We start from the raw sequence: 69,324 nt of genomic DNA, 5'->3' as shown, positions 1-69,324 counted from the left end.
TGGATCTAGAGAGGCTCAGTGTGGAGCTAGTAGAGAGCAATCACTAGGCGTTCATTGTTGACTTGGTTTTGCAGTATAGGAGAGGATTAAAGTAGCTCAAAGGAATGATGCAAAACTAGTAGAGTTTATAGAGAAGGTACATGATGGTCAGGAAACGGATTTCAACATCTCAGATGATGGAGCCTTGTGGTTCTGTACCAGGTTATGCATTCCTACCGATCCTGAGATCAAGAAGGTCATTCTGAAGGAAGCACATCGGTCCCTATATACTGTACATCCAAGTAGCACTAAAATAGACAGGGATCTTCGAGAGTCATTTTGGTGGAGTGACATAAAACGGAAATAGCTCAGTTTGTGGATCAGTGTTTGACGTGCTAGCAAGTGAAGGCTGAGCACCAGAGACAGGCGGGATCATTGCAGCCACTCCACATTCCTGAGTGGAAGTGGGAGCATATAGCAATGGATTTTGTCACAAGATTACCGTCGGCGTTGCATGGACAGGACGCTATCTGGGTAGAGGTGGATCGATTGACAATGACTGCCCACTTTGTGCCTATCAAATTTGGCTACTCCATGGACAGATTGGCGGAGTTATACATCCAGGAGATAGGTAGGCTTCACGGTGTCCTAGTATCCATAGTTTCAGACAGAGACCCACGGTTCACGTATCATTTTTGGAAGAGTCTGCAGGGGGCTATGGGTTCTCAGTTGTCGTTCAACATAACTTTTCATCCTCAAACAGATGGGCAGACGGAGAGGACGATACAAATTCTTGAGGATATGCTGCGAGCATGTGTGCTGGACTTTGGAGGTCGTTGGATGCAGTATCTACCACTAGTTGAGTTTGCGTATAACAACAACTACCAGGCTAGCATTGAGATGACACTGTATGTGGCGCTTTATGGCAGGAGGTGCCGATCCCCGTTATACTGGGATGAGGTTGGAGAGAGAGGTATTTGGGCTAGAGCTGATATAGTAGACTCAGGATAAAGTCAAACTCATCAAAGACAGGATCAGAAGAGTTATGCAGATACTCGCCGGTGAGAATTGGAGTTTGATGCAGAAGATCATGTGTTCCTAAAGGTGGCACCTATGAAAGGGGTTATGAGATTCAAGAGGAAGGGTAAGCTGAGCCCTAGGTATATTGAACCATTTGAGATTCTTGAAATAGTGGGTCCAGTTGCCTATCGTTTGGCATTACCACCGGTCTTATCTAGGATTTATAACGTATTCCATGTTTATATGCTGAGGAAATACATCCCCTGTAAAGACCCGAAGAATAATGGTATTTAAATAATAAAAGAAAGGGAAATGGAAACCAGAAACAGAAGGAGGCAGTCGACTTCGTCGACGAGGGCTTAAGAGAATTCGTCGACAAAGATTGAACGAGGGCTTAAGAGAATTCGTCAACGAAGACTGAATTTCATCGATGAAGAAATACCGAGAGAGGTTTGAGCAGACTGAATTTCGTTTATGAATGACGTGACTCGTCGACGAATCCAGTTCTATAAATACAAAAATCCAGATTTTTTTACTTTCCAATTAAGAAATCTCTCTCCTCTCCCTCTCCCCTTCGGTTCTCTCTCTCTCTTTTGTCGATTTCGGGCTAAATTCTCGTCGGATCGACAATCTGATGCCACCACAACGCTCCTGGGGAAGTTATCTCCAAATCTGCCGGAGCGAATCGTTGGTGAAAGTAAGGTGGAAACCATCCCAAATCCAGGGTAAGGTTTTCTACTCAATATTTGGATTTTTGACAATTGAGGAAAGTGTTATACGCTTAGAAATACTGAACTTTAGTTATGGGGAATATTGTTTCCAAGGTGTTGAGTTGAGAACCCTGTGGGTGTGGGGCAGATTTTCTTAGGGGTTTTTTAGAATCAGGTAAGGGGATAAATTGAGTTAGTTCTATTTAAGAAAATGTATGTATATATAGCATTTGATTTCAGGAAAATAAGTATGTTTATTTATATGATTTATATTTAGAAAATATTGTTGAAAATAATGGTATGTTGGATATATGAAAAACCGATCCAGTGTGGCATGAGTAGAAATGATAATGAAATATTGTTTTCTGGGAATGTATTAATGATATGGATTTTTATAATGAAAAATCGACGAACCGGCTGAGATTTTTATATGTTTTGCCGGCGTACGGGCCGTGCTATAGATGTGATTTGTCAGCGTACAAGCTATGTTATGATATGATTTGCTGGCATATAGGCCGAGCTATGGATGTGATTTTCCAGCGTACGAGCTGTGTTATGATATGATTTGCCAACGTACGGGCCGAACTATGGATGTGATTTGCCAGCGTACAGGATGTGTTATGATTTGCCGGCGTATGGGCCAATGATTTTCATAATATACGTATATATGCAAAATGATATGATTGATTTGATAATTAATGATATGATATCAGAACCTGGTTGGCTTGGTCTAGGCTAACACTTGCACGGTACCGTTGCTATGTGTCTAAAGTCTTCGTGATTAGGTTATTTGTATTAACGCCGCTATACGGAGTGGTGTGAGATTGGATGGTCGATGTGGTTTTTAAGAAGTATGTGTGATCGCCCCTGGTGTACGGACCAGGTCAGGTAGACCAATCAGACTTACAGACTATACTTTTGACTTGGCAGTGGTCGGCCAACCATTGTCAGGTACCGCATTCGAACCACACAGCACATTCATGTGGGGGTAATACATGACAACAGCCAGCTAACCTACTAAGAATGTTTTTGTGTTATTATTATTATATGAGATAATATATGTTATGAAAATGCAGTATGTTCTGCCATGTTTTGATATATATATATATATATATATATATATATATGTTTTCCCAAATTTGACAAAACAGTTACTGAATATGTTATATATGATATGTGTATAACACAGAATACTCATGTTGTCACACACTGGTATTAGTTTATTTCCCTTACTGAGAGGTGTCTCACCCCTAAATATTATAAACTTTTCAAAAGCCCTAGATAAGAGAGAAAAAAAAGCCCCGTTGATTTAGTGCAGTTGTGTGCCCTCTTTGAAGGGTAAGTTCTTGTAGGGACAGTTAGATTTTGTGGGAAATGTCCCTAGATCTTATTTTTGGGATGTATATGTGAAAATACAGTGGATATAGTGACTCTGGTATTTATAGTAATGTGATGGATGTTTCCGTATTTATAATATTGTGATTGTATGTTTTCTACTACTTAGGCTTCCGTTTTGTGTTCTGATGTATCCCTGATACCTACGGGTCCAGGTGAATTATGATCTGCTGAGCTGGATGTGTGATATTGATTATATTATATTATGGAAAAAAATGAGGAAAATAAGCAGGTCGTCACATCCCCGATCCCTCTCATGTGATCAGCTATGAAGTACTGGAGTTGGGAAACACTTTAGCTCATGAGGAAGTGTCAATGCAGATTCTTGACTAGAAGGAATAGGAGCTACGCACGAAGAAGATTCCACTAGTGAAAGTTTTGTGGCGCAATCATGCCATTGAGGAGGCTTCCTGGGAACTAGAGGATCAGATGCACCGGAGATATCCACACTTATTCAGTGGAGCCTAGAGTTGAGCCAATCAAGTGAAAGGAATAATATTGTATATTTTTATTTGTATATTGTAACGTGGGATAGATAAAGTTTTTAATTTTGAAATATGAATGACTTTGAGAGAATTTTGGAAAAGTTGTAATTTCCCAAAACTCTTGTTGTAACCACAGTATTCCTTCGCCATAAGTGAGAGTAATTAATAAAATTGGGGTGTTTTCTCTCTAATGATGGAAAACTAATAAATAAGCAAATTTCGAGAACCAAATTTTTATAAGGAGGGAATAATGTAATAACTCTAAAAATGGATATAGAAGATTAGTAGAGTGATTCAAAAAAATAATAATTAATTAATTAATCGTATTAAAAAAATAACAATTAAAATTTATTTTTATTTTTATTAATAAAATATATTATTATTAATATTAATTAAATTATTATTATAACTCTCCTGAAGCTGGAAGCTTCAGGAGATTTGGTTTTTTATTTTGATTCTTCTTTTCTTTCTTCTTCTTCTTCTTTTATTCTTCTGTCGCAAACATTCTCTCTCTCCTCTCATTCTCTCTCCCTCTTCCTCTCTCTTCGATTTTGTGGTGGATTTTCGCCCGATCGACAATTGGAAGATACCGCTGGACTCTATTATCCGCTACCGTCATTTCTACCAGAGCATATCGGTGGTAGAAGCGGCGTAGGCGTATCTCTTGAGGTGAGCCAATTTCTCATTTTTCTTTAATTTCTTGCAAATTATAAGCTCAATCGATGAACGAACACCACCATGAGAATCTATAGATGATTCTTTACAAGTCTAGCAGGACGGAATTCTCGTGGGATCGTCATGGGCAAAACCCCAAATTTTGGGTATGGGGGTTATTAAGGAGCTTATTTTTAATTAATTAGTATTAATTTAAAAAATGTTAAAATATTGAGCATCTGAGGTTGAAGTATGATTTCTAAAATTTAGGGTCCGAGTGAGCACCACGGGCGTAATTTTGGTACCTGCAAGCAAAAGTCAGAAAATTAAGTGGAGGTGTTAAATAATAGTTTAAATGATAATTTGAGGTATATGGAACTTAGGGAAGGTTAGTTGAGTATTGTTTTGGGCGAAATAAGTTAATTAATTTAGGAAAAATGTGAATTTTAGGATTTGAATTTTGGGCGTCAAGGGAGTAGAATCTGGATGTTAACAAATCTCTTGGTAAGCTAGGTAAGTGGAATAAATTATAGTAGTATTTTTAAAATTACCGTTTGAATTAATATATGAAAATGAGCATATTGTATTTTGCCTGAAAATTATTATGATACAAATATCAGATAAATTGTGTGGCATTTGAGTAATATTAGTTTGTGAAGCTTTGGAGTCTGAAATTGATATATTATGAATATTAGATAAAAACTGTGTGGCATATGATATGTGTTGAAAAATGTGAAATATAACGATGAGTATTTTCTGATAAAATATTGAAATGAGAGTAATTGATGTGATATTTATATGCGAGTAAAAATTATTTGCATGAAAAATGAGTATTTTGGGAAATGTGGAAATATGTGAAATATGATATATATTATTATGAGACGATAAAATGTGCACAAAAAATGATGAGAAAATTTATATTAAATTGAATTGAGGTATACTGAAATATGATTGATGATATGCCAATACCACACAATAATTGCGGGTGGATGGTATTCCTTTCCTACTGATGCCGTTGGGGAGGTATGCTCGGTATGGAGACTGTGTGTGTGTGTATGAGAAGTTCCTACTGATGCTATTTGGGAGGTATGCTTAGTATGGAGACTGTGTGTGTGTGTGAAGTTCCTACTGATGTCGTTGGGCAGGTATGCTCGGTATGGAGATTGTGTGTATGTGCGAAGTTCCTACTGATGTCGTTGGGGAGGTATGCTCGGTATGAAGATTGTGTGTATGTGCGAAGTTCCTATTGATGCCGTTGGGGAGGTATGCTCAGTATGGAGACTGTGTGTGTGTGTGTGAAGTTCCTACTGATGCCGTTAGGAAGGTATGCTCAGTATGGAAATTGTGTGGTGAAATTCCTACTGATGCCGTTGGGGAGGTATGCTCAGTATGGAAATTGTGTTGTGAAGTTCCTACTGATGTCGTTGGTGAGGTATGCTCAGTATGGAAATTGTGTTGTGAGATTCCTACTGATGCCATTGGGAAGGTATGCTTAATATGGAAATCATGAATGTGTTGAGAATTAAAATTATGTGATTTAATGTATTATGTAAATTACATAAATGTGAATTTATGTATACATAGATATGTAATGAGTTAAATGAGAAATGAAAGAGTGTGTTTTATAAAATAAATAATTGAGGTGAAGTGAAACTCTCCGCCTGAGGGCTAATTGAGTAAGGTGAGTGCCCTAATAGGTATCAAATGTGACCATTTTTGGCTGTATAACGTATTAGGGCAGAGGGAAGCTACCTGTATGAGCGAACAATCTTCCCTATTCTCAGGAACTTCGCGGATAATTATGTGTGTTGGAAATGAATAAACTTGATAAATGGTTTTAAAGCTTATAAAAGCTTGTGTTGTATATCTATATGATTATGTGAATGTGAATATCAGTCTATTTTTTCAGGTGAAATGTGATTTTGAAACGTAAAGCATGTTATAATTGAACTCATATGGCCACACACTATAAATAATTTATTTCTTCTTACTGAGATGTGTCTCACCCAAATTATCTAATTTTTTAGGGAACAGGAATAGGTTAGGTGATAAAGCTCCGTGATTATAGGGAGCTGGAACCTTGATATACAGGGTGAGTTTGGACTAGGAAGGTGTGATTCCCTAGGGTTGTATTGTTTTTGGTATAAGATAGTATTGTGTAAATATGTATGTTAATATTCTGGATATTGTATTCTGGATGATATAAATATACTGTCTTCCGCTGTTAGGTTGTATAAATAAAATGACTTTTTACCCAGTACCCAATGCGGGTCAGGTTGTATGAATGGTAATAGGGTTGTTGATGTGACCAATTTGTGGATGTTGTTTATGACGAGTGAAATATCATTTATTATTGAAAAAAAAATTTGTACGAAAATCGGGGCGTGACAGAAAGAGTAGTCTCTTTAGTAGTAATTTATTTCAATCTTCTGCTGCAGTTTTTAGGAGAGAGACCCAATTTGAGGAAAGCCTTGAAACGCCGCCGTCGATTTCAATTTAAACATAATGCGATTAATTATAAGGCGAGGAAAAAATATAATGCAAGAGATACTTCAATTTCGATCCGTAAAACATGATAATCAACATATTTATGTCAAGCTAATCGATCCACGTTTTGCCAAATGATATATTTTCATAATCAATATATTTATTTCAAGTTAATTAATCCACATTCATCAAATGCATTACATGTCTAAATGAGCATCGCTTGTTCAAAATGGTATACTTTCATAATTGATACAATAATTACAACTAAACATGGGTTAGCTAGTACCATATAAATGCGACTTAACCCTACTTATTATTATTTTTTTTAAAAAAAACTACGAGTAAATGTGCCCTACAAGCAACACTATTTTTATTAATAAATTCACACATTTATCAAAATTATATAAGGAATGCACGTAGCAAAATATAGATGTAACATTGAGACGAGAAGATTGTCGAGGGAAAATGTATCACCATATTAAAGGGTTGTTAGGTATCACTATAAAAAAAATTAGAGAAAAAAAAAAAAAATTATAAGCTATAAACCAACAACCTATTTGGTTAACATTTTTTAAAACTAATACAAATTAAATCCTAGTTAAAAAATGATAATTTTTAAATCACAATATTATAAAAATATTATTAAAATAATAAAATTACAAATAATACATGTTATAAAATTGCTATAATAAAAATAAATTGTATTGTATTTATTTTACTTAATTGTTTTACTTTCAAATTTCACTTTACAATTAAAATTTAATTGTACATGACAATTGAAAAAATAGTGAAAGTATTTTTATAATTGGTTTTATTATTATTTTTTAAAATTTATGTAAATTTTTTATTTAATTATGTTTAAATTCACATAATTATATAATTTTGATTTTAATTTACAAGTGTAGAAAATAAATAATTTAATTTTAAAAACTATTTATTGATCAATTATTATTTTTAGATATAAAACAAACATACCATTCCTTTTCCCAATGTTATCAATTATTAGAAGTCAAAAACACATTCGTTTGACTAGGTTTTGAAAGAAAAGAAGAAGAAGAAAGTTTGTAATATCAAATAAATAAAGAATTGAACTTCTCATCTTACGGGTTAACACTTTCTATTAAAGATATGCTTAAGTCTAAAATAAAAGTTTAATTGTGATTACCTAAACAAACTTTATATAATTTTTTCATAATTTATATAATCACGTGTAATCTTAGTTATCTAAGTGATGATTTTTATAGCATTCTTTTAGCACCTATCAATACATTTTAATAATTAGTAACTTTCTATAGAACAAAGTAATTATTAAACATTAACTTTCATAAAACTATCCAAATTAAGGTAAAAGTGAGAAAGCACTGAACCGATAAATTAAATAAAAATATTCAAATTAAATCACATCCATTTATAACCGCGTATACTATTATTCATTTACGAACGTCTCTTATTGTCCACACATTTTTCTCTTCAATTTAAAAAATAAATTTGTATAAAAATTTTGTGATGCGTAGCAAAAGAAAAAATAATTTATATTTAATCTTAAAATTATGAGAACTACCACATCATTTTTAAGTTTAACATTTATATGGAGAATATAAAATCTAGAATTTTAGAAAATATTACAATATATTTAAATATTTAAAAAATTAAATAAAAGATAATATTGGTTTGCTTTATGATATAAAATAAGATTTTTTTTTTTCATACAAAATCTATTTGTTGTTTTAAGATAAATAATTATATTAAAAGTAGTATTAATTCAATAATGGATTATAAATTTTTTTTTAAATATCAAACTTATGTTATTAAAATTGATATAACAAAAGATTTTTCTTATCAATTATTATAATTATTGTACAACAATAATTTCATTTCCTATAGTTTGCTAATCAAAGGTGACCCCCTTGATTATCATTTTTTTGTTAAAATAAAGGTGAAATTATATTTGGGACAATATGTTTATATTTCCTAAAAGACCAATATAACCTCGATCAAACTACGGAATTCCAGGTAAACCCAAGCCCTCGAAATCAAAATGATGGTCTCGGCGTTCCTCACTTCCTCTTATCTCATTCTATCTCGTTCGACAGTTGAACCCTAGCGGGAGTAGCCCTCGTCTCCGACGGCCGTTGGCGGAGAGCTGCCATCATTTAGGTGAGTTCTTTAGGGCCACCGTGCGAACTGCAGGAGCCGTCTGTTTCACGGTGACCTAGTAGGCTGAAGTCCACCGGTTTGCTGGAGAAGCAGATGGCGAGAGCCCTCTGGTTCGCAGGCGAACCGGGGAGTGAAGGCTGAAGTTTTCTTAAATGTTTTTTTTTTTTATTTTTTGTTTGTGTGTGTGATTTGTTATTATTTTTATAACTGTATATTTTTGTTGTATAATCGTTCCTGCTCGATCCCTATTTTTCCGTCTCACTCGATCTCTCTGATCTGCAGGATCATCTAACCTCAATCTCTGATCTGCTCGAGTCCTAGCTGCAGGTTCTTGATATATATGTTTTTCCTGAAAGCATTGTTGTTGTTATTGTTTTTTTGCCTTCTATGTTGGTGAATTCTATTGTGCATATGTAAGTTTGGCGAGTACAAACCAAAAAACCACGGGCCTGCACGAAAGAAATTATATATTTTTATTATTACTACTACTATTACTACTGCTACTATGGCCACGGACTTTCACAATGCATCCAATTTCTAGTTTGCTACCAAAAGGTGTTGTTGTAACAAGTTTGCATTGCTGCTAGTATCAACTGGCCATCTTTCAAAGTTACTCCAATTTCGAGAGCTGACTTTCTGGAGCTAGCTTTGTAAAAAACTTCCATTATCACAAATGATTTACATTATTGTTGATTTTTGAACCATGCATCTTGCACGGGGGGATCTATAATTGTAAAGGAAAGTGCTGCTAGAGTAAAACTAAAATATAAAAAACACAGCATGAAGTGCACAAGTCTCAGACACCATACTGGCGATATAGCGAGGGTGCAATGTCATCATCCTTACCCCCACACTTGGAGAGGCTATTTTTGTGATTGAACTTGTGATCTTTAAACTCTTAGCATAACACTTACTGTTGGGCTTTGGGTCTGGGTCCAGTGTGGTGAATATTTCTAATGGAAAGGTTTTAATAAGACCAATCAGCAAAAATATTTCTATAGTGAAGGTTTATTTCAATTAAATTATATTTTAAATTTTTATTGCAATGTAGAAAATCGGTTTAATTGAAGTTTTATACTTGAAAGATTGTAAAAGTAAATAATTATGTTGGGGGACATTTTGGACCCCTGCTTAGTTGGTCACCAATCATCTTATAGTAACATAAAAGGGGGTTGAATTGAAGTTATATACTTAAAAGTTGCTAATAAATGATTTTATGCCACACATTTTTTTTTGAAAAATAGCTTGTTTTTTCATTTAATTTTGGAACTATTCAAGAATACCAAACATTAAGAAGGACTTGGAATTGTTTTACTAATGGTCATTTCATGTGACTTTACCAAGTGCAGCAATCACATTGTGAAATTATTCCTTTCCAGCTTGTAATTCATTTTAACTTTCATTACATGACTGAAGCCTAGGGCAGTTTTCGACCCTGCTGATATCAAGATTCGAATTCATAGGGTTTTTGGGGTGTGCACGCAATTTCCCCCTCCCCCTTCCCACAACACTTTTTGGTACAATAGAGTTGGGATTTGTCATTCACTTTTAGTGAAGTTTTTCTGTGAGGCAAGTGGTTGTTTTGGAACGGCAGGTCCCAATTTAATCAGAGTTTAGCAAAGATCAGGGCAATCTGGGTGGCACAAGGCATTAGATTTTGTTCAAAATAGGAAACTGTTTGAACTGTTGAAAGATATAAGAATGTCATGTGACAATTTTTTTTTCTTAAATTTTTTAAAAATATATATTTTTACAATTTTGTACAAGGCGCAGACGCAGCCAATCTATGTGATGGACCATAATATTTGAGGAAGAAATTTGTGGATCAAGCTAAGATTTCATGCGCTGCTAATGGGCATTGTGCTTTTCCTTAGTTTTTCTTAGCTTTCTTATTTATTTTTATTTGCTTTCTTTGTTGCTTTATTTGCTGTGTTTGCACCAAACTTGATTTGTATGTCCAATTTCATGACATAGTTATAGGAGAATCTCTTGCTGCATGGGAAGCTATACTGAGAGTTGGCATCATGGGTGGTGTTCTGTGGTAGGCGTCTGTGCAGAGTTAGGCAGATCAAACCCTCGTCAGCGAATTATGCTTAATTTAGTTTGTGCATAAGCAATTAGGACAATCATGAAGTGTGGACCATGTTTATTGTTCTTGTTCTTTGTTTAGTCTTAAAATTTGTTCAGATGTCGTAAGATCTCTCCTGTTTCCACTTTTTGTGCCTACCTTTTCTTTTTGGTGCTCCCTGCTTTACCCTTTTTTGGTCTTATTTTCTTTCTTCTCCTTATCTTCATTATTATTGCTGCCATTATTATGATTATTTTTATTTGAAAAAGGGTTTCCTTTCCCCTCCGTCCTTTTCTCCATCAAGTAGTGATGGCCCTTTCTTCAGTATAGTCAGATTCACCTCAACAGTTGTATTTTTTGAGTTTATTTTTACATTTTTTATGCCTTTATATATTATTTTCTTGGAAATATACTTTTGTATTGTGCGCTTTTTTCCCTTTTCTTATAAAATAATTAAAGAAAGAATAAGGGGAAGGTGGTTTACATAATTCTGTTATGGCGAAAGATATGGTCATTTATGTAAAAGTAGAAAGGGATGTGGTTGATAGTATGAAGGAGGCTTACTCTCGTGTGAGATGGCTTTTTTTCTTATACATGGATGGAGTTTTGATTGTTGTTTGTTGGCATGTCTAGCTCACGTTGTGTTTACATAGTACTCATTGTTTGGAAGGAGCATATATTAACTACTCCATGGAGGAAATGCTATGTTGAAGACATTTGTCATTTTAAGCTAGAATGGTATGGTGTGCGATGTCCTGATTTTGTAGTTCAAACAGGTGGTGGTTGTTGGAAATGGATTTTGTTAAGCTTAAGCTTTGGAATTTTGGTGTTTTGTTTAGAAGGTTAAGTTAGGGATATAAGGTGGATTACCGGAGATAATCAGTGTGTATGATTAATGTCACAGGGAAGCTGCAGAAGCGGTGGTGGTGGTGGTGGTGGTTCTTTGGACAGTGGTGGTTGACAGAAGTGGAGTTTTGAACATGAGTTCACGCAGCAGAAGCAGGAGCATGAGCAGGAGCCTGAGCCGTAGCCGGAGCCGGAGTCCACGAGATCGCAGGATCCGATCTCAGCGCGTTTCCTATCGTGATGCTCCTTATCGGAGGGAGACACGCCGGGGTTTCAGGTTATTTTGTCTCTAATTGATATTCTTTTGTGCAGACTTTTGGTCATTCCAAGAAGGAAGGAGACTGAAAAAATAGAAAAAAAAAACCAGTATTAGACCGTGTCTTATGTCATTCAGTTTGAGTGGTGTCGCTGTTTTAAAGTTATTGACTCATTGTGACTGCTGCTACTTTTTAGGGCTTAGGAGTTGTGTTTGTTTTGATTAATTTCTTCATTGTTTTGCCTTACACTATATGGCATGCTTTAAGGTTGGATTAGTATCATTATTACGTTATTCTTAGCTCGTTTACTGTTGTAACTTGTGCCACATACTGTATACTAGGGTTTTGTTTCCTTTTCCCCCCCTCCCTTTTTTTTTGGGGGGGGGGGGGGAGGATTAGGGAATGTTGGACAGCCAATAAAATGCACTATATCTCATTAATATACTTGTTTCTCGATGGATCCCCAAACATTTGCATAGTATCTTTGTTTGGTTGAATTATTAGTAATTTTTGTTTTTTTTTTTTAAATTTTTTTATTCCTGGGTTACAATAATTTGGAATTGAGCAACCGCATCCTTTTAATTATTTGTTTGATGACAAATAATATAGAAGTACATAATTTATTTGTGCATTGATCTCTCAGTAACTCCTACTTGGAAATTACATTATTAAGTACAAAAACAAGAGTTTCAAGTTTTTCTATATACCTTTCTTGCATTCTCTTTTACACTCCCGCGTGCACCAAATATGCTTAATTTTTTAGATGTCATTGCAGGAGTATAATTTGTGGCCCTTTATGAATGGAATAAGTTGAAGATTATGTTGACGTTGATGTCCAGTAAAGGATTTTGGAAATGTGTTTATAAGAAACATTGGACGTGAAGTTAGAGGGATTCTTTGAGTTAATTTGATAATGGAAGGTGATGTTGATTTGAACTTGTGTTGGTATCAATGTGCCTCTTTTGGAAAAAACTAGTGGAGTTTATATGAATTTAATGATTTTGATATGAGAGTGAGGTGCTGCTGGTGATTTGAGAGAGGTGAGTGGAATTCCTCACACATGGTTCTGTTGTCATTTACATAAGATGTCAAGTTGCCTAGAATTTGTCTTGCATGAAATCTTTATTGATGATACAACAACAACAACAACAAAAAAACCAAGCCTTAAGTCTCACTAGGTGGGGTCGGCTATATGAATCCTTTTCCACCAATTTATGCGATTATGGACCATTTATTTTGACAGATTCAGGGCTATTAAATCCTTACTATCTCATTCCAAATTATTTTAGTTCTACCCCTACCCCTTCTATTGCCCCCCACCGTAACTAACTCACTTTTTTTCATTGGCGCCTTATGTTGCCTATGTTGCAAGTGACATACCATCTGAGTCATTCGTCCCCTATTTTATCTTCTATAGGAGTTACATCTAACTTACTTTGGATATTTTCATTCTTTAATTTATCCCTTAGTGTTTTACCACTCATCCATCTAAGCATTCTCATCTCGGCAACTTTTATTTTTTGGATACTCTCTTTCTTCGTCACCCAATATTTTGTCCGATCCATATAGCATAGCTGGTCTTATAGCTGTCCTATAAAGCTTCCCTTTTAATTTTAAGAGTATTTTGCAATCACAAAGTACACTATTTATTTCTTCGCCATCAAGTTTAACTTTGTTTCCAATATTCCTCCTACTATTACTGAAGTTACATTTCATATATTATATCTTATTTCTACTTATCCTAAAGCCTCTAGATTCTAAAGTTTCTTTCCATAATTCTAACTCAGCTTCTACTCTTCCCCTAGTTTCATCAATTAATATAGTATCATCTACAAACAACATACACCATGGAACCTCATTTTGAATACCCTTAGTCAGTGGGTCCATCACTAGAACAAAAAAAAGGGGCTTAAAGCAGATCCTTGATGTACATCTATGGTGATTGGAAATTTTCTAGCTTCTCCATCTATAGTCATTACACTAGTCATTACTCCATCGTACATATCCGTAATGACATCAGTATACTTACTACATACATACTTTTTTCTAAAACCCACCATAGAACTTCCCTAGTTATTCTATCATATGTTTTCTGTATGTCAATAAATACCATATGCAAGTCCCTCCTCTTTTTCCTAAACTTTTCCATTAATCTTCTTAAAAGATATATAGCTTATGTGGTATGTCTCCCAGGCATAAAACCAAATTGATTTCCTGAGGCCTTTGTTTCTAACCTTAATCTTTATTCAACTATCATTTCCCATAGTTTCATCGTATGAGTAATAAGTTTAATTCTACGATAGTTATTACAATTTTGAATACTTCCTTTATTTTTGTATATAGGTATTAAAATGTTTTTCCTCCATTCATTTGGCATTTTCTTAGTTTTTACAAATGTATTAAATAAATTAGTAAACCATATAATTCCGTTATCACCTAAGCTTTCCTATTTTTCATCTTTTTTAGTTCAAACATAACTTCTTTAACTCTAATTTTGCAAATAAATCTCATATTTTTAGTCTTTTGTTCATTTGTCAAATCTAAGTTTAAGCCTTCTATTTGGTTTTCATTAAACAGTTTACTAAAGTAACTTCGTCATCTTTCTTTAATGTCTTCGTCCTTAACCAAGACAATGAAATCTTTATTGATGATGCATTTTTTTAAAGAAGACACAGAACTGGCTCTTAACTGACTCCCTTTCTCTACGGAATTCATAAAAATACATGTGTGTTTCATCTTTTGCAATTTTTTCTTTTCCACTTCAACATGCAGGTTTATTTACCCATTGATATTTTGCTGGTTAAATCTTAAACCAGCCCTGATATTTTTTTCTCGACTGCTGCAGAAGGATCAGGGCACTCGGTGTCTCAATGAAGTTTTATCAATCAGTTTTCAGTTTTTGATCTCTTTAATAAATAATTATATAAACCTTCAAGATCTACAAGGGTTCTGTGCTTGTTATGGATTTAGGCCTTAATTTGTTTCTCTTTTAAGCTTTCTTTTTTTTGGCATGTAGGGGGGACATAAGTTTGATTACAATTTCTGTCCTGATCTTCAGACCATTTATTTGATAACTTGTATATTTTTATGACAATCTTTTTGTTCCGGGTCTGTTGCAAACTTCAGGTCAGGAGAGGGCTTGATTGATAAAATAAATGAACAAATTATTGGTGAAGAATGTGAAAGCATGAATAACTATTTTGTCTTTTTAAAATGTTGACTTGTGATTTGTGATTTTGGGCATTAGGTATCCAGATTGTTTATATCTTAATCATTATAATGTTTCTTCAGCCAAGGTAATCTTTGCAACAATTGCAAGCGACCAGGCCATTTTGCGAGAGAATGCCCAAATGTGGCTGTTTGTAACAACTGCAGTCTTCCTGGGTAACGAAACTATTATTGCATGTCTTGTACTTGGAGCCCTCCTGCATTCTCATTCTTTCCATCCTAAGATGTTTCTTTTACATTGCATCAGGCACATTGCATCCGAGTGCACTACTAAGGCACTATGCTGGAATTGCCGGGAACCAGGACACATGGCTAGCAACTGTCCCAATGAGGGCATATGCCATTCATGTGGCAGGGCTGGCCACCGTGCCCGAGAATGCCCGGTTCCTGAGCTTCCACCTGGAGACATGAGGTTGTGCAACAACTGCTTCAAGCAAGGTCATTTGGCAGCTGATTGTACCAATGACAAAGCATGCAAGAACTGTAGGAAGACGGGCCACATAGCACGGGACTGCCAGAATGAGCCCGTTTGCAACCTGTGCAACATATCTGGGCATGTGGCTAGACAATGTCCAAAGGCTGATATTCTTGGAGAAAGGGGTGGGGCAGTTGGCGGGCGTCCTGATATCTTTGCAGAAAGGGCTTCTGGAGGCCGGTATGGTGGTTTTCGGGATGTCATATGCCGGAGCTGCAACCAGGTCGGTCATATGAGCAGGGATTGCATGGGGCCCCTGTTGATCTGCCACAACTGCGGTGGTAGGGGCCACATGGCTTTTGAGTGCCCATCAGGGAGAATAATGGACCGAGGGCTTCGCAGGTACTAAATCTACAATGTCACAGGAATGCATGCAGTGATGAAGATTTGCCTCGTATTGGCACCTATGAAACATAAATTTTCCTTGTTGGTTCTCTAGTGGGTTGTTTTATTGAAATTTTCTGGTTATTGGATGTCAGCTTTGGGTAATTTTTATGACCCTAATGTTGGATTTTAATTCTGAATACTTTTGGGTTATTAGAAATGTTTTAAAGGTATTGAATCTATCATATCCTAGGTGCAGCCGGGTGAACCTGATCTTTGGTTAACATGAGTTTTCCTTCTGGTTTTCTATTTGGCTCCTTTAGTTATGTCTTTTCTGGTTTTTGGGTGTTGGTTTTGAAATAGTTCTGGCCGGAAGGTTGGATTTTAATTTTAATTCTGAGTTATTATTGGTTATTGGAAGTGTCTTGGACTTCGCATTGATCATGTTTTAGAACTCAATGCTGCTAAGTTGCAGTGGCTCGCTTTTGTGTTATGGGTGGATTTGGTTTGCTGTGTTGCATTGAGAAAGCTTTTATGCTACTTAGGTTGTATGCAATAAGTACTGCTTGTATATGATTGTATTAAAATAATAATCTTTATTAATGTAGTGTTTGGGGGCACCAAGGGTTTGAATTTGGATTTGTGTAGATTTTTAAGAAAATAAAATTTATTAATATTTGAAATTCATACCATGCCAAGGTGTATTGATAAAATGTGTATAGTTTCAGGTTCTTCTAAATTTGTATGGGAAAGCTTAAGTGGCAAGTTCTACTTATTTCGTATGATTCTTGAGAATGTGTCACTTTTAAAGTGTTGATTATATACAATTGCCAATTTTAATAGGTCTCATTTGACAATTATTATTGTTGTTATTATTAGTATGGAAATGCAAGATATTTGCAAATTATAAGTTTTGAAATTTTACCCCTCAGGCCATTTTGGATTCTCACATGAATTTGATGCCATTGGACAATCTTTTAGTTTCATCTCAAACGATAATTTATTTATGAGGTTTACATTATATTATGTTATTGCTTTCAGATTTGTAGGTATTTTCATAAAAAAAAAATTTGAAGATTGTTATTAATATTGTTTTCATTATACGATTCAAAGATAACTAGCTTGTGTGTGCAATTATGCATGTATCCCTGCATAGATATTGATTGAGTAGTAAATGTAGTTTAATGTATTAAGAGTCATTTCACTATTGAAAATTATGAAACCTGGGATATAAAAACTGAAAATTATAAGCAAAATTAAAACCAAAAATTGGATGGTTAATTAATATTTTAAAAATTAAAAGAATTTAAAAGTCAGTGAAACGTATGTTCATTTTTTGTCTTTTATTAAGAGTTTAGGAAATAAATTACAGCATATTATAATGAACGGAGAAATTAATAATTATTATTTATTTTATTGCGATGCTTTAAAACCAAATATGTTCAAAATGGTTTTTTACAATGTTGTTATTATTATTTTTTAAAATTTATAAACTTTATGAATATTTTACTTTAATTATACTCTAATTATGTTTTGAATTTTCACATGTCTATTTCATCTTAGTTTTAGTTAAAACTTGTGTTTAGAATAAATAATTTGACTTCAAAATTCAATTATAAATATTGAAGTAATTTGTAACATCAGGTTGTCATGACAATTGAAGATTATAAATTTTTATTTTTTATTATGTTTGGTGGAATGAAATGAGATAGGAAAATGAATAACATGAAAAATTCAGCGGAAATGATGAAGCCAAGTCCAAAAAATATAGATTTGATTATTATTAGCTCTATTACGTTTCATTTTACATACTAAACATGCAGTGGTGGTATGAAATTCAAAACTTCCTTATGAGAAGGGGTGTAAGAGCATAATGGACTGTCTCTTCAAAAATAAAGTAAATGTCATTTAGGGGAAGTATGTGAGATTTTTTAAAAATTTAAGTTAAAGTTTATGAGATTTAAAAAATCTTTAGGAGAAGTCGTCTTTACTAAATCTATTAAGAGGTCAGCATTTTTTATCATTTTTTCCAAATAAAATACATTGAGCGTCATTGAGGTTTGATAAAATGACAGAAACATTTTCTAAAATTCTAAAAATCCAATGTACCTACCTTGAGGTTTCAAAACTCTTATAATTCTTCCCTCATATTTGAATTTTGACACATTTAAACTTTTCAATACTCTTTATTTTTATTTTTATTTTGTAAACTACAATCGAAGATATGTGTGTTTATTCAAATCTTAAGAAAAGTCCATAGGATTCTTAAAACATAATGAGAGAAACTTGAGAATTTTAAAGCCTCAAGAAATCTCTTTTTGTCAAATTTTATGGAAGGTTAGTATGTCGTATGGGTATTCAGTTATAGATTGGTTGGCGGTTTTCTATTTTATGTAGCCCGATTATATGGGTTGGTTTCGCGGGTTTGGTATCTAACGCACTTGTCCTATCCTCGATCAGCCTCTAATATGTATATGTCAAAAAAAAAAAATATCATTATAATAACGAAGGCTTACAATCACTTGGACATGAAAAATGCAAATGGTGGATCGTGGGAAACATTTTTTAAGGTCTAGATTTTTCCATTTCCAGATTTATTTTTATAGTAATGATATTTATAGATGACATTTTGACCATTTTGGAAGACAATTGGCATATTTTGAATTTTATGATTTAATGTGGTTAATAGTTAGATACATAAAAAACGAACCTTAAGTCCTACTAGGTTGGGTCAGCTACATTAATCATTTTCCTCCAATTCATCCGATCAAACGGGATTTTCCCTATCAGATTAAAAACTATTAAATCCTTCATCACTACTTTATTCTAAGTTATTTTAGGCATACGAGGAATCATTTTCATGTTCGACATAATAATTAACTCACTTATCTTTACAGGTGTTATACTAGGCCTATGTTTCAAATGCATAAACCATTTAAATCGCGTTTCCCTTATCTTGTTTTTCACTTGTGCTATACCTAAATTATTACATGTATGTTTATTTTTTAATATTAAATCACTCATCCACCTTAACATTAACATCTTAACAACTTTTATGTTTTTTGTACATGTTGTTTCTTAATTGCCTAACATTCTAAACCATAAAGTATAGCTGACCTTGTAATCGTTTATAAAACTTAATTTTTTAATTTTGAAAATATTTTATGATCACACAACACATCTGACGCACTAATCCATTTTACCCAACTTGTTTTTATTCTATATGCAACATTTTCTTTAATTTCCCTCCAGTTTGTATACTAGATTAAAAATATCTAAATCTATGAGTGATATTAATCTCTTGATTATTAAGTTTAATATTTTTACTATTGTTATTTCTTACGTTACTAAAATTATATTTCATATATTCAATCTTATACCTACTTATCCTGAACCTTTTAAACTGTAATGTGACTTTCCAAAGTTTTTATGTAGATTCAATTCGACCCTTACGATCATTAATCAACACGACATCCTCTGTAAATAACATATATAAAGGGATCTCATTTTGGATATTCTGAGTTACTTCATTAATTATAAAAGTAAAAAAATAAGGAACCAAAGTAGAACCATGCTGTAACACCCCGACCCCGAGGGGTCTGGGATATTAACTTTTTACTACTAATTTACAGCGGAAGCAAAATAAACTCAATTTTTATTAGAGCAGAGTACTAATTATCCATATTACAATCATTTATTTCAAAAGAAGAAAAATTACACAAACATAAATATCTGAAACCATATTAATATTTCTAATCAATCTTTAATTTTCTATCCCCACCAGTATGCTTGCTAAGTCTGATTTCTAACATGCTCTTCAGAGTTATCTGAAATAAAAATATGATTGGAGTAAGAAGACGCTCAGTAAGTAAATAAGATTATTATTAGTGTGTGGCCAAAATGAGTTTTTAAAGAATTTCGTAAAACAATGTTTAATACTATAACTTCAAGACTGCTTTTAGAATAAACATAAGTTTAAAAATTTCTGCATAAAACTTTTGTCATCAATTTCAACAGTAAATTTTTACAATCATATACTATAACTGCTAAATTAAACTTTTAACTTTAAAACTGTAAAAATATTTAATGATAAACATACATATACTTTTCCTTATACGTTTTCCTTAGATCGTCATTTAAGCACCAAAATGATCATTTTCACGTAAACTTACACTTTTTTTTCAAATCATCAGTAACTTTGTACACTTAATTAAATATGTATAAACATAAATTATAAAAACCCACCCTTAGGCCTGTTTGCCGTAAGTCATGTTTACCCCCATGATTGGGTTGTGCGATCCGAAGATTGGACTTAATTGGCTGGTCGACCAAACTAAATCAACGTACGTAAACTTTAAGTGAGATTTTCCTTATTAAGTCCTGGTCCGGAATCAGGTGTGCACTCAGGAGAAATCCACTAATATAAATAACCACTCTGTAAACAGTGTGGGTGCACTCTGATCCGTATAAACTTTAAGTTGCAGTACCGAACATCTGTAACTTTGAACTTTTGTTGCTATAAGGGGTTTTAAAATCATCTTATTATAATTTATGCAATTTAAAATAATATCGTGAAAATCTCATCTTTACTCATATTTTCATAAAAAATATAACGTAGAAATAAATTAATGCCACACAATTTTTGTGTTAAAAATATATATAATTTTATTTTTGAATAGAAATAAATGCTGAAAATTTACCTGAGAGAATTAGAACATTTCTAAACCCAAAAATAGATGCAAGTATATTAAAGATAGAACTGGTATAATTAAATACGCGTAAAAATAAACTCATGGAAATTTTGTGGAACTAATTAACATAATTAAAATTTACTTATAAAATAAACTCGGGTATGAATTTTAAATAAAAAAAACTAACATAATCAAAATTTACTTACCTTATTCTTTTACCGTGTGCTACGAACACAATAATTATCTTTAAGAAATGAGATCGGAAAAAGTGGTTGATTGAGAATTTATTCAAAAATTATCTCTCCACCACAAATTCTTTCACTCACTAATCCTTCTCTTCCTTGAAAATTTGTTGTGAAAAATGAAGGTTGAGAGCTCCCTATTTATAAGAAAATTTTGGGGAAGAAATAGAATTTATAAAAGTGTGGGGAGATGGGTGAAATTATAATTTTTTAAAAATTAAAGAATGGGCAAGGGATGGGCAAGGTATGGGTTGAATATGAGATGAGAATGGAGGTCATGTGGGAGTGCTTGCCACCATTCCCATTAAATAAATTATTAATTAACTACTTACCTAATTAATTAATCAATTAGTTAATTAATTATTTTATTATTTTATTATTTTTCTTAATCATTATTATCATTGTTATTACTTTTAAACTATTTTTAGTATTTATTTATTTTATTTTTATTTTTAAACAAAAATTAAATTTGAATTTTGAAAACTCATGTGGGTCCCACACGGTCTTATGGGCCCCACACAACTTCGAGACCCGAATGGATCCTACGTAATTCGAATAATTCTTATACGATTTTATGCATCCTAAATAGTTTTGAAACTCGTGTAAACCTCCATACGGCTTCGGGACTCATGTGGGCCCCACACAGTTTTGTGGGCCCCGCATATGATACTTACATTATTATTATTTTATCATATATTTCTACAAATTATGTCAGTCAAAACATTATTTTATGTACTTATTTACGTATATAAACAGTGTCTACCCTGTTTATCCTATGAAATTTTATTTTGACCAGGCCGACCTCCAGGGAGCGACTGAGCCGCAATGGTCTCTGAGCACTTGCTTAGACAAGGTCTTTCTTAGGCATCAAACATGGAATCAAGGATCCTAACAGAGAAACACTTTCTTTTTTAATACTAACTATTATTATTATTATTCATTTTTTTTTTCTTGGTTTATTACACATGCTGTATACCTATTGTAATTGAAAAATTTCTAAATTCACATTTTCAAAGTTAGTCACAATAACCTTTGTCTATTTAATAAATATAATATTTATTTAATTATTTTAAGAACTTTGTTTGCATTGTATTATCAACAAAAAAAATTAAAAATTGTCTAATACTTATTATGTTGCATTATATTGTTATAGTAATAATATATATTTTTCAATGAGAAATCTACTACCTAATATAATTACTCTGAATCACTCAAATATAAGTAGCGTTTTTAATGTAACATATTCCTATGTTTGACAAAATTTTCATACAACACATATAACGCACTTATATCCTGAACCTTTTAGACCGTAATGTGACTCCAAAATTCTTACATTGATTCAACTCGGCTCTTATTAACATTAATCAACATGATATCATTTACAAACAACATATATCGAGGGATCTTATTTGAGATATATTTTCAGTTACTTCATCAATTACAAAAGTAAACATATAAGAATTCAAAATAAAACTATGATATATACCTATTGTGATTGGAAAGCCTCAAAATTTACATTTTCAAACGCTAGTCGATACTTATCATATATATATCCGTATATTTAATAAATATAATATCTATATAATGCATCAAAAAAATTAAAAATTGTCTAATACTCATTATGTTGCATTATATTTATTATAGCGATAATACATATTTGTCAATGAGAAATCTACTGATTTTCTTTGAATTACTCAAGTTTAAGTAGCGTTTCTAATATAACATATTATTATGTTTGACAAAATTTTCAGATATGTATATATATATATATATATATGGACGTCTTGTTTGTGTGAAAAACAAAAGAAACGAAACGGTCCTAGAACTAGGAATACTAGAAGAGCGATTAAAGGTTAACAGGTCGAGTTGAGCCCCATCTTCTTTCGTTCATTTGTGCCTCTGGAGTTTCACCTTTTTCCGCAGCAAACCCTAGCTCGCGAGCTCGATTTATGTTCATTCCACCGGCAAATACTAGGGTCTGAGGACTTGTGTTTACACGAAGGAAGGCGAGCACCGGGGTCTGCTCGAACCATCTGTCCTTCAGCTCCGGTATGATGCTCTTCACTCGCCCCATTGCAAAAGCCTTTATTTGAGTTGTGATTCGTGTTGTTGTTGATTCCATTTGATAAACAGACTGCGTTTCTTCTTTTTATTTTCTGTGTTACGATGCTTGATTTTGGTTTACTGTCACGGCACTCTATGCATCGATTCCTGCATTTCTCAGTTTCAAAAGAGTTCGATTCATGCGGCTAAATCAGCTCATCTCAATCGCTTTCTCCATTTCTTAGTAACTTTTTTTTTTTCTTCTTCTAATTTAATTTTTGGAAACAGATGTACGCTATCCGATTTGGCGGGGGGTGGGGGGGTTGTGTTTAGTTTTTATAGAAAGACCTAGATGATTGCGCGGCAATACACTTGGCTGAGAAGCAACACTTAACACTTAGTGCAGCCTGTGAACGTTGGGTTTAATGCCGTTTTAGGCATTCGGTGCTTTGGACTGCCCCCTATTGCAGGTGAATGCACTTATCTGTTAATTGCGGTGAAAGGAAGGGCAGGAGAAGGTTTGAAGCAAAAACATATTTGATGGGGTATTGGTGGAGGACTAATGGTAACTTGGGTGGTGTGTGGGTTTGTTCCTTCATTTGGAAATGAAGGGAGATCGGAGCTTTGGATTGGGCAAGTCTTGTTGCTTTGCCACAAGAAAGTGGCTAGAAATAGCTTTGTGCACATTTGATGTACTGACTATAGCTTTCTTTTGGAGTGTACCCTCTTCGGAGTCCTAATGAGACCATTAGCCACTACGCCATGCTGGAAGAACTTTTGGTGCAAAGGGCAGTGTCCTTTGTAATGCTTGAAAACTTAATATTGTTTATTTTTCATGGTTCTTTACATTTTGTGAGTCAAATATAATGTAGTACATTTTTAGTTATTGGATTGTGGGTCCAATTGCCAATCAAATTATGTTTTTGGTTAGATTTAATGGCTAGAGTCCCGGAGAAGATAAGACATAAAAGTATAATTAAACTTAACAAGTTTTTGATTTAATGGTCCCCAAGTATTTTTAGTCACCAAGTTGTTGATTCTTTTTGCTAGTCAAACTTACCTAAATTGCTTAGCTGGTTGGCTTTCCTGGTTACCAAGTTATGTTTCCTGATAAATTCAAGTTTGGATTTGTGAGAATTTGCGTGGGCCTGTAATTTATAAAGGGAAGGTCCTCTTCCCCCCTCCCCCCCCCTTTCGTTCATCAAGCACACACGTGATGTCCTGTTCTCCCTTTAATGTAGTCTGGTATTGGTTGCTCTTTCATCTACCACACATGCTGTCCTGTTTTCCCTTCAATGTAGTCTCTGACAAAATAGATATTCTGGGTTCTATTCATTTTATACCGTCCAAAGTGACTTTAGAGACTGTGTACCTGTTGAGGACGGCATCTGCTTTGCTGCCCTCATAAAAATCACTATCAACCAACCCGACTCCTTAATCAAGCTCCCTATTTCAATCATCTACATCAGCTCTTTCAACAAATCGCGGTGGTTGTAAAGGGGATATTTACTGTTGCTCAATTTTGTTGTTGTTTCCTTCTGGTACAGATGGTGGCATGGTGTTTTATGAGGCATGCAGTGGCAAATTTGTTTTAATTTTTGATATTGAGTTACTGATGCCAAAGCTCCACACTTTGGATGAAACAACTACTTTTTGCCTGTTACGAAGAGCATTCATACACGCCTTAAACTCTTAAAGACATATTTCCACAACATAACCAAATTTTGTTTACGAGGAATTTAAAACTTGAACAGTGATCATCTTTCTTTTGTTCATAATCTTTTTAGATGCCCAATAATTTTGATTTTGATTGAATATCTGCATTAACCATGGTGATAGGTTAAAATAGGACTTTTAAGTTGAAGAAAGTTGGATCTTTTGCTCTGATTCCAAATCTGATGCAACAAAGCTTGGAAAACATAAGCAAAGGCTGCAAGCAAGTGCATTGTCGTCAGTTTAAAAGAAAAAAGGTTGGATAGAGGTTACACTGCATTTTGGTCAGATTATGGAACTACTTTAAGGCTGAAAAGGGGCTGTTCTGTGGGCAGCAGTGAGGAGACAAGTTTCAGGGTCAGGACAGCAACTAGCACGAAGGAGACAGGTTGGAGGAATCTCTGGAGCATTGGAGGGTTTGTTTAGTAGGACTAGTGGTGGAAGCATGCATATTGGAAGGGGATTTTTTTTTTTTTTGGCCTGCTGATTGAAAGAAAAAATTAGGTTTGAGGATGTGTTTCCTTGCTGCAGATTGGAGAGAACTACAGCATTAGAGAAAGGAGGAGAGGAGAGAAACAGAGAGAGGATGTTTCCTTGACGAGAGCCAACCATATTCACATAAATCCAAACTCAAATTGTCATTCAGTAAACCTAATTAAATAAGTTTCTTATATCATTTACTCAGAACAGCTAACCTTTGTTAATCAAAAGCACTGGCTAAGCATTTTGGTGACCAAGTTTGACTAGCAAAAGCATTTAAAAACTTTGTGCCTCCTAATACTTGGGGGTCAAAGATAGTGGCCAAATGTTTCACTAAACTTTGATCATCGTTTGGATTTTATCCATTAATCTAAGCAAAAGCATACCATGACCCAAAATCATAACTGATATCCAACAGTGATAAATTTAATAAGAGGCTCTTAACTCACAAAATATAAGGGTTGGTTTGGTATTATTTTTATTGTCTGTTTTTTGTTTCATTTCTCTATAATAATGAAACATATTTGTTTAAATTGTCAGAAAATTTTTGTTGTCCGTTTTCAACTGTTCTCGATTAAACTGAAAACAAGATTTTATGTTTTCAGTTGTTTTAACAACATGGCAATATCCATAATTAACATTTGTGGATTAAGTAGGCCTTCAAAGTGGACATGCCTTGTCTAACCAAGCTATTGCTGCCACATCAACATCATTGCTTCCATTGTTTTTATTGTGACAGCCACAATATTTTGTCGCCTACATGTTCGGTTTTCATATCTTCTACAGAGTGAAACTATTTCCCTTTCATTGGGCACTGTGTTTCAGTTATGATTTATGCTTCAATGGAAGATCGCTTATGCCCAAATGTATATATTTTGGACTTTGTCATACCTAGTATTTTTTTGAATGGTCGTACTCTTGGCATCAGGCACTGCAATCCTTTTGGTTTGACTCTTATGTGCTTGCAACTTGCAAGCAGCTTGGGTTCATAGCATACCTCTTAAAAGTGTATGCTAAGATGTTTGAATGCACATTAGTGGGAGCTTTTTTTGTACAATTTCCAATCCAGGTTTGAATTGTGAATTGAAATTTTAATTTTTTGAATTGAGAACCAAGAATTGGGAGATTTGGCACAAGTTTCTGGGATTAGTTGTAACTTGTAAATGACATGTTTTTAGGTAAAACAAACAAAATAAATGAATAAATTAAAATATCTTGATGGACATTGAATGATTATGGGGCCTAATGTACAAGCATAAAACACACTCACAGCTCCTCTTAACGCACAAATATATGTACCTATGAAAAGAGTTTCAGAATATTTTGTTTAATTGAACTTTTGAAACAATTTTTTTTTTTTTTGGTGTGTATTTTGACTCCAAAAGCCTTGAGAAAAGAGTTATAGGATTTTTTGTTTAAAATGATTTTTTTTTTTTAATTCAATTGGGATCTGATTGGATCTACTGGAACTAGGTTGAACTAAAATGTTTACTATGTTGTAAATTTTACTATTGAAATATTAAAATAACAAATTGATTTAAAGTTGATTCTTTAGTCTTTACTCCTTCAATTCATCTTCTTCACTCGAAGTGATAATTGTAGAATCTTAAGAATGCTTTTTCTTGTCTGGGTGTGTTGGAAATATTGTAATGGTTATAATTTTGGCATGTTCCTAGAGTTGCATCTTAAGGACAATCTCATGCAACGTCCCCTCCTCATATCCCTAACCCCAAAAGAAGAAGGAAGCTCAAAAATAGAATTGCTTGTCTTGCATTATTCTGTCACTTTTTTTCTTTCCTCAGGATGATTGGTGATGTTTTCATTTTAAGATTGCTAAGAATTCCTTGCAAAATAAGGGAATTGCTCTACTATTGTGACATTTCTGAGGGTATGTCAATGGGGCGAATATGGGGTGGGGAACCTGTGCCTCATGCCATTCCTGCTATGTGCATCAGTTATAACTTCCCCCACCTGCCATTGCCCATGGCTAACTATGAATATCTGCATCTTACCCCATAAAATTTTTTTTTTTTTTTCATTTGAATTAAAAGATCTATACTGTAAATCTAAAAACACCTTTTTTTGGCTCAACACTAATGAATTATAACAGATCATATAGAATTTTAAAAATACTTCTAATACTATGTGATCTGTATGTGTCATTGAGTTTATCATAGTAAATAAACACATTGTGTTTGGGAGCATGGATTTCCGACCTTGCGTTCAGATTTGTGTTGATTTGGACAAAAATGTAGTACAAAATTGTATTGAGTTTCTTCCAAATTCAAGCCTCCAAATCCATGCTCCCAAACACTACTCAAGAGTTTGGGAGGGAAGGGATTTCACATGCTTAAGTGCTACCACTTGCACGTGCACATGCCCCTGCCCTGGCCCTGTCCTGTCCCTGGCCTTGTATTTTCATTTTTTCATCGAAAAACTCATTCTATCTGGTGCAGGTGGGATTCAGCTTATTCTTGGTTGGGATTGGCATTCCCTCACTTTTTGGGGTTAAGCTATGTGTTTTAAGATACTGATTCCCCTCAGTTTCAAGATACTTTCTCTTTCAATACACCTGTGATTTTATTTTATTATATATATATATATGTTTATTATGGAAAGAGATGTTTATTATTGTACCTTTATCTGTGATGCCGTATCATGACTTGAATGTGGACTACGGGTGAGAGTTTTCTTATGTAATTTTTGTTTATGGACTCTAAAATAAAAAAATAACAAATGCATTTTTCCCAATTATGCACATAGACCTAAGACTTCATTTTTAATTGCATCGATTGTAGACAATCAGAAAACCAAGGGTAACACTTTGTATTATTTTTGGGATCATTTTCTTCAATGTAGTTAGAGAAATCTGAGTAAGGTGAATGCATAGATATATGTCAATCTTACCTCATCTCATGACACAGATGCTTTCTTTATGATAGATGACTGGCGCTTGGACAAATATGAGCTTTGCAGTCATACATAGGGATGTAGAAAGGGAATGGGAGAAATCTGGTTGGAGTTGTGGGTATTTATTTTTTATTGGAGGTTTTGCTCACTCTCAGAAGATCTATACATCTGCAAAATTTTGAGAGAGGATGAGGAGACCAAATTTTATTTCAAAATTTTAATAGCTGTGGAGCATCTTGGAGCATATGAGCAATGGAGCTTGTGGAGCACCGCTCACCTGGAGGATTGCTCTCTTGGTTTGCTTCATAGTTTTGGTTTTGCTTTAATTATGTTATTGTCAAACTAAGTACATGGTGATCAAATATTGGATAATGATATAGAATGAAGTATTTAAATTACAAAAAATGAGAGGTCATTCTTGACATTTACCCACTTTTTTCTTTCTTATGCAGTGAAACTTGTTCACTGGACTATCTCCGAGAAAAAAAATGAGCGGTCGTTTTAGTCGCACAATCTACGTTGGCAACCTGCCCTCAGATATAAGAGAAAAGGAAGTTGAAGATCTGTTTTACAAGGTTTGAGTTGGATCATCATTTCTTGCAATCTGTCTTTGGTGGTAGTTAGATATGATCATAATTATTTGAGTCAGCTATTGTTTACACTCCTTCCTTCTATTATTGAACCTTAGAGAGTTATTAATCTATTTCTTCTAAATATTGTTAATTGCCCCCTTAACTTCATGTTTTTAGCTTTGTATTGTTTACAATTATTTTTATGCCTTGCTGTTCCCTGATGACATAGTCGTGTGAACATTATATGTGCATATTTAGTTAATTTAGCTCCCTATTTTGAGGTAAAATGAGGGTTAACAATGGGAAAAAAAAAAAAAAACCTAACCTTCCATTTTTCTTTTAGTTCTAGCTCTTGAAGGTTATATTGAACCAATCATTGTTCATCAATATCAATATAGATGGAGTTATGGAGATGAGCAACCCATCTGTGTTGATAAAGATGAGTAGGTCCTTTTAAAATGGTGAAAAGAAAATTAAGGAAACAAAAACAGGTGATGCAGTAACTGAAGATGGTAATTATTACAAAAGATGTTCTAGAAACAAAATAGCTCTTTGCTGTTGTATGGCTAAGTTGCTCTTACCAGTTACAGTTAACATTGCACTGACCGAGAGAATTAGCTACGCTATGATGAGTTGCTGACAACAAATACACACGGGCATGCACATGCATACACGCAGGTGGTATCAAGACAACACGTGTCGCATGACCCATCCTGCGTGCAAAAACCTCCGTTATAAACATCCCGATCTCTCTCTTTCTATTTCTCTCTCTCTCTCACACACGCATCTCGATTCAGAAATGGTGGGTTTTTAGATGTGTGAAGCGTGATGAAGTGCAGGGATTATCTTTGAAAGTCCCATTCAGAGACTAATGGATTGTGATTATCCGGTGGAAACTGTGTGGAAGTGGAATTAGAACCATTGGTTTTCAACTTGAGAAAATCCCACTGAATTTCTTGAAATTACAAACTTTTATTGGGTTCTTTCATGGATTCACACGCACTTTTCTGGGCAGGCAGAGTTGAGGGCAGATGCAGGGGTCTACGATCTGTGATCTGAAGAGAGAGAGGTAATTGGAGGGTCATATTTAATGGGAGGAGATCAGATGTATGGTGGAGGTATTCTTCGCATAGGTGGGTCATGCAGGATGCGCGATTCTGGTGCCTCCTCTGTGTATGTTTGTGTTTTAAGAACTCTTAAAACATATTTGAAAATGATGGTTGATGTACAGTTTTTTTTAATCAAATCATGAGTTTGTTATGAACTGATTGTTTTGGCATGATAGGAGATTTTTGAGTACTTTCTTGAACCACCTTGTTCCAAAATATGCTACTTGTACTGATTTTAGTGAATGTAAATTTCATAGTGCCAATCTATGTCACAATTATTTTAAAGTGCGTGTGAAGGAACAACTATATTCTATTTACTTGTTACTTGCTATTTTTTTTTTCCAATTTTCTCTTTATATCTAAGATGTTATGATCCTCGTGAATTGTAATTCCAATTTTGAGAATCGAGAATCAAATTGAATCATAAGATTGGTACAAATTTCTAATATCAATTCTAAATGACATGCATATATTGATATATTACAACAAGAAAAATAATAAAATACATTTAAAATTTGAAAATAAAAAAAATCATATTCCATGTGTATGCTTTCCCTAAACAAATGAAAAGTAAGGGAATGAGTTGAGAAATAGTAATAAAAAAAATATGAACTTTATGGTGTTTATGGAAGGAACAAAGAAAAACTAATAAAATGCCGAAAAAGAATATGCATAAATAAGTAGTTATTTTAATTGTTGATAACAATTATCAACAATTAGAAATAATATTTGAACAAAAACGACTGAAAATAAACCAACTTTTGAATCCTAACAACAGAATGAAACATGAGTACCACCTTAGCCAATGAGTGTTCTGCCCCTTCTTCTCAATGGTAGAAGTAGAGCACTATACTCCTCCAAGAGTGAAGATTTGTTCTGTGAAGGCTGCATAAGACCTAACTTTCTATTTTCTCCTATTTTTTACACAAAATTGACTAGACAATGAATGGAATGTAATCATGTAAAAATGAAAGCAATAAAAAAAGGAATGTTGTTTTTGGGATTTAAAACCAATTGGGTCTATGAAGACATAATAGGCCTAGAATTGTGCGAATTGATGGATTTAGATTGATTCTTTATATTCACTAGGTGAATCAATAGATTTGCCAATGATTCAGTTGTTTTTAGATTCGCTAGCAAGATTCAAATCAATTTGGTGTGGAATTGATATGAGTCATGAATCGAATCGCAAATCATCAGATTCTAACAACTATGGTTCTGAACATAATATTATGTTTCAATGCATTCTATTTTGTAGTTGTAGTGGCTTGGCCATAGTAGGTTGTAAGGTTAACCAAATTTATCTTCTAATTTCTGTCCCCAATTTCTTAACACCTTTCTGGATTTCTGAAGCATTAATTGTTTTCCCTCTGCAGTATGGACGTATATTGGACATTGAACTGAAAATTCCACCTCGCCCTCCTTGTTACTGTTTTGTGGAGGTAGTTGTTTACTTGTTTTCACTTTGAAACATGGAGTTCAATGTTTATTCTTTTGGATCATTTGTTGTCTACATTTTGTTTGATTTCTAGTTTGAGAGTCATCGGGATGCAGAAGATGCAATCAGGGGTCGTGATGGCCATAACTTTGATGGTTGTCGTCTAAGGGTAATGAGAGCTTTCCACCTATTTTAATCTTGATTCCATATTTTTCTTGTTCTTTCTGATCTCTTGTTTCTGCAGGTTGAGCTTGCTCATGGTGGCCGGGGGCAATTATCTTCCAGTGATCGTCGTGGTGGCTATGGAGGCAGCGGCGGCGGCGGCGGCGGCAGCAATGGTCGCTTCGGCATTTCACGGCATTCTGAATTTCGAGGTCCAAATTGGGTTAATGGATAATATCCCATACTTGTGCATGAAAGCTCTTGGCTTGCTGCTTTATCTCTTATAATACCCTCATTCATTATTATCATTATCATTATTAACTACTGTTTTGTAAATGAGCTAAAAAATTTCATGTTGCATATTTGATTTTGGTGAGCAGTTATTGTTCGTGGGCTCCCGTCTTCTGCTTCTTGGCAAGATTTGAAGGTGGGATGACTTATTTGCACTATCAAGTAACTTATTCTTGTCTCTATGCGGTCATGGTGGTCACCTTGGTAATAAATTAATTCCAGGACCACATGCGAAAAGCTGGTGATGTATGTTTTGCTGAAGTTTCCCGAGACAGTGATGGTATGACTTCTTATCTGTTTAAAACTTTTTTTATTTTTTTAATTGATGGCCTCCAAGTATAATTAAAGGATGTGGAAACTGCAATGTGGAAACTTGGACCAGGTGCACTCGACTTCAAGGTGCTCAAATGTAAAGATATAAAAACTAAGACAAGGACTAAGTTTGACTAGCATATTGCAGATTTATTTGGTACATACTACATGCTGACGAATTGAACATCTCTTGACAATTTTTTTGTTGGTGAGGCATATGAATGTTGTAAGAAAATACCAAGTATTGGCGGACTAGGACCTACAAAATTTTGGTATGCCTTCGTAATTGTAAAGGGAAGTCTACCAACAGGTTAGTGCTTGAGTTAGCTTGAACCTGACAAAAAGCGCTGATGATCAGGACCGCTAGTGCAATTCACAACGTTCTTACACTATTTGAAAAATATATGAAAAATGAACACAGATATTATGTAATATTTGGCTTCATGGTTACAATTCACATCCTGATTAGGCTACAAATAGTATGGCCATGAAGTTGAGACTGAGTTATTAGTATCCAGTTGCTACACGTCTACAGATGTTTGACTAAACAATGTATATCTGCTACAAACTCCTTGTTAAGTAAAAATGCCTGGCACGAGATCAAATTTAAATTCTTGGTGTTTTGCAGAATAATAATCATTCCTGATTAGGCTACAAATAGTATGGGCATGAAGTTGAGACTGAGTTATTACCATCGAGTTGCTACACGTCTACAGATGTTTGACTAAACTATATATATCTGCTACAAACTCCTTGTTAAGTGAAAATGCCGGGCATGAGATCAAATTTAAATTCTTGGTGTTTTGCAGAATAATAATCATTCCTTATTTAATCCTTTAAATCAGTGCGTGGCAAAAATTTTAAAAATCAGAGGATGTTTTTTATTCAAATATATTTCCTTAATGTTGGAAAGGTGTTTCTCATCTCCATGATAACATTTTCATCAGTGCTAGTGGAGTCTATTGATAATGGATGTGCATTATGCATAAATATGTTCCTTGCCTACTTCGAGGAGGGAAAGGTAGTTTTTTTTTTTTTTAACCATGTCACAGTTACTCTATTACACATGTGCACATGCTGCCTTCCACACCTAATTAAGTTCTGCGCTGAGGCATCACTAATTGTGCCACTTGTGTTCCTTTTGAATTGTCATGACTGAATTGTTGGATAATTTGAATGAATTCTAATCTGTTAAATTCTCTTTCTTGGGCGTTTGTATCTGTTCAGGAACTTTTGGTCTGGTTGATTATACTAATTATGAAGACATGAAATATGCTGTAAGTTCTTGAGAAATAGGTTTGGATGCTACAAAATTTTTATAGTTCAGCGCATTGCACATCTATATATATATGTTTTGCTCTAATTTAACTGATGCTGTTTTTATGTTACTCAGATTCGGAAACTTAATGACACTGAATTTCGAAATCCTTGGGCGAGGACTTATATTCGGGTATATTTTCTTTGCTAGATTTGAAATTTAATTTTTTATCCAAAAAAATGGAAGGCCCATTCACTTGTCAAAAATAGTTTATTTTTTACCTTTTCTAGTTTTCCGAAAACTAACAGAAATGGAACCTTGGTTGGTAGTTTTCCAGCATTGGAATAGAAAAGCTAGAAAATGAATTATTTCTTTTTTTCAGCTTTCTCAGACTACAACAACAAAACCAAGCTTTAAGTCCCACTAGGTGGAGTCGGCTATATGAATCATTTTCTGCCAATTTATGTGATCATGAACCATTTCTTTTGACAGATTCAAGGATATTAAATCCTTACTATCTTCCTCCAAGTTATTTTAGGTTTATCCATACTCCTTCGACTACCCCCCACAGTAACTAACTCACTCTTCTTCACTGGCGCACTATGTGACCTACGTTGCAAGTGTCCATACCATTTGAGTCGTCCCTCCTTTATCTTATCTTCTATAGGAGCTACTCCTAACTTACCGCGAATATGTTCATTCCTTAATTTACCTTTCAATCTTATGCCGCTCATCCATTTAAGCATTCTTATCTCGGCAACTTTTATATTTTGGATATAGCTTTCTCATACAAATGTTAAAATATTGGAAAACAAGGTTGTGTTTTTGTATTTAGAAAAATGAAATTGTTTTCCACAGCGGATTGGGACCTAATGTTTTCCCCTCTGGACACTCATCTCATGAGGAATTGCAGCATTCAGTTGTGGTTGAAATTTCCATCAAATACAGAAGGGCAGTGGCGGTTGTGTGTTAATAGAAAAGAACTTGCCTACTTCTGCCCTACTGGTCTCCCAGCCCCTCATCAATATTTCAACTTTTGGCCTATGCTCTGTGAGCAATGATTCATATGGAAGAGCAGTGCTGTTTGGCTCATAAATTCAAGGTTGTTTGGTATAACTGTAAAAAATTATAAGAACAAAAACTAAAAGTGAAAACTAAAAACCAGAAATAGAAATTAAAAACCAAAAACCAAAAGGCTAGTAATCTGTTTGGTTACTATTTTTAAAACTAAAGCAAATTAATAACTTGATTGAACAAATGCTCATTTTTGTCCTTGAATCAAATAACAACAAAAAAATCGATTAAAATTTAAAAAATAATTAGAATAAAAAATAATTCAAATTTGAAATATTATAGTAAAAATAAAAGTTTGTATAATTATTTTACTTAATTGTTATATTTCATAATTTGCTTTACAAAGAGGAATCTAATTGTGCACGACTATTGAAAAACAGTAAAAAAATTATTTTTTTAATTGGATTTTTTTTTAAAATTTTATTTTGAAATTTTATGGATATTTTTATTTTAAAATTCATATGATCATTTATTTATGTATAAAATTAATGGTTTATGTTGGAATTAGTATGATCCCAAGAGAGGGGGGTGAATTGAGTTTTAGAACTTTTAGGCTAATTTAAATATTTGCCGATTTACCACAGTTTATATCTCATTCAATATAATAGCATGTATGAAAAATGATGAAACTATTACGTTCAAACATACACTTGCGGCATATCTCATTTAACTCAAAAGTATGCATGCAAATAATTATAACAATAAATAAACAAGTATACACATATGAGAATTAAAGTGCAAAAAGTAAATGAGATAGAGAAACACACAATATTTGTTATCGAGGTTCGGCCAAATCAGTTTACGTCCTTGCCTTGGGCATACTCCGCAAGAATTACACTATCCCTACTCACTTAAACGGGTGGAGCAGAAGCTGTTTACATCATCTTTTTACGGGGTGAGGAAAATTCCAACTCAATTACCAGGCTAACCCCAACTAGTCTCCTTTACGAGGTGGAGACACCCAGTTCAATTAACGGGCTGAACCGGTCTCACTTACGAGACTGAGACTCCAGTCTAATTTCGGGCTGAACCCAATCGATATATTAAAAATATTTTTGTGCATATTACATGCTTCAAACAATAAGCTGAGATGTACACATTTAAGCTCACAAAATGCACTCTAATATGATATGCAATCTGCTTAGTAGAGTAAGGGTGCTTATTTAACAATTTATGCACAAGTGAAATATATGAAAATATGAGTATTGTGTTTTCCTATAAATATTTTTGTAAATAGAGATCATTTGGAGAATTTCGGAATTTAAACTCAATAAAATATTTGTGCTGTAAATAATTTCTCCCAAAATATTTATCAAATAAATAATCGAGAGAAATACAAGCAATACCCTCAAAAAATGATTTCTAGAACATAAAGAACAAGTAAAAGTATGTGCAAGTAAAATGTCCTAAATGAAATATTCTCGTCAATAATGATTTTGAAGTAAAAGCATGAGAGAGATTTGAATAAAAAATTTTGCCCCAAAAGAATGATTTTAACTATAAAAATTGGTTTGGGGAAACTTTGATTAATAAAGGTGAGAATTTTAAAGTTAATCAATGTTACTAATTTGAGGTTATGATGGGGTATTAATAGATTTTACTTAAAATATGACCGTTGGGGATATGCTTGGTATTTTTGAATTTGTTTAATTAAAATTTAAGCATGTTTAGGCGTTGAAAATTAACTCAACTCGAGAGGTTCGGTCGACCAAGGGTAAGGGCGGGTCGACCACTTTTATAAGTTCGGTTGACCGATGCAAATTTGCACTGCAGGTTTGGTCGACCATATTAACGTGTTTCTAAACCTTTCATGGGTTCGGTCGATCATGACAAGAGGCTGGTTTACCATTCATGAAGTTCGATCAATCATGGTGTTTTTATACTGTGAGTTCGGTCGACCACGTAATTGGAAAAGTAGATTTTTATAGTTCAGTCGATCGAGAAAGATTAGTTTAAAAACAGGTCAGTCGACCAAAGTAAGTCAAACTGTTGACTTTTCCAAGGTTTGGTCGACCGAGTTGATTAATACTGAAATTGGTCTGTCGACCGAGCTATTGTCAACATTTTGACTCCGGGGCAAACAGTGGCTCAGTCGACCAAGCTGATTAAAGCTCGAATTGTTCGGTCAACCGAGGGCATTAATAATTAATATTTTGCCCTGACCTTAAAACTATTCCAAAAATTTTGTATGATTTTAGTCATTTTAGAAAAATATTTTTGGTGAAATGTTAGGAGTCCTATGGTCAACCTATGGTCATCTGAGCAATCATATCATGCAGTTGTATGCATTATTACAGACTAAATAATAAAAGAACTTAAATGCAATGCAAATAAAAATGAATGTTTTCGTCTTTTTGCTCTTCAGTCTTAATGGAATATGCCAGAATGATGATAAGCTTGAAGTTCCTCGTGGCTTCTACTTCACTTTATGTGTGTGTTTGAATTAAAGACTTATTCAATCACTAAATACACACATAAGCGACTTGTGCTTTGTTAATATCAAAACAGAGATCGGATTCAGAAAGCCTACAGTTTAATCCTAAAAATTTAATTCTGGATATTAAAATATGTTAGCAAAGACAAATGAAAACCATAAAATTTACTTTTTAATTTTTTTTTTTTAGAACAGCTGAGAACCAAAATGGTAATCCGAAAACTGACAATGTAAACAAACTGTTTTTATAGTAAATGAAAACAGAAAATATGGATGATGCCAATTGCCAAACAAACCCTTATAGGTTAAATCTGATAAGCCTGTCCGAATTTTTCTTTTTTGTGCGGACTGAGTAGGTAAAGAGGAATGAAAGCAGCCCATCAAGGAGCAGAAGTAGGAGTCGTAGTAGAAGCAGGAGTTTAAGAAGGCATAGGAGGTAGTGAAGTGTCATTTTTTGCTCCTCCTCTCATTTTCAGAATCTTGAGTTATTTTCTGGTTCATTCTGCAGCAAATCATTGGAACAATCTGTTTCCAGATCAGCTTCAAAATCTAGATCTGCAACTCCTGTTAAATTTTCTAGGTATTTGGATCTTATTTATGTTGTTAGCCTCTTTCTGTGATTTGCTTTTGTTAGTGCCGTTTCTTCTCTATATTTACATTATTGCATGTTCTTTCTCTAAATTATGCAGACCGAGATCAAGGTCACGGTCAGGATCTCCTCGCCAGGTATGCCTTTGGTTTCTCACACCATGCATCTGCTCATGCAAAGAATTCTGAGAGTATTGAAATTTCAAAATTGGATGAAATTTTGCTGATAAAAATTTAAGGTTACCTCTAGGAGGTGGTTCAAGGAAGAATGACCTTTGTTTTTTCAAAGGAGCAGTCATGGCCTATCCCTCTATTCAAGGCAGGCATGGATGACCATTTAGAGGTGGTATGTTAGCCATTTTGTGTTGGTGTGTTTGGTCCTGTAGATTCTTGAGCTTGATCAGTATTTGTCTGGCCTGGATTGAATGATATTCGGGTACAGTAATTAGTAAGTCTGAAACATTAGGTCTTGACAGGATTTAGCCAATAAAAAGGGCAGCCTGGTGTACAAAGTCCTGCGTATGCGGGGTCCAGGGAAGGGGTGGACCACGATGAGTCTATAATATGCAGCCTTACCTTGCATTTTTGCCGGAGGCTGTTTCCACGTCTCAAACACGGTGACAACTTTACCATTGTGCCTAGCTAATCAAATACAATAATTACTACTAGAATTTACATATCTAATATTTCCTTCACACTGATGTGTTTATCATCAGATGCATTGGAATCCTAGTGTACTTGAGCAATTTATTCATGACTGGGAACTGGAATGGTGGTGTATGTATTTGATACATTCTATTGGATCAATATATGGCGAATTCTGTGCCTATGTCTTGTTGAGTACTGTATGGTTCTTTTTCTGCTGAAGTCAAAATGTTTTTCATGAATTATTAGAAACGAACTCTATGGATTCACATTTTACTTGATTTCAGTTTTTTTTTTGGCAAAAAATGAGCATTGAATTTTAATTTCTTTGTCAGGGAAGTTGTTTATATGAGAATTAGGAATAAAGCTCTTTCCTTGCATCACTTGCCGGGTTAGGAATTTCGTGTTGCAAATTGATGTTGCAGTTGGGATTGCAGGGATGGGTGATGCCTCCTTGCTGAAATATTTGGGGTTCTATTAGCTCTTTTGGAGTTACTTGGATGTAATCATAGAATCTTTTCTTTTTTAGAAGCAATTTATTAAGATCTTCAGCAGATGGAAACCAATAATTTTCTGCGACAATTTTGCCTGCCTTCAAGGTGCAATACTTAGTGATTGAGGAGTTCTTGATGCTTTTTATCTTATATGGCCATCAGAGTATGGAGCACTTGGTGGTTTTTCCTTTATGGATCTCCTTGGTGTCCGAGTCTTTTTTCCTTTTGTTGGATAAGGGAGGGGTTTAAGTCTCACTTTACTGGTGGAACAGAATCATAACTCAAATTGGATGACAATCTAAAACAACCTATCAATAATATACTCTTAACCCTCACATCATTTTTTACTTTCCCTAGGATCTCAGTACAGCCTCGATTTCTCTTTGTAAACTGCTGCCACAAATCAACTGATGTTTCTCTAATCTTTGTCATTGCTCGTGCATTGGCCACCAGCCAATTAACTTCAACGTATGATCCAGAAGTTCTTCTATTAATACCCAGCTAAGTGCGAACTTGAACAAAGTAACCATCTCAGCATTCAAAAGTAGATGATGCATGCCTATTTTTTTAGTAAGCCTTTGAAGTAACCTGAACTAATTTCCTGACTGCCTTTAGCTTGCAAGAATACATCCCATGTCGAGTTCTTGGTACTTATCCCCTTAGGAATCCCTTCCCTTGGGCACAACATAGAGGGCTACACTAAAATAGCTTATGGTTTGTTGACTTGTTGATATTTGAAATGTAGGTAATTAGTACCTGGCTTGGCACCCCCTTGGTGCCCAATGACATCTTTTTTCCTTTTTGGGGGGAAAAAAGATACGGCACCAAGGGGAACCCATCTACATAAAACTGGACAAAATTGTAATAAAAAAAATCCCAGTCAATAATTGAACATGACTAGAATTTCCAATACTCTGAAAACAGATGTGCCATAACTATATACTTAATCATCTGTATGCAGGCTCTTTTCCTTCAAAAGCTCCCTGCTCTTCTGTACCTGTGTCTCCAAATGTTCCATGGAGTATAATGGGAGTTTCATTTACCTTTCTTACCCTGGCATATAGAGCACATGATTTGTAGTGCTGCAGAAGCGTCTTCACTGAGTTATGGGTCCTGCAAGCTATACTGACCCGTTCCGAACTAAATTCCGTAGCTCTCTAGCTAGTGTACAGTGAATGAGGAGGTGGTTGCCTGTTTCGTTTTCTAGCTTGTATAAATAACACTTATTGATCAAAATAATCCCTCTTCGTTATCTCCCATTTGGATTTCTCCTCGCACTCCCAGGGCAACCAGACATGCCCCCCTGCATCTCAGCCATGTAACCAAGTCTTCCCTGCTAGGTCTCAAATTAGACTAGTAGAGTTCTCCCAGTTGCATCTGTGCCTTCTGCAGCTCCCAATGGAGCAAATGTCTGCCATGAACTCTCCTTTGCCTCTAGTAAGATTAAACAATAAAGCGTATGTTTCTTCCAGAGCATTATCATCACCCCTAACATCAAGCCAAAAACTAACTCTATGGCCATTAGGTCCATTATTTACAAGAACCCATAAATTTAGAAAAGGCCTGTTTGTCAAGCATTTACCTTTCTAGAGGCCACTATGGGAATTTTTTGACTCGATATTTACCAGTGTCTAAAAGGCGTTATTAAGGCCTCAATGCTTTTTCTACCCAAAATGCACCAAGGCGCAATTTTTATAAAGGTGAAAATCCCCAAAAGACATGTGCCTTCTTGTGCTGGGCATATGCTTAGACCAAAAAGTGCGCCTTTTACGCCTTTACCAGAGATGCTTTTGCATTATGGATTGTGTACAGAATGTAAAAATATTGGTGATCATAAAAAATTATTTGTATAACACTCAACTGTGAAAGCTGACATGGGTGCCAAATGATAGATGCCTGGCATGCATTTCTGTATATTTACATTTTAATTTACATTTGGTTTATGGAATATTATAGGGATGTGAATAGGATGGCCATTATATAGAAATATAATAGTTACAAAGAAAATGAGGTATCATTTGAAGGCAAATGAACATAAAAATGTGGGTGTTTAAGGTGGCATAATATAGGAATAGACATTGATATTTGTATGTTTTGACAAAAAAATGGCACTACATTTTCTTTAACACAAGTTATTTTATTCTTAAACAATGACTACTCTTTTCCACTCCGGGTGAACTAAATGTAACATTAAAGTTGGAAAAGGCATATATACACACACACACTCACGCGCACGCACGCACGCACACGCATGCGTGCGCGCGCACACACACACACACGTATATTTATATATATAGAGCGACAACTGCTCATCTGTAAATAGCTTAAGAATGCGAGCTTATTTCAATGTTGGATGAAAGTTTGACGAGGTTTGGGGGGCATTCCTACCAACAAATATGTTGAATTATAGCTCAGGGAATGTTTTTGGATTTTTAATCATTCAGCTATAGTGATGCAATATTTTTAATAATTGCTGCTTGAGTTCTAGAAGAATAGCATGTTACTCTCATCTTCTTCATCCTCTTCTTGAAATTCCTTGTCCCTCTAATTCAATTGCCCTTTTTGTATCTTTCAGGTGAGATCTGATAGTGGTTGATTTCCTTGTCCGTGTATGAACTCATTTGAGCTTGCTTGGATGGAAAATATGAAGCAGTTAAGGGAACAATATTTTGGCAATTTGAGTGGAACTGAGAATTGTCATTTGAGCCCAAAAAAGGGTGGAAAACTGGGAGATGTATGTAGCTGTGTACCTGTGTTAAGTGGATTTTAGTAAATTACAACATCCAACATATTTGTTGTTTTCTGCTGCATATTGCTTTTTTATTTTTCGTTCTTTGGAAATCTTTGTGGATTGATTTCAAGAACTATTCTGAAGCACCGTGTCAATGTTTCTTCTTGTTGAAGTAGCATATAATAGAGTATTTTGAAGGGCCCTAAGTGTGTTATTTGTTAGCTATTCGTGAAATTGCATTTTGAATTGGGAAAGCAAGCCTTGAAAGCGTTGGATTGATTCTGGGCGTGGGTCACTATATTTTGCTCAACTATAGAAAGGGATTTGAAATGGGTGCCTTCTGCTTTTTTAAAGCTATACTTCTTGTTCCAATTCTTTCTACAATGTCCTGTACAAGTTCAAAGTTTAAAAAAAAATTAATTAATGAGTGATTGGTAGTAATACTGAAGGAAGAGTTAAGACTTAAAAGCTTGAATCTTATGGTTTTGTGCAAAATGATACTTTGTTCTTTCGGGTGATTTATTTTTGTTTTCTTTTTTCTTTTGCATTATTATTTTTGCTAGTTATTATCTATAATTCTTTTAATTATAGTAGATTCTGTCGGCACAAAATTCGTGTCCTACTAGGCTGATGTGTAGCACAAAGCAGGTTAAGGTGAAGCCTTGGAAAAGAGTTTGATAAGCTTGCATCCCTTTAGTCCAACCCAACCTTGGTAAATTTGGTACTCAAAGATGGAATAAAAGTTATTGTTTTTGAGTTCTTGATAAGGGTGTTTTGTAGTTGACAGCTGAGTTTGAATTGACCTGAATAGGATACTTGAGCTCGACTTGACTTAAAAATTCTAAATTGGAAACGTATTTTGTCGTACTTTGCTCGATATGAGTTCTTAAATTCAAGCTCCTAATTTGTTTATAAAATAGTGTTGCATATGTAAAAATAAAAATATGTATTTTAGAATTACATATCAACTAAATTATATAAAAATATTAGAATTACGATAACCTGATTATGCTCACTACTAGTATTTTGAATTCTCTATCTTGACTAGTCAAGTTACATGTAGCTTGAGCTCATCTTGAACATGAAAAATTTGAGCTAACCTAAGCAATAGAGCAAGTTGAGTTCAAGTAACATACAGTTCAATTTGATCACTCACATTCCTATTTCTTTGACGGGTGATACACTACTGATATCCCCAATAGAATCAAAATGAGTGAAACGTTACAATTAAATAGCAGAAAAATGTCAATAAAACAAACTAATATATTTAGTTGTTACACTAAAGTTAAATCATAATAAGGTGTGTTTTTTTTTTTTTTAATTAAAGCAACAGCATTATTTAAGGAGATCTTAAATTATTTCTCTCGTAAGGAATTCAAGAGTGCCCTTATTTGGGATAAACATACTTTAAACTAGTTTAAGTCATACTTGAGCATATGCTCCTATTATCAAATATTAATCTAGACTAAACATAGTGAATTTATGTTGAATCTATTAAATGAAATGTTGATACTCATTGAATAACAAAAATTAAAGCATAACAATAAACCTTAATTTTCAACTCTTTTAGAATACCTTTTTTCTTTTTCTCGCCAGTCTTGCTCTTTTAAGTCTTTAATTTCCTTATGCAAATATTGGAGACTCATGAATTAGCATATGTAATATGTTCAAATTATATCATGTCTCAATATCTTGCCTTGTTATTTACATACATTTGTGACTCGAAATTTCAATTTAGGCAAGCCCTTTGGACCATCCAAGGGACGACACCAAATCGGGGTGCTTCCAATCCATTGATGCATCATTGGTAATTCATCAGACAAATTACAAGTAGAAATCGAACTTGGAACCTTGGGGTCATCAAAGTCTAACTTCACCAACTTATCTTGTTATATCTTATATTCTCATGTTATAATTTTTTTTTATTGTCTTACTGTATTATCTTATTTTTTTCATGTTATATGTTGTTGCACCGAGAATAAAATAAATATGCAAAATGTGTAATTATTGTAAACTTAATCAAGTTTTAATATAGTTCGAAGTTTATAGAGGCTTAAAAATACTTCCTAAGTAACCCAAGGTAAAAAAAATTTCTTTCCACTATATCTTATTCTCTATTTTAAAAATTAGAGGTTACAATTTGGTAAATTGTTTTTCTAGCTTTTAAATGGTTAACTTTCAACATTTTTTTTTTTGTGGATAACTGTTTAGACCATTGTAACATTTTTAGGCATTTATCAATTTTTAATCTCAAACACTCGCAATTAATTTTTTCTTTTCTCAAATATTAATATTGAAAAAGGGTTCAAAAGTTGTCAATTATATTTTATAACACCCTGAATCAATTTTTTTCATTTGCTATTGACATCATATAAAATCAAAGTTGAAGAATACAATAATTTCTGTTAGTCAAAAAATATTGAACTCTTCATTTATTTTTCGGTAAATTTATCATTTTTAATACTTTCATACATAAATCAAATTCAGATCTCTATTAAGTTTAGTGAATAATTTATGTTTTGTAGATTTAACTACATTAAGAAAAAAATAATAATGATGATAAAGAAAATAAAAATAATATTTTAAGTTTTTATGATTTATTTGGTATGTAAAAATGAATAAAAGATAATGAAAGAAAAGTAATTTTGTAATTTCGTAGAATTCTATATAAAAAATTATACGAGAAAAATGTAAAAATATAATCAATTAATTATATTTTTAATAAAACAAAGCATGGGCAAAATTGGAAATTACAGTCGTTGCCCTACGCCCATTGTGTGTGGGTGCGACTATAAATTCTTCAAATCATCAACTTCTTACATCCATTGCAGCGGCGCAGTCGAACCCTAAATCTCTATTAAGGTTTTCTCTCTACTCTTGAGTTCATGTTTGTGCGCATAAACAGTTTCAACTATTTGTTATTTACAAGTAATTTCCGATGCTTGATTAGGTCGTTTAGATCGCCTGCGAAAGATGTCGGTAGGCGAACTCGCTTGCACCTACGCGGCTTTGATCCTTCACGATGATGGAATCGCCATCACTGTAAGCTCTGCCCTCCTAACCTTCTATCTGTTAGGGTTTTAACTTTCAATTTCATGTGTTTATTTTGAAATTTTATTTTTGTGTAGGCGGAGAAGATTTCCGCGCTGGTGAAGTCGGCGAATGTGAATGTGGAATCATATTGGCCGAGCTTGTTCGCGAAGCTTCTGGAGAAGAGAAACGTTGAAGATCTCATCACGAACGTCGGCTCTGGTGGTGGTGGCGCTCCGGTCGCTGCTGTAGCGGCCGCTCCGGCTGGCGGTGCTGCTGCCGCTGCCCCTGCGGCAGAGGAGAAGAAGGTTAGGGTTTTTCTTGTTATGTAGATTTTAGATCCATATTATTTCAAATGCCTTTTGTTTGATTTGTTTAAGTTTTGGATGTCTCGCAGGAAGAGCCGAAGGAGGAGACCGATGATGACATTGGATTCAGCTTGTTCGATGACTAGAACCCTCTATCAGTATGATCTACCGAGATACAGCTTGTTTGATTAGAACTCTGTTTTTCTGTGATCTATTTTTTTTTTGTTCGTTGAGCATCTTAGGATGGTTAATTGTTTAGGCACTTCAAATACTATTGTGAAGTTTCGACTTTTCTCTTAGTGGAATATTCAGATTTTGGATATGATTATTGTCAGTATGCTTTTGAGATTTGCAAGTTTTGAACAAATTCAGTTAACTTTAATTTTGATGCTGTTTGTTACATGTTGGATGAGAATGTATGATGATGGTGTTTTTATAATTTAATTCTATTATTCTCATGTGGAAATTTGTGTGAAGACACGCAGAGAATTTGTTTCTAACAAATTTTATTTTTTGACTTTGGATCGATATGATTAAACCTGGATATGCCCTCCTTGTTTGGTTAAGGCTTGGAAACTTTTTATCTTAAAGTTATTTTCTAATTTCACCTTGAGGAGAACTTAAAGTCTGTCTAAATCTTCAATTAGTTTTTGTATTCTTGTACTCTTTTCATGCTTGGAATAGAATAAAGAATGAAACTAGAGGTGGAACAGAATCCAAGCTGAAATTATTGAGAAATGTTTAGAATTAAGAAACTGTATGTTTGTCAATTTTTGTAATTTTAGGAGGAATAATAAGAGGAGTATTAAGCTTGTTGGCAGTGTATTTATTTTTTTGTAACTTGGATCTATAATTGATGCTGATTGAGAAATGAGAGGATAATGGCATGTGGGTAAAGTTGGCTTGGTAAAATTGGAAATGTTTTGCCCATGTAATATGATTATGGAATACCTTTAAATTTAAAAGATGCTGTTAGGATGGCTTGCTTATATGGATCAAAATACTAGGCAGCTAAGATACACTTTGTAGTAACTAACATAGTCTTAAATTTCTAAATGGGGCTCCATTGAGAGAATAATATAATTGATGTCAAAAGGTTTAAGGAGAAGGTTGGATCCGGAAGTTGTTAGCATATATGGTGCTGGAGAATGGCATATATTGCCTTTGTTTAGGTTAGTATGCTACTAGTTTGAGGCTTATCTTTTCACACAATGTGAATTTATCTGAATTTATGCATTGACTTGATTGATGGGGAAAACACAAAAAAGGGAAGAATGTGACAATAGGCCCATCAAAATGAATGGAATAAAAATTTGAATGAAAAACTTTCTAGCATTAGTGCTAGTGTTTTAAAAGGTGTGAGTCAAGGCGTTTTAGCCTCCGAGAGGCGTAAGGCTAAGGCGTTGAGGCATAAGCATTTTGGGACTTTTTTTAAAAATAATTAATAAATAAAACCAATTTATATAAAATAAAAAATGTGAATTTGTTTTGGAATTATAGAGAAAAATATAAAAAATAATTTTAAAATATCATATAGGCCAATTTTAAGTGTTAACTAACATACACAAACAATATATGTTAAAAAAATAATCATGAGCCATGAGATAAAGCCAAATTAAAAATGTCTTAATTCTAATTTCTAAAAGCCAGCTGCGGGCCAACAGTGGCAGAGAGTACGAGAGGGTCATGGAGAGAGGCGAGAGACTGCAGAGAGACGAGGGAAAACATACGTCCGGAGTCGGCGGAGGCAGATCAGAGTTTGGAAGGGAACATTGACTTGTCAGAGAGAGATGAGAAGCTTGGCGGAATCGAAGCAGTCGGAGAGAGAGGAGGTGCTGGAGGAATCGTCATAGAAAGAGCAGAGGCTGTCCTCAAGCAGAAGACTTGCTGGAGGCTTTGTCGAGAGAGCAGAAGGGAAGAAGCTTCGTGGGAGAGTGGGAGGTTCTGAGTTTTCTTTTTTAATTTATGCTTTAAACCAAGAAGCCCAAAATGTGTATGCATTGAGTGTTGAGGCATAAAAGGCGAGCATTTACAGGAGAGGCATATGCCTTCTCTCCTGAGGCTTACGCCTTTTGGGATTTATGCATTTCTACCTGCGCCTTATTGCGTTTTAGGCACAAATTGCTTCGAGAGGCGTGCCTTAGTAGCACCTTTTAAAACACTGATTAGTGCAGATAAATTTGATCCAGATCCATTTATTTTTCCACATCAAATGTAAATTTATGAAATATATGGTCCATGGTCAGGAATTGGTGAAATAAAATTTTTTATTGTGAATGTGTTGGTGTGGAGTTGTCAATTTCATTCCATTTCAAGCATTTGTCATTAGATTTTGGTTTTTGTTTATGCTATCAAGAGATTGGATAACATGTTCCTGTCCCACAAGTGGGGGTAGCTTGCATAGTGTGTATTTTTCTCTTAAAGATGTGGGTGTGGCAATGCTCAGTTGCGTGTGTTGGTTTAATTCTAGCCTATCTATACTTATGGGTGATGTTGGTGGCTTTGCCAATAGAAGCTATCTAGTGTATTAAATCGTATGCTTGGGTGAGCAGTATTAATTTCAGTGACGTATAATACTACTGTAGTTTACTTTTGATTATAGAAATGTGTGCCCTCACTTGAGTCCGCAGCTAAAAGAGCACGACTGTGTGCTCTTGTTGGATGTAGAAGGTATTGAGGACAGGATACTGCTGGTGGTATGGAGTTGAGGGTCATGAAATTTATATTTTCATGTTTTGTCATCGATTAAAGGTATGCTTTCGGTTTGTACTTTGTTGATGAACCTTGCCTCTAATGGCTAATACCAACAAACTCATAAGAAAACTTGTGGTGTTTGTTTGCTTCTTTGTGTAATCCTGTCTTTACTAGGAGGTTGTGGCTGCATTTTACAGCCAGTAAGCTTTTGGAATGCGTGTAAAATTGTAGGCATCTTTGTTGATTGTGAGGCTTGGGGGAAAGTATGAGACGCATGCAGTGGCAAGGATTTAAGGTTTGTTTAACGTGATAATACATGTTGGGGGCTACTTGTGAATGAATTGGGCATAGAATGGAATCTTATATTTTGAAGACTAGTTCTGTTCTATTTTACTTTTGCCTGTTCAAGGGCCGGTGTCAAATATTTGCTTAATCTCTTTGGCTTGGTGTTTGATTTTGTGCACTTGGATTTTGTTTGATTTTGGTTGGGTAGCTAGAGTTCTCTTTTCTGGTTGAGTTCATTTCTTAATTAGCAAAGCTCAAGAGGTTAGGGATGCAATTGTCTTTATACAAGGGCCAGCTCAAGTGGGACGAGATTGATCAAAATCCTTTGCGTAAGTGAATTTGAAAAAATGGCCAATACAATTTTGTATTACAATATATCAAAATTTACATGAATCCACACTCCTGATTTCATTCTCTCAAACATAAGGTAAGAAAAGTTGAGAATATTTAAGTTGTGTTTGGGAGTATAGGTTTCAAGGTTTGAGTTTAAATTTATGAATATAAAGAAAATTGTATGTGGATGCAATTACTTAGAAAGAACGAGACATGCAAGAGTTAGTTTATTCCATCAAACATAGAATAGGAATAAAGGTCATTCACCGTCACCTTTTTCTTTTTGGACTATTATTTGCTCTACAATGATCACATTTTTGTATGAACTATTAAATCCTTCAATTGTAATTAGCAATTGTCTTCATACAATTGTAAGAGCTAGCTCAAGTGGGAGGAGATTGATCAAAATCTTCACTGTTGTTTTGGAAAAAATGGCCAATACAATTTTGTATTACAATATATCAAAATTTACATGAATTCTGAGTCCTGATTTCATTCTCTCAAAACATAAGGTAAGAAAAGTTGAGAATTTTTAGGTTGTGTTTGGGAGTATAGGTTTCAAGCTTGAGTTCAAATGTGTATGATTTTTGAAGAAATTTAATAAAATTGATTTTATGTTTTGTTTAAATTCACACAATTTTAAATTTAAGGTTTAAAATTCTTGCTTTCAATTACTACAGGTCATTTTTGATTAAGTTGAGGAAAGAAATGAAAAGGAAAATTAAAAAAAGTTATTTTTTATTTACTTTTTAAATATTAAATATTACCAAAAATATTAAAAATTTGTTTAATATGGTTACAAATTTAAAAAGATGTACAAGTAATTTTTTTTTTTTTTTCGATTCACTATACTTTTCTATTTTGTTTTTAAATTTCCTTGACAACTACGGAAGAATGGGATTATATATATATATATATATACATATTCAAGAATTTGAGGGTAGCCACCATTTTTCTCATCTCAAACATAACATTTGTAATCTACATGGACATTTTAGGTTTATCATGTGGATATACGTTTTAGGGCAAAAGGTGTTAACATAAAAAGATAATAAACCCTTCTTAAGATTTCAAAAATTTTAAAAATCTACTGCAATATTTGATATCTTAAAACTCATTTTTCACAATAGGGGTATGCATGTGTGTGTGTCTATATACATATATATATATATACATACATATATATATATATATATATAAAATAACTTGAGTTGTGGTATGTATTATAACAATTGGGGTTAATTTTTTTTTTAATTTTCACTATACATATAGACTAAATTAAAAGGTAAAACATATTGATTTGTTTGACAAAAAGACAACAACCTTTTTCAAGTTAAAAAAATTTGTAAGGATCACAAATCTCTTGCAATTTACCAAAATTACATAAATTTCTTTTTATATTTGATAAAAAGATAAATTTTTTGAGGTGTATAAGTATTCCGAAAATTAAATGCTAGAGGTCTATGAGATTTTTGAAATTTTAGAGAAGGTCCTTATCTTTTTTTTCAAAATTTCAGGGAAAATCATTATCTTTTTCCCTAAATCAAATCCAAGTCGAAAATAAAAACTTTTGTATGTAAAAAATGAAAAAAAATATTGTAGAGTTGTTGATAAGTACTATTTCATAACCTGTTACTTAATTAAATGGGTTCTAATTTGTATTTTATAGGTCTCCTTGTATTAAGGTTGTATTTGAGTCAATATACTGGGATACTCAAGCTCGACTTGATTTTGAAAATATTAAGTTTGAAACTTGACTCGAATTTAATTAATTTCAAAATTGTTAAACTTGTGTTTAATTCGATAACAAGTTCTTAAAATTTAAATTTGACTCAATTAAACTCAACTCAATTAAAAATAAATATTTCATATATATATATATATATAAATATATAATCTATATAATATTAAATATATATAAAATATATACTACATAATTTACATAATCAATTATGCTCAAACTCGGCTCAAATACTACACAAGTTATATTTAACTTATTAAAATATTCGAATAGTTTGAAATGGACTTGATTTGACTCATAAAATTCAAGTAAAATTGAATCAAATGAAGTAATTTGTGAGAGTTGGACAACTTAAACTCGCTTACATGGCTACTTTGAACCCTAATACCGGCCTAATCCAAACCTGATCCGGCCCGTTTACCCATTTTACCAACCCTGACGTTAGGCCGCACGTAAGTCGTAAGAGGGAAAGATTATAAATCGTTCAAAGCATCGGCCGCGCACTGTCCTTGACTCATTGCAGCAGCCGAAACCCTAAACCTCCCTCAGGTTCTCTCTCCTCTCTCTCTCTCTCTGAGATTATGCTTGTACGCAGAAACAATTTCAACTGGTTGATATTTACAAAAGGATTTCCGATAATTGATTAGGTTAATCAGATTGCCTGCGAAAGATGTCGGTCGGCGAGCTCGGTTGCACCTACGCTGCTTTGATCCTTAACGATGACGGGATCGCCATCACTGTAAGCTCTGTCTTCCTATTCTTCTATCTGTTATGGTTTTAACTTTAATTTCATGTGTTTATTTTAAGATATTTTTTTTTGTGTAGTCGGAGAAGATTGCCGCGCTGGTGAAGGCGGCGAATTTGAATGTGGAATCATATTGGCCGAGCTTATTCGCGAAGCTTCTGGAGAAGAGAAACGTTGAAGATCTTATCACGAACGTCGGCTCTGGTGGTGGCGGCGCTCCTGTCGCTGCTGTTGCCGCTGCTCCGGCAGGCGGTGTGGCTGCCGCTGCCCCTGCGGCTGAGGAGAAGAAGGTTAGGGTTTTTCATTTATTTCTTAGTTTTTGGATCCAATTTATTTCAAAGGTCAGTTGTTTGATTGGTTTAATTTTTGAATGTTACGCAGGAAGACCCCAAGGAAGAGACGGACGATGACATTGGTTTCAGCTTGTTTGATGACTAGAAAGCCCCTTCAGTATGATTTACTGAGATACAGCTTGTTGATTGTATCATTGCCCTTGTTAGAATGATTAATTTTTTTGGCATCACAAAATCTAGTGGTGTGAAGTTTTGACTTCTCTCCAAGTGCAATATTCTGATTTTTGGACATGATTATGATCAGAGTGTTTATGCTTTTAATATTTGCAAGTTTAGAACAAGTTGAGTTAATTTCAATTTTGGTGCTGCTCGTTAAATATTGAATGAGATGGCATGATGATGGTATTTTTTGAATTCTATTACTTTCATATAGAAATTTGTGTGAGAATTTGGTTCTAAGAAATTTTATTATTGATTTTGGATTGGTAAGCTCAAGCCTGGGTATGCCTGCATTGTTTGGTGAAGGATTAGGATCTGTTAAAGTTATTTTCTCGTTTGTTATTGGGAGAACTTTTTTTTAATGCTTGGCATGGTATAATGAAACTTGAGGTGGACTAGAATCCAAGTTGAAATCACTCAGAGAAGCTTTAGAATTAAGACACAATGTATGCTATTCAATTTTTGTAATTTTGGGAGAAATGATAAGAGTATTAAACTTGATGGTTAACAAATTGCTAATAGGCCTGGATTTTGTTTTCTTTGGTAAGTTGGATTTGTCATTTAAGCTTGAATAAGAAAGTAGAGGAAAATGATTTGTTGGTAAAGTAGGATGGGTAAAATATGAAGGGCTTTGGCCATGCTGTGTGATTATGGCATACCTTTAAATTTAAAGAATGTTATGTAAAATGGTCAGGACAGCTTACTTATATGGATCAAAATGCTTGGTCACTGGGAAATTTAAAAAATTTACTCATAGCTGTTAAAGAGTGATCAAAGAAGGCATTTGTGGTAAGTTGGGGTTTGTACAAGATTAGGGCAGGTTAATATGGTTTGAACACTTTCAACTTAGTCTTGAATTCCGGATAATGCTCCATTGTGAGAATAATTTAATTTATGTCAAATGTTGTAGGTGATGGTTAGATCTAGAAGTCACTTGGCATATACATGCATTGCTTATGCCTTCTTTGTTTAGTTAAGTGAGCTACTATTTTACTTCCACACAACGTGTATTCATTTGATTTTATGGTTTGATTTGGTTAACTGTAAAAGAAAAAGAGAGAATTTATGTCACATTTGGTTCACGAAATGGAATGGAATAAAAAATTAAATGAAGAATTTGCAAAAAATCATTAAATTAATTCTATTCAGTTCCATTTTTTTCCTTCCTATTAGATTTCTAGTTATGCAATGTTTGGTCCACGAGTCAAGAGTGAGTGGAATAAAAAGTTTAATTACAAACATGTAGAAGTGCAATGAGCAATTTCATTCCATTCCTGCATACCATACATTCCTTAGATTTTGATTTTTCTTGTCAAAATAATCTATTGGAGCTAGGGTTAGGATATTTGTCATATAGGATAATTTTCCCTTTCAAGAGGAAACACTTTATTTCTTGTTCATTTATATACTTTGCCCTACCTGCTTTGTTGATGAACTTTTCTAGATAGCAACTAACTTTTATAAAGAAAAGTGTGCATGTGAACATCCTGATTGTGTGTGGGTGTGCTCATTTGCTTGTGTTGTGTTGTGTTGGTGTAATCATAGCCTATCTTTACTGCTAGGTATTGTTTGTGGCTTCTCCAATAGAAACAATGGTTTAAAAGTGAACTTAATTGTGTCCTTTGTGAAATTTTAATTTTAGTGAAGCACGACATAATAGTAATTTACTTATGTTGTGATACCCCGTGGAAGAAAGGTTTAAAAGAATAAGATGTTACTACCCATATCAATAAGGTGTGCCTTTCTTTTCGGGAGCCTTTCTATAAGAACTCCACAGTTAAGCGTGCTTAACTTGGAGCAATCTTGAGATGGGAGACTTCCTGAGAAGTTTTTTTAGAAAGTGTGTGAGTGAAGACAAAATACACTGAAAAGAACACGTGTTGGTTTATGGGTCAGTCACTAGTCCGATAAGGCCTGTCCCCCTGTTATTTGGGTCAGGTGGAGGAGGAGAGACGTAGTGCTCTCTGGTAGACTCAGGTTGGGGTGTTACAAAATGGTATTAGAGAAATTACCCAGTCGGAAGTGTGATGAGATTTACATTGCCTGGATTTGAAAATGTTGGTTTGCAACGAGGATGTTGCGTTCTGTAAGTGGGGGAGAATGTGATACCCTGTGGAAGAAAGACTTAAAATGTTTAGATGTTACTATCCATATCAGTAAGGTGTACCTTTCTTTTCAGGAACCTTTCCATAAGAACTCCACAGTTAAGCGTGCTTGACTTGGAACAATTTTGGGATGGGTGACCTTCTGGAAAGTTTTCTCAGGAAGCGTGTGAGTGATGACAAAATTTTTGGGATGGGTGACCTTCTGACAGACCCAAATTGGGACGTTATATATGTATACAAAAATATGTGTGCCACTTAAGCCCTTAGCTAACAGAGGATAACTATGTGTCCTTGTTGAATGCCAGAGGTGTTGGGGGTGGGATACTTCTGGTGGTATGGATTTGAGGTTTGGTTAATGTGATAGGATGTGCTGGGAAAAAGTCATGGTGGCTTGATCTCTCTTTTCTAGGATTTTTTTGGAATTAGAGTCATTTGCGGGTTGGTGGATATTTTCCTTTTAAAGAGGGTACATAGATTATTTTGCTCTCTTCCATGTACTTTGGTTTTTGAATTTCTAATTCTAGGATGCTTTTGGTTTGAACTCTAACCTGCTCCAACTTTCTAGGTTTTGTTGATGAACTCTTTCTCATAGCAATAAACTTTTATGAGAAAAAAATGTTCTTGTGCGCTCATTGGTGTCTAACCTGTCTTTTAAGATTTTGTAGGTGGTTGCCCTAGTAGCAACCATCATTTTGAAGTGTGTCGAATAGTTTCTCTGCATGTTTAATTACAATTGAAGTGCAATATTACAGTAATGTACTAATTCACTTTTTAATATAGAAAGACTTGACATGATTGTCAATAGAGCCCAACTAGGCAAGGCACTGTTGTTGATGGCAGGGTGGAGGGAGTAAGATGCGCGTCCAGTGGTAAGCATATAAGGTGTATTGTTGACATGATTAAGATGTGTTCAGGAGGATTGTGGCATCTTAATCCCTCTTTTCCCTAAGCTATTTCAGCTGGCCACACGGATTGGGAGTGAAATCTGATGATTGAAATTGGTGTATTTCAGTCCATAGTTGCTTATTGCAGTAATATATTTTCTATATTCTATGCACTCTTGATGCTCAAGGGCCTGGTGTTTGATTTGGTCGACTTGGAGCATATATATTTTGGCGGGTGTTGGCTAGGTGGGTTTACAGTTCTCGACTAATGTTTGTGAGAGGCTTTGAATTTGAATTTGAATTTTTATGAATTTTATGAGACTATTAAATTTTGTCGAAATTTAAATTAAAATTTATCCAAATTCAAATTCAAGTTTTGAATTCATGCTTCCAAAAGCCATCTTAAAGTTCTCATTTTTGGGTTTTGGGTTCGTTCTGTCTTTAGGTAAACCAAAAGGTTTGGAATGCGACTGTCATTTATGCAAGCATGTGTTTGCAGCAATTAAAATGCTTGGCTAGGCAGTGATGTTTCAGTTAAAAAGGGTTGTGAAAATTCGATTCTCAGCTTGACAATTGTACAATACCATCAATAAGAACCTTTCCATTGCGGCGCCGTGGTTTTTCCCTTTTCCCCAAGTTGTTGGTAACCCAAAAGTGTTAATGAATGGTCCAAGCTTCTGCTTGAGCTTAGGGCCCCTTCCAATTCTTGTTGCTGGCTCATCAGTGCGTTTAGGATCCTTGGATCAAAGAAAGAAATGAAAGATAAGAAGGAAATTTGTTTTTCACTACTATATTTTTTATCTCAATATCAAGTACTACTAAAAATAAAAATTTATTTTAATATAATTAAAAGTTAAGGAAATTTAAATGTAAATGATGTATAAAATTATATTTTATTAATTAATGTGGTATATTTTTTTGTTTTCTTTTTAGCTTTTTTAGATAATCAAACATGAATAAAGTAAATTTCTTCTTATTCTCCTTTCTTTTCTAAAAAATTTTCAAGTTCCAAACAGTGCCTTAAAATAACTTCAATCAATAGATGATTTCCTGGGATTACAGTCATGTTGGAATATCAGCATTCCTGTTGGTTGCTCTCTCATCTTGTCTTCTCTTTTTTCTTTTTCTTTTTTCCCTTCAAAATCTGTCAATCCCAAACATTTTTTGTTGTTGGAATGATTCTTGAATTAATTTGAATTCATGTTTGATTATTCTTGTCAGCTTGGCTGACATTCCAAAATGTCTCAATTCTGAATTTTTTGGACAATGGTGCTAAGGGTTTGTTTGGAGCAAGAAAAGGTAAAAAATTACTGAGTTTTTAATATATTTTGTTTTTTATATTAAATATTGTTAGAGATAATTTTTTAATATAATTAAAAATTAAGAAAAAATAAATACATAAAATTAAAATTTGTATTAATTATTGATTTTTTTTCATTTTTCTTCATATTTTTTTAGAAAAAAAAATATTTTTGTAATATTTTTCAAGTTATTTTGCGAAAATTCTCCAAAAATTTCTTCATTTAATGGGACAAATTTGAATTGGCTAAGTGGGGCAAGGGCTTGAAAATGAATTCCCAGGTGTTGTTTTACTAGTTAAAATTTGAATTGACAGAGCAAGATTGATAATTACAAAAGAGTGATAATTTGGCAGAGATTATCACTTACAAGATAATATAATAATTCAGCAATTTTTTTTTTTCATATGGTTGACCTTTTTATAGCACTACTGTCTCGCCTAATCTCATGTTTATATATTATCTATTAGATATATGATTATGTGGTTTGTGGAGTTGCATCCAAGCTATTGTAACATGTTAATGATGAGTATAATTAATTCGAAAATTTGTTAGGATGTCTACACTCACTTGATTGAAGTAATGTTGCTATCTAATCCATGTGAAATGAAAAATCAATGAATTGTTCAACTTTCAAAAAAATAGACCCCTTAAAATAACAATAGTTAATTTTAATTTATATAAATACTTTATAACCCATTACAGCTACGAGCAAAAAAGGGCCTATGTCAGAATGCTAAAGTTCTCTCGCTCTATAGTATATTTTGCTAATGCCTCGTATTTCTGTATTTTACGCCAAATCCTCGAGCCGTTAACTCAACTTGGTACTTTAATTGGAACATTCTGTCAATTAATCCCCCAAAAACTCAACCTTAGATACACATCCAGACCACCTGTCCTCCGATTGCCAAATCGGCTGTAGACGCGGCTATTTCGCTCTCTTCAGAAGAGTCCCCTCCGGTATTCGTCTTAGTCCACCACACTCCTGCCCGCCAAGCTTTCACGGCTTCTCTCCAATTTTGCAACAACTTGGGGGGGGTCCCCGCTCTAAAACCACGAGTATCTTTTTTTTGTGTTCCACTCTCTAATTCCCAAAAGGATGCTATGAAAAACTGGACGAGGAAAAGATTTGTGTTATTGTGCTATGCCTCCGAGTTTATTATCTAGTATAAAATATCATTTATTCTCATGTACTTAATACCATAAGATGCATTTATATCATTAGCTATAAGCTTAGATTTTAAAGGGTACATTATATAATTCCGCTAGTATTTCTGAAAGAATGAATCAATTAATTAAATATGGATACCTAAGCCAAGGATCCAAATATGCTCTTTTTCAAGGTAATTAAATAAAATAATATTCTTAAAATAAACACCACCAAACTTATGAAACGCTATTATTTATTTGATTTTATAATAATAATCTTTCTTAGTTTAATATTAATTAAATAGCCTAAACCCAAAGCGACAAACAAACACTAAAATGGAGTGCAGAATAACAGGTATTTAGACACGTGTCCGCTTTACTCCACGTGGCTGAGGTGTCGGCCACTCATCCTCTCTCCCTCGAACTCAAAAAACCAGGAACCTTTTGGCCCAACGGGCCCCTAGCGCGCGGCGGTTCTCCCTCACGCGTGCAAGCTTCACGTGTTCCGGTACTTCGATCCCCCACCCCCCCGCTAAATAAAGCCCCCTCTTCCTCCCCATCAATGTCCAATTGTTTCACAAACTGATCGGAAATTCTCCTTCTCTCTCTCTTCTGATCCATCCGTGGTTCTCAAAATCTATTTCTAATTACTGATTGATCATCTTCATCGTCGTCATGATGTCAATGTTCAGCTCGTTCGATGCTCTCTGCGCGGATTCGTCGTTCGGGAAGAGTTTAGGCTTTTCTTCATCTCCCGCTAAAATGGAAAAGCCGACAAATCAAGCATCTCTTGTGGATCGTAAATCGGCATTACCGTCTCCAAACATAGATCGTAAGAAAGAAGGAAACTCGCCGTCGCCGTCGCAGGGCGAGGGAGCGCAGCGGAATCAGCCGCGGCAGAGGAAGCTGAGGTTCGCGCCGGAGTTTGATGGAGTGCACTGTTTTGAAACCATAGTTTCGTATTGACTAGAAATTCCAGTTGTGGAGAATCGAAGTAGCTACTGCGTTGTTTTAGTTTAAGTAATTTTTGGATCATGTATGTAGTTCATGCTCATCCTTTTCCGACTGATGTTCATCCATTTTGGATAACAATTCAAAGTCAAAATCCTTTTTTTTTTTTTAAATAATTTTTTCCCATTGATCATTTTGCATTTCGAAAATTTTCAAGAACAAAAAGTTTAGAGAAAAATGGGTTAAACAAACAATACTTCGGGTGTATTGAATGTAATATTTTGAATTTAAATCTTAAATAATTGTAATTATTGTACCGGCAAGGACTCGAATTTGAAAGATTAAGAAAACAGAGTTATGAATTACTATGAAATTTATATTTTTTAATAGTAGAGTTTATTATGGGTAATGGTGATCCATGCCCATTAACCAACCGTCCATGATAAATAAAGGGTTAGGGTGTAGGTGATCCATTAGGTTACCTGCTTAACCCATTAATTCATTTAATTTTTTTATTTTAATTTGTCATATTTAAAAATATACTACTACTAATTTGAATATTAATATTATAATTTAAATTTTTATATACATAGTGTAATTATGTATTATTTATCAGGTTGAATATTTATATAACTACCTTCATAATTTGACTTGATTTTTAAACTAATTAGTATTCATGTATAATTACTTAATTGATTTGATTTATACATGTTTGTAATTATGTCGATATGCGGTTATAATATTATCTATACTTATATTTATACTTAAATTATATAATTATGTAATTAGTATTATAATTAAAAAATCTACATGCATAATTTTATAATTATAAAAAACTTGATATAATTATACATATATATATATATATAGTAATTTGATTTACTTTAATTTTTCAAATCAATTAAAATGTATGCATGTAAGTAGTTTATATAATTGGTTCAACTGTGTAATTATATTAATTGTTGTAACACCCCGAACCTGAAAGTGAGGCCTGGGATGCTACTTTAGTAATATCTATGTTCTTTGATATCATGCTCATCATATGAAAGTAGCAGAAATAATTTAAACATCTTCAATACATTACCAGAGTTCTAAACTACTAACATACATAAGATCTTCAAGTATTAATATTACAATCCAAAATAAAAGGAAGAAACCAAACTTCGTTCATACGAACCACATACATACACTAGACAATCTAAAAACCCAATCTCTTAGCTCATTAGGGTTGATCTCTGATATTTCTTGAAAAAATAAAATGATCATTGGGGGTGAGACACATCTCACTAATACAGATTAAGGTTATTATCAGGGTGTGACCAACATGAGTTTTAGCATATGCAAGGAACATCCATTACTTTCTTTGCTCATAAACAGTACTCACACTTATACAGTTGAAAATATACATTTACTTTCATGATATAAATTAGTTTAATACATATTTAACATTTATTTCACACATATGTGTAAAAGAAACCCCTCCTCTTGGACAAACACATCATCATGTATATACCCCCATGATTGAGTTGTGCGGTCCAAAGGCGGGACTTAGCCGTGGCTGGCCTACCACCAGGCTAAGTCAGTGGAATCTCATTTGTCAGTCTGATTTGCCTACCCAGTCTGGTCCAGACTCCAAAGGGGTACAACAAAACTTCGCGCCCAAATCGACTATTTGAAGGCCTACATGTCTCAGTATCGTGTGACTACACTACTCATTCACTAGCAACGGTACCGTACTCTCAATACAACCGGTCCTCAAGGTTTTTAAACCATATCATGCAATTTAAGTATAATAGAAACTGTAATATTTTCTCACTTTAGTCATTTCTTATAAAATTTGCCATCTACAACCCTGTACACGACTATCATGTTAAATCCGACTCTCAGCCGTCATTTTATATATCCATTATCATCTATAAACCAGTATAGTTCATAATTTCACCGTATATTTCATAACTATTGCTCAGGTTCAACTATGCAATAAAATCGTATAAATTAATCTCATGTCACACGATTTTGAGTATTAAACCATAATTAAATAAGCCACCAAGAAAAATATCTCATAGTATATTTAGTTTGTATAATGAAAAATCGGGGTCTGATCATTCAACCCTTCTAAGTTACTCAAAACATACTTATACACAACACACACACACACACACACACACACACACAATAGATGATCACCCTTCACCCTTTTTTGTTTCACGAATTACGTGTATAATAACAACACTCATAAATTCAACCGTTCAAATCATTCCCAAATTACCATAAGAGATTCCCATATATAATTAAAACCTAGTTTTCAAACGATTGGATTTCGAAACAACCTCTGATATCATGAAAATATGTGCATACGAACAGTTTAATCGGTTCATTTACGATAAAAACCTGACATAACATAATCCCCTTACTTGTTCTTGAAAATAAGTCGATTACATTCTGGAAAAGAAAACCCTAGCTTATAACCCGCCGCCGAAAGTGAGTTGGCAAGTCGATAGAGGAGGGAGAGATGATCGGGGAGCGATGACGAGCTCTAGGTGAGCTTATGGGAGAGAGAGGGTCAGTAGAGAGAGTGAGAGTAAAGAGAGAGGGTCCCAAAAACTAATTTAGAGAGAGAGAGAGAGAGAAATTTTGAGTTATAAAATAAAAGCTGCTTAGTCCTTAAGTAAGGCTAGTCCAGAGGAGAACCGTCGATGGTTTGGTCCTACCAACTCGTTTTTCCTTCTTTTTCTTTTCTTTTCCTTTCCTTTATTTCTCTTTTCTTTTATTTATTTTCTTTTCTTTTCTTTTCTGGGTTCAGGTCCCTACAATTGTTGACTAAATTTATTATTTGAAATTAAATTACATAATTACATAATTAATACTATTGTTTAAAAATCTATGTGTATAAGTTTATAATTATAAATAATTATAAATGTATACAACTAGTTTGATTCTTATGCATACATATCTTGTTTGGTTTAAATACATTCATAATTATGTAGTTATATAACTAAACAACACAATTATATTGTTAATTCTATAATTTTAAAATTAATGAGCATATATTTATTATGATGGACAATTCCATTTTAATAGTTACATAATGACGTAATTATATATGTAAGTAATTGATTTGGTTTTGTTTTCTAAACTAATTAATTTGCATGTACATATGTAATTACGTAATTTGAAATTAAAATTCATAATTACATAATGAATTCTATAATTTGGATATTTATCTACATAATTTTTAGTTCGAAAATGCAAGTTCTTATGTAATTATATGTGCATAATGTGTTTGTTTTACTTATGAATGTACCTAATTACGCAATTATGAATGTACAACATCAATTAAATTCGTTTATGCAAATCAAATAATATGCATGCTTGAATTAAATTATTCAAAAATCTTGAATATATCTTAAACTTGATTCATTTATGAACTAAATTAATAAGTTCAAAATGTAAATAAATCGTAGTACGCTTAAAAAGTAAAAGTAGGAATCAGGTGTGGACTTATTTAACTCAAAACTATATAACTTAAATTAGATGACTGCCAAAGCTCGAGGTTAACATGCTAGTTTAGTTGGAACGAGAAAAAAAACTAAGTCAGTATTAATGAGTGATTTTAACCCTATTGTCTAATTAAATTCTAGGATCTTCTCACCTCGTAGAGTGAGAAGTTCCATAAGAATCAAACCATGCCGCCTGACCTAGTTCCTTTGTGAAATAAATAAGTTTGAGTAGGTGTGTTAAAATTTCGTCCAACCTTAACTCGATATCGAGTTTAATTAAAAATTTAATAAATAAGTTTGAGGATGACAAAAATCGATTCGTTTACAACCCCAATTATAAAACACGAACTTTAGGTAATTATCTTATTATTCTTGTTATTTGTAAAAAAAAAAGAAAAAAAGAAATGAAGATCGTTTAATCTATTTTTTAAAAATTATTCAAAAAAAATATTTTTTTACATTTTCATAATTAAAATAAAATTTTAAATAGTGAGTCAATAACTTAAATAAATTTACAAATTTAACGATAATTATTATATTTATATATATTACATTTTTTTTCCATAGTTAATTATAAAAAATTCTTTCCTCTAATTGTTAAATTGTCAAAAGTCACAAATTAGGGGCCTAGACTAGTAATAAATTATTCCACATTTAATTATAATTTAATGGGAGGTATCATTTTTAATATAACTTTTTTCATGGAGCATATTTGGAATGTTGATATGTTTCTAATTATTTCATTCAACATGTAATAAGAAAAAAAAAAACACATATTTTCATGACAAATTTGAGAGTGTTTATGCCTTATCTATCACTTTTGTACTCATAAAATGTTTCACATTATTATTTATTTCACAATAACAATATAATTTTTTATATAAATAATTATAATTAACTAATTAAAACTAATTTATTCTTAAAAACAAATATTTCGTAAACCAAATGCAACCTAAGGGGTTGTTTGATATCATTGTTAAAAATTAAAGAAATACGAAAATAAAAAATTAGAAACAAAAGCTAAAAATTAGAAAATCAGCAACCTATTTAATTAAAATTTATAAAACTAATATAAATTAAAAACTTAATTAAAAAAATTCTCATTTTCATATTTAAATCAAAATATTATAAAAATATGATTAAATAATAAAATTCCAAATAATACACGTTTAGAAAATTACTATAATAAAAATAAATTTATTATAATTATTTTATTTAATTGTTCTACTTTTAAAATTTACTTGATAGTAAAAAATTTATTGGACATGAAAATAAAAAAATAGTAAAAGTATTTTGTAATTGACTTTATTATTATTTTTTAAAATTTAAATATATGTATATTTATTTTTATTATTTTAAAATTCACATAATCATTTAATTTTAATTTAAAAATATATAAAATAAATACTTTAATAAAATTTGAAAATAAAATTTTTGAAAATAAATTTACCAAACAATTCATAAAATTTGATTTTTAAAATTTTCAAATAATTAAAAATCAATAACAAAACATAAAACTGACAGCTGAAACAAGTAAAAATATTTCTATAATATATTCTTTCATTATAAAGAAACAGAAATAAAAATTAAAAATACCAAACAAATTTGAAATTTCCGTTTTTTAAGGAAATTGAATTCGATTCGGCGGACTTATTAATCGGTTTAAGCCGAAGTTTACAGAGTCCTAACAATGGTAGGCCGGAAACCATTGGCCATTAATCCTTTCTTCTCTCATCAGTTTATCAGTTCAACCGCATATCTCTCCTATTCCCTATATAAACCCCTTCGCCCAATCCTTTCTTCTTTAGCCCCAAGCATTAATCTCCGATCTTCTTCTTCTTCTTCTTCCACCCAAAGACTCGATCTTTTCTGAAACTCCTCTAATTTACTAATCAATCATCGTCACCCGCCCGCCCGCCATGATCACCATGTGGATTTTCAGTTCATTCGACGCCCTCCGCGCAAAGTCATCTTTTGGCTTTTCTTCGATTCCCTCCGCCAAAAAGGAAAAGCCAGCATCCCCAGCGTCCGCTCCCTCGTCGGAAATTGAGGCTGCGAAGAGAGACCCTAAAGACGGGAACTCCTCGAGGCCGCAAGCGCATGGCAAGACAGGCCAGCGGAAACCGATGTCGCCGCCGCCGCAGCAGGAGCGGGAGAGGAGGCTGAGGTTCGCGCCGGAGCTGGACGGAGTGCACTGTTTTGAGACTATTGCTTCGCATTGATGTCATTATCAGATTTTACTTTGTAGAAGACTTACAGTACCAATAATAAAAAAGCACATATTTTTTATTAGGAAAAATTTGTATGCTTTCTTGAGAATGCGCTGGCAATCTTTTCATTACTAAGATGACGAACTTCGATAATTATACATTACTTCAAGGATCTTTAAGGATCTTGGATGACTATCGATGATCATCAATGATGATTTGTGTTAATATATTTCTCTTATATATCTCCTTAAAATTATATCCTTAAAATATGCTTGTACAGTTTTATTTGTGCAAAAAAGATTAATAAATTTTTATTAATTTTAACATGGAATCAAAGACTTCTAAACCTAATTTCTTTTTCTTAAACCTCCTGGCCGCCGCTCACTGCCTCTAAACACCCTTCCTCGCCATCGCCGATCGAAATCCCTCCGGTCCCATCCTTCCTCCGCTCGATCGCGGTTTCTGACGACATCATCGTCATCGTCTTCAGCGCATAAGAGAGCGATAGTCTTCGTCCGGTGTCGTTTCACGCTCAATCGTCTAGAGCTCTCTCTGTCTTCCAATCGTCTGGAGCTCCCTTAGTCACCGTCTTCCTCCTCGAGCCCCCCCGTCAATCTCCGGTCCCTAAGGAGACGACTTGTAGAGATCTTCAAGCAGCTTCTGGAGGAGATGACTTGCTTGAGTCGCCATGCCAACACAAAGGGAGAGGCGTCCTCAAGACCGTCCTCGACGTAGCCTTCTCCTCGCCTATGAAGCGTCCTCAAGACCGTCTTTGGTTGCTTATTTTGCTATGAGCTTGTGACTATTGTGTGTCTTGAGTCATTAGAAGCCTAAAAACTAAAATAAATTCAATATATTTATTTATTGTAAATGTAACTCATAAATCTCTCAACAAGTTTAAGAGGGAAATTGAAGGGATGATATTTCAATTTTAGGACAAAAAGGGGTTAAAAAATACAAAATAAACCCTAATTTTTAGTTGGGAAAAAAATTAGGCTTTGAGTGGAGGGTCAAGACTTTGGCTAGAGTAGAAAATGTTGAATTATCAGAAAATAATATTTTTTGAGTAAAGGACACTCACTTGACGAAAAGATAGAGACCTCTCCTAAGGTTTTAAAGATGTAGTAAACCTCAGGGGAGGTTTTCAAAAATGTCATAGACTTCTCCTGAGATTCGTCAAAAAGATACAATTTGTAAGAAGATAGGTTTTTATTAGAACATGTTTGTATCTTTTTAGTAAACCTCAAGAATGGTTCTTGAAATTCTTAAAATCTCAAAAAAGGTTTCTGAAATTTTTGAAATTTGAGGGGAGACCATTGTCATTTTTTGTGAAAAATTATAAGAAGTCATTGTCTTTCATCTAGGGGTAGCAAAACAGGCGGGTCGGGCCCAAGCGGGTTGTCAATGGGTCAGATTATAAATGGACCGGATCATAAACGGGTCAATGTTAAATGGATACTGATCATATAGGCCCTAACCCATCCATTTAATAAATGGGTCAACCCGTGACCCGCCCATTTATTTAATGGGTTGACTTCTCTAAACATGAACCCATTTTAAATGGATGGGGTCCAGGTGACCCATTTTACCAACCCTACTTTTATTCTAATTTTTATGGCCACTTTGAAACCCGGGTGTGGAACCTCCTGCAAAGGGGACCATCCTTCAAGTTCTAAACTATTTTTAATTTTTATTTTCAAATAGAAAAGTTGGAAATAATCTAGCAACTTTTGTTAAATTTTAGTAGTAATTTTAATGAAAAGCGGGGAATTGAGCTATGAGTTTTGTTTAAAAAACAGAGGATGGTCTTTGAGTTTTCTCCCTTTGCATCTTTTGAGAAATACTTAGGAGAATTCTCTCAATTGACTAGCAATTGACCGTTAGGTACAACATGCATGATCAAAAGTGAGTTAAATTAATGTAATAAATTTTGATTTGGTTTTCAATAAACCAAATAGAGATGTAAGAAAAGTTTGGTTATGATTTGGTTTTCAATAAATTTTTGTTGAACTCAACTCAAAATTTTTTCTCATGGCTCTAATTTTTTTTTTTTATCTCCATCACTAAGTTAAGTAGACACTAGACGTTATCATTGTAGTTGACATAATTTTCGTGATATAAGAAGTTATATTTTTCTATGGGGACAAAATAAACTAACTCTAAAGAACAATACAATGAAATGGTGATAGTGTAATTGTTATGAAGTTAATTTTTATCATTTTTTTAAAAAAATATTTTTTTTTGTTTGAAAGTATCCAAATTCTTATATTGAATTTTTTTGAATTTGCAAATTCAAATCTAAACCCTAAAATCCATCTTCAATCATTTCCTAAGTAATTTCATCAGAAAAGTGTTTTATTTTTTTGACATAGAATAGAAGATGCAAGTGAGAAGAAAAATTGGATTATTAGGTGAGATCTCAATGCTTAGAGTTTAGAATTTCATATTGGAGATTTGAGTTCGAATCTTGTGAGCATATCGAAAGTTTTATGAGATGGAAGATAAGCCGCAACCAATGTATAGTTTAAGCTAGATTTGAGCCACCAATAAATAAAAAATAAATAAATTTAATAGTTCGAAAATAAATTTTTAATCAATCATGCATACAAAAAATGGTGGTGCCCAACAAAATTTTATAATAGTGTTTGAGAACACTATTAAAGCCGGCTTCTTTAATTTTTAAAAAATTATAAAAGTCATGTCCTGGGTTTTGGGAGTTACCATTTCTAAATTTATTTTCTTAATTATCTTAAATACACGATTTTATATGAAGATTCATTTTTGTATCCTTTACTATAGACACTATCTTACATACTTCATAAAAAATTAATGTATGAATACAAATATATGACTCTTTAATCTTAAAACTTCTATTTTGACTAGGTCATACTTTGACTTGACTATAGGAGAGACCTCTCGGAAATTACCGGAGGTCTCTCGAGCCTCCTTCTAACGACTAAGTTTCATGTTTCATAAATTATTATATTTACAAATTAATATACATTATTATCCATACCAATTAAAATAACATTAACTCACCAAAGCACGAGTGTAGGACACGTGTCGATGTCGCTCCATGTAGATGACGTGGCTTCCACTCGGAGCAGACTGGAACACGTAGGAAACAGCTCGCGAGTCTCCCCGCTCCTTCCTCCACGCGGCAAGCTCCCACACGACCACCAAACCTCTCCTCCTTCCTAGGTTCGTCCCCAATCCCAACGCAAACCAAACCAAGCTTTCCTCCTGGATTCTTCCACGCTTCTCTCCGGTGATCTCGAATTCCCTTCCCTCTGATTCTCCTATATAAACACCCCCCCTCCCCTTGCTCCTTCCTCAGTGTTCAAACCTGTTTCAACTCAAACTGATCAAACAGGACCTCTCTCTCTACGACCACAATCTTCTTCTTCAATTCTCAAAAACCCTCCCTAATTTCAAATTGATCATCATCCTTGTCATCTTCAATCTTTCACCATGATCATGATGTCAATTTTCAGCTCTTTCGATGCCTTCTGCGCAGAGTCGTTTGGGCAGAGGATCGGATTTTCAGTTGCTCCCGCCAAAAAGGAAAGTCCGGCAAATCAAGCGCCTGGGGTGGATCGCAACTCGGTTTTGTTGTCTGCAAGCAGAGATCATTACAAAGAAGGGAATTCTCCCTGTACCTCGCCGGCGCCGGCGTCGGAGCGAGGCGATGCAGCGCCCCGGAATCCGCCGAAGCAGAGGAAGCCGAGATTCGCTCCGGAGTTGGATGGCGTGCACTGTTTCGAAACCATAGTCCCGTACTGATTTGAGATCCAAGTTCTGGAGAAGTTGCTACTGTGTTATTTTAGTTAATTAAATTTTGAATCGGGTGTGCTTCATGTTCATCCGTGATCATCAAAGCGAATGGGTGTTCATGTAACTGTTTGTAAATTGATTTTGGATTAGAGAGAAATTTTTTTTTAAGTTTTTTTCCCAGCTAGCTCTTTTGCAATATTCAAACATTAATTCAAAATATCTCTGGAGGAAGCCAATTGATTGAGCATCCAAGTATAATTTGATTAAAATTAAATTAATCAAATTAATTCAGTTAGTTAGTTTGATGCAGTTAAAAATTTATTAGTTTGATTTTCTCGGTGTAAAATGTGTATATTATAAAGTCAGTATAATCTTTGTCTTTGCTAATAAGGACGATGAGTAGCAACATTTAGTTCCTCAAAAATTTCTATATGAATTTGACCGCTGAATTTCTATATTCTAATTTTTTTACTTTAATTTTTTAGAATTTTAAAAATTTTCTTGGTATTATTTCAAGATAAGATTTTTTTATATGATGTGTGTGTGTGATAAGATTGTGAGTTGCGTGCTATGGTGTGTACAGAAAGAGGGAGTTGCAAAGTGTGGTGTGGTGGTGTGTAGAGTAGTGTGAGGCAGAGTGTATTGTAGAGAGAGAGTCGAGTATTTATACAAACGGAATGTGTGTTAGATAACTTTATTATTTTCTATGATTAATTTTTAAAATAATATTATGAGAATGAGAAGGAGATAATTTGTGAAATATTGAGATAAAATCGTGAGACTTTTTTTTAATTTATTAAATAGTGTAGAAAAAAATCAAATTGGTTGTTGTAAATAAATTTTTTTGATTTTTTCAGTCTGAAAACACTAAAATATATGATTGGCGAGACAAGCTTCTACATTTCATTTGTATAAATACACTTGTGTACATATACATTTTACTAATATATATATTGTTGATAATCATTTTTTAACCAAACACATGATAATCAAACTAATAAATTTATTATACATTAACCCTATATTTGTATAGACCTTGAACTTATATGACACTACCAGCTGCTATTGGGCTATATTTCTGTGATACAACCTGCTCCAAAGCTAAGGTAATGTGAGAGTGACCATTCTTTGGATTGAAATTAATTTAATTTTTTTGAGTAAGTTTCAATTAATTATCAGTTAGCTTCAAAATTCAATTTAATTCGATAAAACAATTATAAAAATTTGATTATTTGGTTAATTTGACTTATAACCCAGTTAAACAAATTGATCAAATTAACCAATTTGAACCACACACACACACACACACACACACACACATATATATATATATATATATATTAGTTTGATCACAATCCTATTCTATTTATTTTGTTGAATTTTTGCAAAAGAAAGGACACTGCGCGTTGAAGAGTTCAATGGAAAATCCAAAGAAAGAGATGCAAATCACTAATATCATAAAGTTGGCACCACAGCTTGATGGGTTGCATTGTTTTGAAACCTTGGTGTGACATAGTTTATAAGCCGATTTATGGCCAAATTCATCCATTTTATACATAAAAGAGTTATCGAACAATCGTGCGCCTGTGTGATGTTTTCATTTAATTTGTTCATGAAAATAATTTTATATTTTAAATATAGTTTATTTTATAAAATAATTAAATTCTTTTTCAATCTTCTACCTCAATTCCTTGCATGCCAACGTCAAAATTGTGGAAGACATGCATTTGCCAAACTGGAAAAGGTATCAGTTCCCAAATGAAGGCAGCATGTACTAACTCATCTATCAGATGGCAAAAAATAGAGTGTTTTCAAGGTTCATCCGTGCTATGGTTGCGAACAAGCTAATAGAAAATAATCAAAGATGTGATGAGAGGGATTAAAAAAAAAAAAAAAAGCCCGAATTGGCTCGGTTCAATGGCATTGGAATGTGATGATCCTAAAAAATAACAGAAATTCTGCTTTGAGCAAGCTTAGGTGCAACCAGACAATCTTGCTTCTATCCTCTTGAATCTTATTGGACTCACTTCACATCATTAAACAGAACAAGAAGTATTAAGTATTAATCTTTGTGGATATATAGATGTCATCGACACGAGCTCATAATAGAGCTGCTCCAATTGCATGGGAGGCTAGAAAACTAGAATACAAAAGCAGTTCCACAGCATAAAACTCTGTGAAAAATACCTTTCTATTCAATTCAGCTCCCACCCATCCGAGTTACAATCTTCTTCCTATCTTTGCAAACCTCCTGGCAACGCCGAATATAACTGCCTTGGTCAAGAGGCCATGATCGAGACTACAAGCAAGCAGGACTGCCCCACCAACAACTATGAACTTTGGTATATTACTACCAAGAGGATTTTCGGGTTGAGTGACTATTTCGGTCGCTCGGAAGTCATTCGCACTTCCCAAGGATACGAGGCACTCTGGATTTACTTTGGTGTTAATCTGAGCAAGAGATGCTGACTGAGAGAGAGTTGCACCAGATGCTCTTGCATTCTGGTAGGCACGTAATCCGGGTTCAATTTTC

General features: G+C 33.8%; 5 protein-coding genes across 12 annotated transcripts in view; 4 read left to right on the top strand and 1 right to left on the bottom strand.

Annotated features, from left to right (window-relative positions):
• The first annotated feature begins 8,722 nt into the window (after positions 1-8,722).
• Positions 8,723-16,369, top strand: LOC131146047 (zinc finger protein GIS2). Of its 3 annotated transcripts, XM_058095317.1 has the most exons (5): positions 8,723-8,887; positions 9,170-9,214; positions 11,860-12,078; positions 15,350-15,442; positions 15,534-16,369. In XM_058095317.1, exons 3-5 carry the CDS (start codon positions 11,936-11,938, stop codon positions 16,108-16,110), a joined length of 813 nt encoding a protein of 270 aa, XP_057951300.1. In that variant the 5' UTR covers positions 8,723-8,887; positions 9,170-9,214; positions 11,860-11,935; the 3' UTR covers positions 16,111-16,369. The 3 variants fall into 3 exon arrangements, with proteins under 3 accessions (XP_057951300.1, XP_057951301.1, XP_057951302.1); XM_058095318.1 differs by lacking the exon at positions 9,170-9,214 and having other exon boundaries at positions 8,750-8,887; XM_058095319.1 differs by lacking the exon at positions 9,170-9,214 and having other exon boundaries at positions 8,800-8,907; positions 11,839-12,078.
• A 6,430-nt stretch (positions 16,370-22,799) lies between these two features.
• LOC131146046 (serine/arginine-rich splicing factor SR34A) lies at positions 22,800-41,478 on the top strand. Of its 3 annotated transcripts, XM_058095316.1 has the most exons (14): positions 22,800-23,067; positions 28,197-28,460; positions 28,617-28,739; positions 31,222-31,287; positions 31,378-31,452; positions 31,528-31,657; positions 31,826-31,872; positions 31,959-32,016; positions 33,276-33,325; positions 33,442-33,498; positions 37,171-37,250; positions 37,323-37,394; positions 37,504-37,540; positions 41,117-41,478. In XM_058095316.1, exons 3-14 carry the CDS (start codon positions 28,653-28,655, stop codon positions 41,135-41,137), a joined length of 780 nt encoding a protein of 259 aa, XP_057951299.1. In that variant the 5' UTR covers positions 22,800-23,067; positions 28,197-28,460; positions 28,617-28,652; the 3' UTR covers positions 41,138-41,478. The 3 variants fall into 3 exon arrangements, 2 of the variants coding, with proteins under 2 accessions (XP_057951299.1, XP_057951298.1); XM_058095315.1 differs by lacking the exon at positions 28,197-28,460; XR_009134212.1 differs by lacking the exon at positions 37,171-37,250 and having other exon boundaries at positions 22,819-23,067; positions 41,117-41,156.
• A 2,534-nt stretch (positions 41,479-44,012) lies between these two features.
• Positions 44,013-44,958, top strand: LOC131146045 (large ribosomal subunit protein P1-like). The gene is made up of 4 exons (XM_058095314.1): positions 44,013-44,134; positions 44,223-44,314; positions 44,401-44,610; positions 44,700-44,958. Exons 2-4 carry the CDS (start codon positions 44,246-44,248, stop codon positions 44,754-44,756), a joined length of 336 nt encoding a protein of 111 aa, XP_057951297.1. The 5' UTR covers positions 44,013-44,134; positions 44,223-44,245; the 3' UTR covers positions 44,757-44,958.
• Positions 44,959-50,073: 5,115 nt separating this feature from the next.
• LOC131146044 (large ribosomal subunit protein P1-like) lies at positions 50,074-51,111 on the top strand. 4 transcript variants are annotated; one of them, XM_058095313.1, is made up of 4 exons: positions 50,074-50,212; positions 50,320-50,402; positions 50,489-50,698; positions 50,790-51,111. In XM_058095313.1, exons 2-4 carry the CDS (start codon positions 50,334-50,336, stop codon positions 50,844-50,846), a joined length of 336 nt encoding a protein of 111 aa, XP_057951296.1. In that variant the 5' UTR covers positions 50,074-50,212; positions 50,320-50,333; the 3' UTR covers positions 50,847-51,111. The 4 variants fall into 4 exon arrangements, with proteins under 4 accessions (XP_057951296.1, XP_057951294.1, XP_057951292.1 ...); XM_058095311.1 differs by having other exon boundaries at positions 50,311-50,402; XM_058095309.1 differs by having other exon boundaries at positions 50,078-50,212; positions 50,311-50,402; positions 50,489-51,111.
• Positions 51,112-68,784: 17,673 nt separating this feature from the next.
• LOC131146043 (uncharacterized) overlaps positions 68,785-69,324 on the bottom strand; it is a 3,989-nt gene continuing 3,449 nt past the window's right edge. The window contains exon 6 of the mRNA XM_058095308.1: positions 68,785-69,324. This exon is cut by the window's right edge and continues 127 nt beyond it. Coding sequence (XP_057951291.1) covers positions 69,012-69,324 — 313 coding nt within the window. The 3' untranslated portion in view covers positions 68,785-69,011.

Source organism: Malania oleifera, chromosome 13, assembly GCF_029873635.1.
Source record: "Malania oleifera isolate guangnan ecotype guangnan chromosome 13, ASM2987363v1, whole genome shotgun sequence".
In the NCBI taxonomy this organism is placed as follows: Eukaryota; Viridiplantae; Streptophyta; class Magnoliopsida; order Santalales; family Ximeniaceae; genus Malania; species Malania oleifera.
The sequence above is the reverse complement of the archived record's forward strand: the minus strand, read 5'-3'. Positions and strand labels throughout refer to the sequence as shown.

What these genes read in the sequence shown, in the direction of transcription:
- LOC131146045 (XM_058095314.1), top strand. Translation starts at nt 44,246, where the DNA reads ATGTCGGTAGGCGAACTCGCTTGCACCTACGCGGCTTTGATCCTTCAC. An exon ending in ATGATGGAATCGCCATCACT is followed by an intron (nt 44,315 to 44,400) that starts GTAAGCTCTGCC and finishes ATTTTTGTGTAG; the next exon opens with GCGGAGAAGATTTCCGCGCT. An exon ending in CTGCGGCAGAGGAGAAGAAG is followed by an intron (nt 44,611 to 44,699) that starts GTTAGGGTTTTT and finishes GATGTCTCGCAG; the next exon opens with GAAGAGCCGAAGGAGGAGAC.
- LOC131146046 (XM_058095315.1), top strand. Translation starts at nt 28,653, where the DNA reads ATGAGCGGTCGTTTTAGTCGCACAATCTACGTTGGCAACCTGCCCTCA. An exon ending in TTGAAGATCTGTTTTACAAG is followed by an intron (nt 28,740 to 31,221) that starts GTTTGAGTTGGA and finishes TTCCCTCTGCAG; the next exon opens with TATGGACGTATATTGGACAT. An exon ending in AGTTTCCCGAGACAGTGATG is followed by an intron (nt 32,017 to 33,275) that starts GTATGACTTCTT and finishes GTATCTGTTCAG; the next exon opens with GAACTTTTGGTCTGGTTGAT.
- LOC131146047 (XM_058095317.1), top strand. Translation starts at nt 11,936, where the DNA reads ATGAGTTCACGCAGCAGAAGCAGGAGCATGAGCAGGAGCCTGAGCCGT. An exon ending in GAGACACGCCGGGGTTTCAG is followed by an intron (nt 12,079 to 15,349) that starts GTTATTTTGTCT and finishes ATGTTTCTTCAG; the next exon opens with CCAAGGTAATCTTTGCAACA. An exon ending in AACAACTGCAGTCTTCCTGG is followed by an intron (nt 15,443 to 15,533) that starts GTAACGAAACTA and finishes ACATTGCATCAG; the next exon opens with GCACATTGCATCCGAGTGCA.
- LOC131146044 (XM_058095309.1), top strand. Translation starts at nt 50,334, where the DNA reads ATGTCGGTCGGCGAGCTCGGTTGCACCTACGCTGCTTTGATCCTTAAC. An exon ending in ATGACGGGATCGCCATCACT is followed by an intron (nt 50,403 to 50,488) that starts GTAAGCTCTGTC and finishes TTTTTTGTGTAG; the next exon opens with TCGGAGAAGATTGCCGCGCT.